Source organism: Manihot esculenta, chromosome 13 (assembly GCF_001659605.2).
Source record: "Manihot esculenta cultivar AM560-2 chromosome 13, M.esculenta_v8, whole genome shotgun sequence".
Classification (NCBI taxonomy): domain Eukaryota; kingdom Viridiplantae; phylum Streptophyta; class Magnoliopsida; order Malpighiales; family Euphorbiaceae; genus Manihot; species Manihot esculenta.
The window spans coordinates 6,528,035-6,600,123 of record NC_035173.2 but is presented as its reverse complement, the minus strand read 5'-3'; the positions used below and the strand labels follow the sequence as shown (position 1 = coordinate 6,600,123).

Here is a 72,089-nt window from a genome sequence, read left to right as displayed (position 1 = left end):
AAAAATTATATTGCAATAAAAGCAACAATAAATAATTATTTATTATAATTTCCACAAAATATTAGAATTTGTTTATTCTTTTCAAATTATGATATCACTAAATTTAAATTATTAGATGGTTTTATATTTTTATAAGTTTAAATAATAAAAGTGTACAAAGTATTATTGTATTATAAATGTTATAGAATTGAAAATTATCTTTTAATGATAAATATCTTTACCATTACAAAAATTGTAGTTTAAGTATTATTATTATTATTTAAATCTAAAATTGTTAATCACTTTAAAATTATATTTTGAAAATAACTAATTTTATCTAATAAATTACTTATAAAATATATCAAATTAATAATCATAATTTTTTTTATCAATTCTAATCCATTTTCTATAAGTATATATGATAAAATTTTAATTGAAATAATTTTTTTTACCAATGATTTATTCCAAACCGTCTCCCTACAATATGAAAATTATGGCTATTTTATAGAGTTTTATAACCCTAAACTGATTAGGAATAAATTTAGAAGGCATAATCTAAATAGGAATAATTATTTAATTGTTCTAAATCAATTAAGAAAATTAATTAAAAATACTATTTAGATGGGACTTGAAAAATGCGTTAGAGCGTATTTTTACAGAGGAATATGATATTTTTCTAATAATCTGGCGGTAAAATGGTTGTTTGTTTAATACGGGACGTTGCTAACTATTAAGTAGAAATCATGTGATCACAGCCGTAATGGAGATATGTCGAGCTGTACTTGTTAACGGTAATTTCGTACTGAGACTCGTCTTGTTAAGGAAAGGGTGAGTTTTTTGGTAATGACCCGGAGGTTAAGGTATCCAGATCTTTTCTTACTCGTGCTGGTCTACGTTTTCTACGTAATTCTTGCCACATGTCCCTACTCTGACCACTTATACCTTACTTTGGATGGATGTCATATAACATAAATAGAGAAGAAGGGTTTTTATATAATAGCGTAGCTGGCAAAATTTTGAATACGGCTCGAGAAATGATACAATCATCATTTATGGGCAGAAGTAAAACGACACAAGAAGGGAAAACCAATATAATCATGCCACATATTGCGAATCGAGAAGACAAACCATCACCTTTATAATCATGCCACAAATAGTCACCTTTAAATCTAAAAAATTGAAGATTAGCATGAACTTCCGATGTAACACAATGATCGCTCAAAATGAGTCATGAGCTATCACCATAAAATAGAGTTGCGTGACAAGATTCTGATAAGCAGATGCATGGTCCCACCCAAGAGAAAGAAAATTCTAACACTGCTACACTTGGTTCTTCATCAAGACTCGCCCTCTCCTAAAAAGGTCGAGTCTTCACATAAAATTACGCATAATCCAACAAATTTTTGTTATGTCTGTAATCACGGAGATCACCAACCAATTAAACTAGCGAGATTCTTATCAAATAGTCGGCCACATCATGCTGGATTATTAGGAATTTCTATATTTAATTATGTCATCTTACAGTATAAAATTCAATAATCACAAAAATAAAAATACACAATACTCTTACACAACTACTCTTAAATTCTACTTTCGCCAACGTCGGAGTGGCTATTGTAGGTGCCAATTATCTTATATTCTCTTTCTTACAGATTTAGTTAATCACAATAGTTAAATATGTAATTGGCAGTTTGAATATAGATAAATTTTCTTTTGTACTAATATTATGAAAGTTGTACAATAGATATATTATTCTTAATTATTTTGTATATATTATTATTTTAGATTAAATATATATATAGTATAAAATATTCATAATTATTACTATAAAATAAAATTTATCGGTGTTGAAGGTGTTAGGAATAAACAATCGGTTGGTTTGATTCAAAATAAAATTGAACCGAACTGAATAAATTAAAAATTAAAATTTTAATATTTATAAAAATCAATCCGAATTAAATTGGTCTGATTCAATTTGATTCGATTTGATTTGATCGGTTAAACTTTTTAATATATTTTTTATTTTTAACACTTTATTTTTAATATTTAAAATTTTAATTAAAATATTTAAATTTAAACTATAATCTAATTTTTTTATATTATAAAAAGTAATGTATTATTATCACTCATCAATTCAGTGTGATTTTTTTAATTTTTTTAAATTAAAATCAAATCGAATTAAAATAATTAAAATTTTTAAAATTAAAAATTAAACTAAAATAAATAAAAAATTAAAAATTAAAATTAAATCGAATTAAAATAATTGAAATTTTTAAAATTAAAAATTAAACTAAAATAAATAAAAAATTAAACTAAAAATTTAAATTAATTTGATTTGATTATTTTTTTAATTTAAACAGAATATTTCTTACTCTTAAAATTACATATTTAATAATTGAATTATTTTTTTAATTTAATTTAAAAATTAATTTAAATTATAAATAAATTGATAATAAACCTCATACTAATTTATTCAAAATTAAAATGTTGAATTAAAATATAAAATGATGCAGTAGTTGGCGTTTTTCAGTTTTGGCGGTTACTTTTTTGTGTTGATGGACCGGATTGAGGAATCTCTTCCATATGTAACTATCTTTATAATGCTTTTCGAGACATTTTGGTATGCTTGCTGACATGGTAGATGTGATGTGAGCCCGTAGAGCCCCGAACCTGATAGGTTTGGACACCTACCTAACCACACGTGCCATATACAAATTAGCCATGCCTGTTAGGTGGATGTATAAATCCAAAACAATTAATTAGCTAAAAATCTTTCAATGAGATCATAAAAGGAATCATTTCATGTTTGTTTTTTAACACAATCATTTCGTGTGAATATAATTATTAATAAATATTTAATTATTTTTCATATTCATACAAACATAAATAAATAATTATTTTTTAATTACAATCATTTTTATATGACCACAAACAAATAATTATTTAAATTAATAAATGAATTTTAATTAAATTTTGACTATAATTAATTTTACTAGTTAGTCACTTAAATTATAATTAAAGTATTAAAAATTAAAATTTTCAATTGTTATATTTTACAATTATATATATAATTAAAATTATAAACAATATGAGATTTGCTGTTAAAACATTAGTAAATTAGATAATATTTATTTATATTTTAATTATAAATTTGTATTTTTAATTATAAACTTGTATGGTTTTAATTAAAAAATATTTTGAGTAAATAATAAATATTAATTTTTTAACAAGACAAGAATAATTTTTGTGTGTATTCTCTATTAAAGTAAATAGGTTTATATATAGATTATAACTCTTAAAAAATTTTTATCAATTAATTAACCTATGATTATATAATCTTTTTTAATTTTGTATAGATAATATTTACACTATAATACTCTTTCTTAAGTTGGAATATAAATATTTATTATGTCCAACTTGTTAGAAATATATCATATTCGAGACCTATTTAAAGTTTTGATGAATAGATCACCTAGTTACTCTCTTGTTTTCATATAACCGATGGAGATTAAATTTTCTTAAATCTTCTCATGGATAAAATAACAATCAACTTCAATATACTTAGTCCGTTCATGATATACTGGATTCAAAGTAATGTGAAGAGCAACCTGATTATCACACTAAAGTTTCGTGGGTGATGCAACATTCATACCAACTTTTTTCAGCATATGATTTATCCATAAAATCTCACATGTGAATTGAGTCATGGCCCTGTATTCTAACTCGGCGCTGAATCTGCATATCACATTTTGCTTTTTACTTTTTCAAGACACTAGATTTTCTCCAACAAACACATAGTAGTATGTAGTCGACCTTCTATCACTTTTGCATCCCGCCTAACCAGTATTATAAAAACACTCAAGTACAGTATACCCATGATCACCGTAGAGTATACTGAGTCCAAAGGTCCCTTTTAGATAATATAAAATTTATTCTAAAGCGGCTCAATATTTCACCGTAGGTACAGATATGAATTGATTTACAACACTTACTACAAAAACAATATCTGGCCGAGTCATCACCATAAGGTAATTCAGCTTTCCAACCAACCTCCTGTACTTCTCTGGATGACTATAAGGGTCTTCGTCATTCTTTGTGAGACATATATTTGGTGTGCTACAGGGTTTAGCTTCTATCTTTTCAATTTCTACAAGTAAATCAAGGATATACTTCCTTTGAGACAGAAAAATTTCTTTTTTACTCCTCAAGACTTCGACTCTCAAGCAATACTTAAGCTGACCCAAGATTTTGGTATGAAAACTCGCATGCAAGTAGTTTTTAAGAGAAGAGATCCTTGCACTATCACTTTCTGTATTGACAATATCATCAACGTATACAATAAGGAGAATAATACCAGTATCTGAATTTATATAAAAGACTAAATAGTCATACTTTCTTTTTTCAATCCAAATTCTTGAACAACTTCACTGAACTTACCAAACCATACACGGGGACTCTGCTTTAAACCATACAAAAATTTCTTCAAATCGTAGACTTTCTCATACTCCCCTTGAGCAATAAACCCTAGTGGTTGCTCCATATATACCTCTTCTTAGAGGTCACCATGTACAAATGGATTCTTGATATCTAATTGGTGTAACGATCAATGCTGAGAAGCAGCTAGAGAGATGAACAAGTGAACTGAGGTCATTTTTACCATAGGAGAAAAAGTGTCAGAATAGTCAACACCATAGGTTTATGCATAACCTTTGGCAATAAGATGGGCCTTAAGTCTCGCTATGGAACCATCTGGATTGACCTTGATGGTAAAAATCCATTTATAGCCCACAGCCTTCTTGCCAAAGGCTAAATCAACTAGTTCCCAAGTATGATTCTCATCTAGAGCCTTAATCTCCTCAAACATTGCATTACGCCATCCAGAATGAGCCAAGGCCTCTTTAACTATCTTAGGCAAAGAAATATAATCTAGAGAGACAATTAAGGAGGTAGAAAAAGGAGACAGGTGATCATAAAATAAAAAGTTAGGAACATAATAATTATACTTACACCGTCATTTACCTTTACGAAGACTAATGGGAGGTCAAGGTCACTCGGTGGTCGATCCGATGGCGAAGAAGATTCTGGTGCAGGACATGTATCATCAGGTACTGGTCTCCAAGAGTAAACTTGAACAATTGACGGTTTAACAAAAGGCTAAGTAATAGGAGAAATGTTATCATCAGATTGTGTAGCAAAAGGCATATTCGAAGAGTTTCCACCATCATATATGATTCTATAGATGAGCCACTCATCATCCTCCTCTTGACCAGTAGAGTTTTGCGCAATAGGATAAAAAGGAATTTGCTCAAAAAGCCCTACATCTGTTGAGACCAAATATATGTTGAGATCTAGAGAGTAATACCGATACCCATTCTAAAGGCGAGAATATAAAAAAAAAACACTTTAAAGCTTTAGGATCAAGTTTAGTCACATGAGGTCTGACATCCCGAACATAGCAAGTGTTGCCAAAAAGTCGTGGTTTCAAAGGAAATGATAGTTTCTTAGGAAAAAGAACATTATAAGGAGTATTACCATTTAGTACTGTGAAAGACATGCGATTAATGAGGAAGCATGCAGTAGAGACAACATCAACCTAAAATTAGTTAGAAACTTGCATTTGAAACAACATAGTTCAAGCAATCTCAAGGAGATGTAGATTCTTCCTTTTGGCTACCCCATTTTGAGCGGGTGTATCAACACATGACTATTGGTAAAGAATACTATGTTCAGTAATATAAGCCTGAAATAATTCTGACATATATTTTTTAGCATTGTCGCTTCATAAAAGTTGCACAAAAACATTAAATTGAGTCTTGATTTCAGCACAAAAGGTAGAAAAATGAGAAACCACTTTCGGACGGTGCTTCATAAAATAAATTCAAGTCATTCTAGAGAAATCATATACAAAAATAATAAACTATCTGAATCTAGTTTTATATCCAACCGGACATGGATCCCAAACATCTGAATAAACTAATTCAAAAGCAAACTCAGCTCATTTATTGACTCTATGACTTAAAGAGTTTTGATAATATTTTGCAAAATGACATGACTCATATTCTAGTGAAGATACCTCATGGAATTGAGGGCATAACTTTTTCAAAACCGGTAAAAAAGGATATCCCAACCGACAATGTGCTTCGAACAAAGATACGACACTGGAGCAGGCAGCAGGCTGAGGCATCCATGCATCTAAAATATAGAGACGCCCATATATATGTCATTTACCAATAATCTGCTTTATCACAAGATCCTGAATGAAATAATAATTAGGAAAAAAAGAAACACAATAATTTAAGTCTTTGGTAAGTTTACTGTAATACCCGGCTAGAGTCCGGCATCGGATTTCCTATAGTCCGGTGGAATCTCGGATGTCGGAACCCTCTAGAAGGGTAATACATATGTTTTCGAAGGTATTTTAACATGTTTTCATGTGTTAAATTGTTAAAGGAAAAGAGTTTTTGAATGAAAAGCAATAAGGGAGAAATGCTAATGTTCGGCCGTCGAAGGTCACTTTCGGCCGCCGAACCTTGCATGGTTTCGGAGTCACGTTCGGCTGCCGAAGGTGGTCTGGCCAGCCACCTATAAAAGGGCCAAAGGTCGGTGAGAGGAGGGTATTTTCTCCTCCACTTGCAGCCAAAGGTGAGCCAAAACCTTCTCACGTTGACTTTGATGAGTTTTTAGTTTTCCTTCAAATCGTTCAAAGTTTTGAAGGGTTTTATGTTTGTTTTGAAGGTTTTAAGCAAAAGAGCAAAGTTTGGAAGTTTGGAGCTTTGGAAGCTTGGTTCTTCATAACTCCACGTTGGGCTCGTCTAATCTCTTGTTTGGAAGAGGTAAGAGAAGATCCTGACCTTCCTTTCTTGATTTTAGAAGGTTTTATGAAGTTTGTATGGGTAGTATGCATGTTTAGGTTTAGGTGAGGTTTTTGATGATCTTGGAGTTGAAGCATGTTTAAGTGTTGTGAGATGTGTTTGTTTGGGGTTTTAGGATAGTTTTAGACCCCTTTGTGCATATATATGTGTATGTGCTAGTTGGGAGTAGTTGTTATGCATGTTGTAGGTTTTTGGGCAAAGTTTGCATGAAACAGAGCAAGGTTCTGTCCCCTGGACAAAACCAGGTTCGGCCGCCGAAAGAAGGTTCGGCCGCCGAACATGCTTGGAGGCAGTTTCGGCTGCCAAAGCTTGCCCCCGAAAGCTAAGCTTTCGGTTTAGAAAGAGACTTTCGGCCGCCGAAAGTATGTGAGTTTCGTCTCTGAACGAGACCTTCGGCCACCGAAGGTGCCGCCGAACATGCATGAGTTTCGTCTCTGGAGAGGGGTTTTGGCCGTCGAACCTGCCGCCGAAAGTACTCTGTCCAGCCTTCTTTTGCATGTTTTCTGTGAATGTTCTAGGATGGTTTAGAAGGGTTTTGGGGAGTTTCTTAGAAATGGTCTTGAGTGAGTTTGGTCCCTCATGTGAGTCCACCTGTGTAGGTGCGGACCAGAGGAATCAGGGAGGTCAGCAGTGAGTCCAGTTTCAGAACCTGCAGAGTCAGTTCAGAGTCAACCCGAGGTGAGTGGAACTGAACTTCGTATTTTAATATGAGAAACGAGTATTTTATCATGCTTCATGCATCATGACTATGCTATAGGCTGAGTGCATTAGTGTACACGAATATGATGCATTGCATTTATCCTTGATTCTATGACTGTATGGACCTAGTAAGGATTCAATAGCCCTCAGAGGAAAGACCTGGAACAGCCCTACGGGGACCAGGCATAAAGACCTGGAACAGCCCTATGGGGACCAGGCACAAAGACCTGGAACAGCCCTACGGGGACCAGGCATATGGTATAGAGGGAGTGTTGATCCGTCCATGCTGAGATGTGATTACTTGTGATGTGATACATTGCATGAGAGCATGTTTTATCACCTGTTCTTTATTACTGTTCTACTCACTGGGCTATAGTAGCTCATCCCTCTCCCCTAACTCCAGTTGTGCAGGTTCAGAGGTCAGAGGGAGGTCAGCAGGGTACAGGAAGAGTACTTATTGTAATAGCTAGAGTGGACATGTAAATGTATAGAGATAGTGTATATGTACAGTGTATAGAATGGTGCTTGACTTATAAGAGTTGTAATCCCTTTGTGGAGTCACATGATCAGTTTATGTATGTTTGCTTTTATTCGTCTGATTATGAGAAAACCAGGCTTAACATTACGAGTTTTATCCGCCTAGAGCAATGAGGAGCTCTAGTAGGGATTGGTAGAGAACAAAGATAGTGCATGCACAGGTTAAGCCTTGGAATGAAGAAAAGTTTTATGTTTTTACAGAAAATGTATGATCATGTATGGGATTTCACAGGTACACAGACAGGATAGCAGGCTTACTACGGGTCCCGACGACCTTAAGTCGATCTGGATCCTAGTGCCGGTGGCAGTTCGGTTTCTGGGCTGTTACATTTACTCATAGAGATTAAATTAAAAGAAAGATTGGATAAACTTAGCACAAATGATAGGGTAATAGAAGGAATAATTTTAACAGTCCTAGAATCCTCAACATTAGAGGTTAATCCATCAGCTAGTAACAAGAGAAAGTGCTTTATGAGATTGAAAGTTGGTAAAAATATGAGGATTACCTATCATGTGATCTGTGGCACCAAAATCAATGACCCATTTATATGAAAAGAAAATATGACAAATTTTACCTGTTTTAGCCGCTACTTGATACATTGGAATAATTTTAATAATATAGGTCTTACTATCAGAAACTATTTCAACCAAAACTCTATACTCCTATAACTTCAAACGAATTAAAGAAAGACAATAGAACCTAACCCAATGAACAGTAGACTGCCACTGAAGAACACTTCCCGATCAATATTGAGTGGCTGGAGTTCCACCGAAATTGCACTAGAAATGGCCGGGTGATCGTCGGAGAAGAAATTGGAGGACAGACGGACGCCACACACACTCCCATGCACCATCGCGTGAAACTGAAGTCGAAACTTAGATCAGCATGTGAGCACCACTTGTGAAAGCTCTGGTCACTACGGCCGGAAACGATATTGCGCCTATTCCTATATTGGCGGTGAAACCAAATTGACATCCAAATTTGGTGACCTAATAACTAATTTCTCAATTCGAGAAATCCAAAGAAAATAAACACTCAAAATTAACTCAAAAACTGTGATATCATGTAACAAGATAAGGAACGATCGATAATTTGTATGTGTTTTCCACCATTATATATCAATTACAAAATCTTGTTAAGAAATTCTCTATTAATCAATTATTCTATAGTTACATAATTTTCTCACTTTATTTTAAAAAGTTTTAAAAAAAATTAATTATAAAATTGCAAGTTGGTAATTATTGAACAACCATCTACGAATACTCGTAATAATTCTCTTAGCCCGAGGAATGGATGGTTGCTCTGTCTTCTCCTTCCTCTATCTATAATACTGCCAAGCTGCGTTCTTCACACACGGCTCAATCAAGAAAACAGGCAGCTCCAGAACTCTGCAGCTCCAGCGAAAATGGTGAAGAAAGAAATGGGCTACAAAGCTCATGCGCTAATCCTTCCCTATCCTCTTCAAGGCCACATAAACCCCATGTTACAGTTCTCCAAGCGGTTGGTCGCCAAAGGAGTCAAGGCCACATTAGCTGCTACCATCTTCACCAACAAGTCCATGCATTCGGACCCTACCGGCTCTGTTGATATTGAAACAATCTCCGATGGCTTCGATGATGGTGGCTTGGCCCAGGCAGAGAGCACAGAGCTTTACTTGTCAACTTTAGAATCAGTAGGTGCACAAACGTTGGCTGATTTAATCAACAAACTTAGAGATTTGGGTCGCCCTGTAAATGTACTTATTTATGATGGGTTCTTGCCATGGGCACTTGATGTCGCCAAGCGATTTGGATTGCTTGGAGTTGTGTTCTTCACTCAGCCTTGCGCTGTCAATCACATATATTACCATGTTCAAAGAGGTCTTCTTCCGCTGCCACTAGCTGAGCCGACTGTTTCTCTTCCTGGATTGCCGCTGCTTCAAGCTTCAGAGACACCGTCGTTTGTTTCTGATTCAGGTTCATACCCTGGTTTCCACCATCTGGTGATGAATCAATTCAGAAACATTGATGAAGCTGACTGGGTACTTTATAACAACTTTTACAAACTGGAGGATCAGGTGCCATTACAACAAATTTAATTTTTTGTGACGTAATTTTAATTGGGAAAAAACGACATTCAAGATATATTTTTTTATAAACATTAAATATAAAAAATCATCACTAAAATTTTTAGGATTTACGTTTTCGAATTTTACGATTTTTATTTCCACTAAAAAGTCTAATTTATTATAATGTAATTGAAATGTCTACCGTTATATGGATTTCCTTATTGATTATCTTTTAATCCCAATGCATAATTTCGCGGGTGGTGTTTGATCAGGTGGTGGAATGGATGGCTAAGCGGTGGCGATTGAGGACGGTAGGACCAACACTTCCGTCAATGTTCCTGGATAGAAGACTTGAAGAGGATAAAGATTATGGAATCAGTCTTTTTAAGCCAGAAACTCAAATCTGCATGAAGTGGCTCCAGGATAAGCCTAAAGATTCAGTTGTGTACGTGGCTTTCGGGAGCATGGCAGAACTTGGAGCGGAACAAATGAAGGAGATTGCATGGGGATTGAAGGCAAGTAAATACTACTTCTTATGGGTTGTTAGGGAGACAGAGAAAGCAAAGCTGCCTGAAAATTTCATAGAAGAGACATCAGACAAGTCTTTGGTGATCTCATGGTGTCCACAACTGGAAGTTCTAGCTCATGAAGCAACCGGTTGCTTCATTACACATTGTGGATTCAATTCTGTGCTTGAAGCATTGAGTTTGGGTGTCCCACTAGTGGCAATGCCTCAATGGACAGACCAACCCACGAATGCTAAGTTTGTGGAGGATGTTTGGAAAATTGGAATTAGAACTTGGCGAGATGAGAAAGGAATTGTGAGGAGAGAAACTGTGGAGCTTTGTGTAAGGCAAATAATGGAAGGGCAGAAGGGAAAAGAGATAAGGGAGAAAGCAAAGAATTGGATGATTTTGGCTAAGGAGGCCATCAGTGAAGGTGGAAGTTCAGACAAGAACATTGATGAATTTGTGGCACAGTTGGGCAGCTCCTAGGTGGTTTGTCTCGTTGAATTTAATTACCCGTCCAAGTTATTAGGACATGAATAAGGAATTTGTCTTCATCATGTACGATGATAAATAAATTTCTCATTGGTTGAGTTGCGTGGTGGGAGTAGTCTCCATCCCTTCCCTTCTTTTAATTCTATTTAATAATTTCACTAACATCGTTACGAATGATTTTATATATATTTACTTTTTCTGAAAAACATATATCACACCAAACAATTAATTTTAAATTTTAAAATAAATTTAAATTTAATTTAATTTTTATGATTGATATGTAATAGAAATCTACAGTAACTTTTTAAATAAAAATTTTAAAATACATTACTTTTAAAATTATGATGATAGACTTTTAAAATATATTACTTTTAAAATTATGATGAGAGCCAAAAGTCTATCATAAAATTCGGGATAAAAATTCTACCATTTAGAGAATTAATTTTATATTTTAATTATTTTTTTAAATATTTTTATAATTTTACATATTAAATTTTTTTTATTATAAATACTTTTTTTAACTATTTAAAATTCACTTTTTAATTTTTAAAAAATTTTAATAAAATTTTTTCATTTATAATCTATCATTTTTTTATATTATCTTAAACCAAATAATATTAATTAAAATTTTTGATAAAATTTAATCAGTCGTTTATCATATATATTTATATAGTATTGAAAAATTTTTTATTTATTAAATTTTAAATTTTAAAATTTTAAAATAATAAATATAATTTCATAATTCATAATAAATAACAGACTAAATTATTATTATTAATTAACTAGTAAAATATTTTTAAAATTTTATCATATAATTTAAAATAAATATTTTGAGATTTACAGAATTCATATAAATAAAAAAGTATCATTTAATTAAGAAAATAAGTGCATAAAATAATTTTTTACAAGAAGAATAAAAAATAAAAATAAAACCGTATTTTACTTCAAAGTCGATATTTATTTCGTAAACATATATGTATTTAGATGTATTAAAAATAATAAAGAAAATAAAGAATAAATCAAATGATAAAAAAACTCAATTAAATATAGAAAAAAAAAGTTACTGATTACCGTGATAAAAATTTTTATTAGTTAATTTATTCGTTTTAAAAATAAATTAAAATATTTTTTAAAAAATTGATTTAATAAATATTTAATTATTAAATATTATAAAAAAATTTAAAATATATTTAATACAGAAAACTAATTAATAAATATTTTTATAAAATTTAAAAATCAATTAATAAATATTTTTATAATATAAAAATTAAACAGTAAAATATTTAATTATTTAAATTAATAAAATTTTTAATTAATAAATTTTTTAAAATTTTTTAAAAAAATTAAAAGATTAATTAATAAATTTATTTATTTTAATAAAAATTAAATAATTTTTTTTCTTAAATATATGCACTAAAATCTGCAATATATTGCATAATGTCCTATAAATTAAATTAAATTAAATTAAATTAAATTAAATTAAATTAATTAAATTATATTGTTTTTTCACTAGGTATTTATACGTCCAAGGCTCTAAGGTGCGGTGTGGCTTTTCGACTATTGAGTGGACACGAGGGAAAGGATAAACATTAATTATATTTTTTCTTATTTTATTTTAAGTGGACCCACTTTGTAATTATATATATATTGAAAACTTATTTTTATTTTTCTTATCAGAATATTTTAACACAATATATTTTTCTCTCACCATCGTCGGAGCTTCGGGTGTCCTGTAAATAGGTTTCTCTTGTTGTCTTCTCAGTCTGGTGGTCTGATGACTTGGCAGTGGCGGTGAACGGTTTTTGTTGAGCTCTATGGCTGATGAACAACGCCTTAAGATTTTCCGTGCTTCTCTAGGTTGGATTTGAATAATCCGATTAGTTTTAAGGTTTTCTTTCTCTTTGAATTGGTTGTTTGGTCATGGAGTTAGGCTGGATTAAGACTTCTTATTTTGAAACCTTATAATCTATGGACTTTTAGATCTTTTTAGACCTTATTTAATGATGTTTTTATTTTTAGAATATATATATATATATATATATATATTGTGGACTTTGGTCGTATTTTATTTTATTTTTGTTATTTTTAATAAAATTTTGAATACAAGTGATTTGTCTATTTGTGATTAACTGATTAATTTAATTACTAAGTTCGTGTACTCAAAGATTTTGTTTTACCTGAATTTTAAAATTTTGGAAAATATTAATTAAGAATTGAGATTAATTATTTAATTTGATGAGTAAATGAAGTCATTGAATGCGTATTAGAGATTCTCAAGACAAGATGTCTTCAGTTCAAATTGATGAGCATTATTGCAAGTGATGGAGACATGCACACACCAGGCATTGGCTAGCTTTTCATAAGGCCAAATACGTAATTTTATTTTTTTTAAATCGGATCGAGAATAAAATTTAAAATTTTTAAATTTAATCAGATCCACTCACCACCACCACCAAATTAAATTTATAATTATAAAAAATATATAATTTAGTAATTAATTTTACATTAAAAAATTTTATAAAAATAAAACTGTTTAATTTATAAATTTTATAAAATACTCCTGTAATTTCCGTTGATTTTATTTTTTTATACATATACGTATATTAAAAAAATAATTTTTATTAAAATTTTAATTATATTCATTTTAAAATATAATTATTATTTTTTTACCTATTATTAATATTTTAAAGGGTTAATATCGATAATTTATTTTATTAATTATTTTTTTACACTATAAATCTTATTTGAATACGATTAACTATAAGTCTAAACATATAAATTATTTTTTAAATATAATTTATTTTCATATAATTTAAATCTATAATCGACTGGATCTGGATATTTCTGTTTCTACACATCCAAACTATATTCTTTAATTATTATCTTCATGATCATCTTATATTCTACCTCTTACTCTTCTTTGATGACTTGTATTCTTCCTCTTCTTCTTTAATAATAATTTTAAAAACAAACTCTCCTAATTAACAATCAATTTAACCCTTTCCATCTCTATATAGATGGCTTGTATCAGTGAAACAAAAAGCACTTCCAATATCAAGAGAGAAACAATGGAGAACAGGAATCAAAAGGTCTGGTTAGCTCATGTTTTAGTTCTCCCATATCCTGCTCAAGGGCACATAAACCCAATGCTTCAATTCTGCAAACGCTTAGTGTCCAAAGGAGTCAAGGCCACGCTAGCCAACACAAGATATCTCTCCAAATCCATGACCATAGAACCAACCAGCATGATTGATTTTGAAACCATATCTGATGGCTTCGATGAAGGTGGCTATGCGCAGGCTGAAAGCCCAGAAGTTTACTACTCTACTCTCAAAGCCGTTGGTTCAGAAACCTTGGCTACTTTAATCAAGAATCTCAATGATTCTAGCCACCCTGTGAATGCTCTTGTTTACGATGGGTTCTTTCCATGGGCACTTGACGTTGCCAAGCAATTTGGGGTGCTGAGTGTTGCATTTTTCACTCAATCTTGTGCTGTCAGCAACGTGTATTACCATGTGCAGAGGGGTCTCCTTCAGGTTCCATTAACAGAGCCAGTTGTTTCACTTCCTGGATTGCCGATCCTGGAAGCTTCAGAGACGCCATCTTTTATATATAATATCAGCTTATATCCTATTGCTATTTACGATCTGTTGGTGAATCAGTTCACAAACTTTGATGAAGCAGACTGGATTCTTCATAACACTTTTGAGAAATTGGAGGAAGAGGTCTGTGCTTTTTTTTTTTTAAGATTTTATTTATATATCCAAAAAAACCTTAACATGATATACACTGTTTTAGAATTTATATTTGAGGAGCAGCACTTATAAAATTATTATTTTAATATTATTAATTCTACTATTTGGCAATAATTTAAATTATTGTAAAAAAAAAATTAATTTTTTACTCTATATCTATATAAGACAACAATTTTCGGGTGATATCTTATGTCCATCTTTGTAGCAGTGTCTATGGGTTAATCTCCACAAAATGCATAACAATTTTTTTCACCTAGTTGGTGTTTTCTGATTAACTACAGGTTTTGGATTGGATGGCTAAAAGTTGGAAAGTGAGGACGATAGGACCAACACTTCCATCCATGTACTTGGATAAAAGAATAGAAGATGATAATGACTATGGGATCAATCTCTTCAAGCCTAATTCTAGTGCTTGCACAAATTGGTTGCTTGACAAGCCCAGTGGTTCAGTGGTTTACGTGTCTTTTGGGAGCATGGCAGAACTTGGAGTTGAACAAATGGAGGAGTTAGCTTGTGGGTTGAAGGGAAGCAACCGCTATTTCTTGTGGGTTGTTAGAGAATCACAGCAATCTAAGCTGCCTGGCAACTTCATAGACGAGACATCTGAGAAGGGTTTGGTGGTTGCATGGTGCCCACAGCTGGAGGTCCTAGCCCATGAGGCGATTGGTTGCTTTCTTACCCATTGTGGGTTCAATTCTGTTCTTGAAGCTTTGAGCTTGGGAGTTCCATTAATAGCAATGCCACATTGGTCAGACCAGCCCACTAATGCTAAGTTTGTGGAGGATGTTTGGAAAATGGGAATTAGAGCTCGGCCTGATGAGAATGGTATCGTGAGAAGAGAAGTAGTGGAGCTTTGCTTAAGGGAAGTAATGGAAGGAAAGAAAGGAAATGAAATTAAGGAAAATGCAAGGAAATGGAAAAAGTTATCCAAAGCAGCCATTGATGAAGGTGGAACTTCAGACAGAAACATAGATGAATTTGTGGCGACATTAATTAAATCCTAATATTGTTTTATGTCTGAGCAATTTCAATAACTTTTCTTCAACGTACTTACCAACTCTGAATTATTAATATAAGCATATCACTCCTTTTTTAAACTTTAAGTTTAAATAACTTTTCTTAATTAAAAGTTCCCGACCATTTATTGGACAGAAAAAATCTTGTCCATCATCAATTTTAAAAACAAATGGATCCACCTTTGAAAAACTTAAATGATACTCATTCTATTGGGTTTTGGATTCATAATAGATCGAATACATATAAAAATTTCTTTATTAAGCAAATAATAGCATAAGTGATATAAACGTTATAACATCATTCCCAAATGGCTCATTTAGTTATGATGGTTATCCGTATGACTTATCCAATTATAAATGCGTCAATCATAAAACTCATTCGATTATGGATGTCAACAGTAAGACTAATTCTGTCATGGATGAGCAATTGTAAGACTCATCCTGTCATGAATGTGTCAATTGGAAGACTTGCACAGACATTAATGAGTCATTTCTAAGACTTATTCATAATAACTCATCCACTCGGTCATGGATGAGTCAACCATAAAATTTATCATTCAATTATAGACGGTTCAACAATAAGACTCATTTTATGATCAATTGTAAGATTCATCGCGTCATTGATGAGTTAATTAGAATACTAGTTTAGTCATGAATGAGTCGACCATAAGATCCATTCATAATGACTAATCCACTCGGTCATGGATGAGTCAATTGTATGACCCGTCTAGTCATGAATGAAATAACCATAAGACTCATCCATGATAACTCATCACTTAGCATGACTCATCCAGTCATGGATGAGCAATTGAAACACTCATCCAAACAATAGAAACTCTTCTTCCAGGTCAATTCCACAAATTGTTCTCCCTAATATTCTAAATTCAAAATACTTTTTACTGATTTGAATTTCAAAATTATTATTTATAAATATTAACCACTTTATTTTTTTTTATTGTATTACATATTTAATATTTAGTTAACCATCTACAGATAATATCAATAAGCATGAGATTATTAGCAAGATTAAGCTTATTAATTATGTACATTAACAAATGTAAATCAAACAATAACATTTACCATGCCATATGGAAGATTATGTACTATGTAAAATTTAAAAAAAAATAAGGATTATATACATTTTCCTCATTCTTTTTCCCTTTCAAGGCTATAAAGAAAAATTGAATTTGTGGGTTCATCATATTACAGCTTGTGAAAAGCTTATAAATCCTTGAGAATTTTCTTTGTTATTCATTGGTTTCAACTCAATTTTGAATTTAAAATATCATAATTTTAAAAATAATTTTCACACAACTAAATTAAAAATTTTTAGGCTCAGTTTATTTTACAAAAAATATTTTTTAAAAAATATTTTTTTATATTTTTTAACATTTGAAACGTTTGAGAAATTTAATCAATAAAAAATATTTTTTTATTAAAAAAAATATTTTTTTTTTAAAAAAACTGTCTTATCTATAATGAATGCTTACATTTGAGTGATTATCATAAAGACTAACAGCCCAATCAGATAAATACTTGAGAACAAACATCAACCCATGTATTTTTGCTAATATTTATCTATTAAACCTAAACTATAATTTAATATCTAATGAACAGATAGATCTATAAAATTTATAATAATTAAATATAACTTTATTATGTTATTGAAAGTTTATTCAAAAAATAAAAATAACAAGTTTCTCTTATCAGTAATAAATTAAAATATAATCAACAGTAAAGTAAACCATTCTTAATTTTCTTAACAATATATCAACAAATTTATATTATATTACTGTAATTTTTATAAATCAAATTTTTAATAAATTATAATTTTAATTTAAATATTGAGAGTTAAATCCCAAATAATACCGACATCTAGATACGAAGACGATGTCATTGTTGTTTTTTTTTTTTTTTATCATTATTTCGTGTTTCTAGAGATAATAACAACAATAAACACAAAGAAATACTGCCAAAACGACATGACAAAATACTTTTATTTAGCAAAAGCAAATCCTTTTTATTTCTTTTTGTTTTTTTTCACTGAAAGAGACAATCCCGCTTACAAACATAAGCCATCAATAAGTACACCGAGACATGCCTTTGAATTCATAAAAATTAATTTTGGATGGTTTATTATTTAATTTTTGAATATTATTATTATTATTATTAATAAATTAATTTTTATATTTTTAAAAATTTATTAAAATATTTTTATTTTATTTTATATTTTTATTAATAAAATAGCCATTCAATTTTATTTTTTATTAAAATTAAATAAGAAATAAAAAATTTTAAATTTTAATTTTATCTTCAATAATTTATTTTTTTTTCTTTTAATAACTCAATTTTTAAATTTTTTTACTTTTTCCTTTTTTCTCCACAATAATTCAATTTTTAAAATACAATTTTTTTTCTTTTTTGTCAATAATCTAATTTTTAAAATTTAAATTTTTTATGAAAAAAATTAAAGAAAAAAGAGAATAATATGGTCTTTTGTTTATTTTTAATGGTAAAATTATATGAAAAAACTATTTTATTAATAGAAAAAAAATAAATATATTTTAATAAATTTTTAAAATAGTAGAGACTGATTTATTAATAATAGTAATATCTAAAAATTAAATAGTAAAACTTTGAATAAATTATTATAGTTGGCAAGGGTGAACAACCAAAGGAATAAGCTAAAATTGAAATTTAATATTTATAGAATTGATTTTGAATAAAAATTAAATTAAATTACATCGATATGATTCGATTGGATTTGATCGGTTAGATTTTTTAATAGATTTTTTATTTTTCATACTTTATTTTTAATATTTTAAAAATTTAATAGAAATATTATAATTTTATAAAAATTTAATTTAATTTAATTTTTTTATTATTTTTATTGTTCAAAATGAAAAAATTTAATTTTTTTACTAGTACTATTTTTATTAAAAAATAAAATCATATATAAATTTACATATATTCGTAATTAATGCCAACCACGGTTATTCCTTTGTTTAATTACTATACATATATTCAAATAAAACTCAGCATAACAAAATCCAATAATAACTATATAATGTTTAAAAAATACAAAAATAATTATTACATTATAAAATTAAAATCAATAACAGCAACGGTCATATGAAAGATTAAATTTGAAAAATCATAAGAAAGAACAGGCCAATCTCTCGGTGACCAATGATGTTATAATTAATTAGGCCGATTTGTTGATACCTTACGTAGAAGTTGAAAGGGTTTTTGAAGATGCATTTGTCATAGCTTATATGTCCATTAGCTCTTGTAATGGCCTCTCAAATCATTAAAAAATGTCAAATTTTATATTTTTAATTTAAATTTATTTTTAAATTATTATTAAAATATTAAATAAAATAAAATAAGTAGTCCGTAGTTCATACTCTTGAATCATGACAAGTAATAATTATTTCAAAACTATACAATTAATATTTTTATATTTTAAAAAAATCAAATGCTTTAACTTTTATGTTAAAAAAATTATACTAAATAATATAAATAATAAATAATATGTATTGATGATCTGAGATTCAGAAAATAGAGTTTTACAATGGGTTCTGTAAAATTAGAAAAAACCCTCTCTTTATAGGAGAGTATTTCTCTTTTTATATGTTTTTTTTTGTCTGCTAGTGACGTGTTAACAGAACGTATATAATTGGACCACATGTCCCTGTTACGTTGATACGGATGTACGAGGAAATCAGATCTCTGTCCCATGCGTAACGGCTCCTGATTCTCCCCGGACGCGCATGCGTATGGATCCTGATTCCAGACTGAACCGGAAGATAAGTCACGGGCCGAGTCCAAGAAGGATCTATTCATCGGGTCTAAGAGGTTAAGCTGGCCTGATTGAGGAAATTAGTTGGAGTCCGATCTGGAGGGGAACGGGCTGGACCAGTCTCACGGGGAAGGCCTTAGACCTCCTCAAATGATGGGCTCACGATATGAGCCTAGTCCAGTCCGAGGTGGAGAAATCCAGCGGTGATTATATATAATTAAAATTATTGAGAGTAAATAATATAAATATTTAAAGTAATTAATAGTTTTTCTAATAAAAGAACTAAATAATTAAATTTAATAAATATAAGGATATTTTAATTGAATGATTTTAAAATAAGAATGAATTAATAATTTTTTAAAAAATTTTGAGATTTTATAATAATTTATCAAAATAAAAAAAATTGGAGTTGTGAGAGATTTTACATGGGGTGAAAAGGTCAAAGAAATGGAAGCAACTTGCACAAAGTTTGAATAGGGGCGGCTAAAGGGACTTAATTATAATTAATAATGTTTGAAACTTGTACATATAGGTTTAACCAATTCAAAGTATGCAATTTTTTTTTTAAAAAAAAAAGAAATACATACTATACCACAATCATAAAATAAATAAATAAATAAATGTTGAATGCATCCACCCAAATCCAATTTGAGATGCAATGGAAAAGCACCCACCATTACATTTGTTTCATCACAATGACATTTGTCAACAACAAAGTGGGTACGAGGATAAATTATACTTTAATATTTAATTATTAATATATCCATACATTTATTTTTAAAATTAAATATTTAAATTTCTATATATATAATTTATTTAAATTCAAAATTATTTTATCTATAATTTCGATAATTAATTAATCAGAAAATAAATATTTCTATATTTCACTTAAATTCTTTTCTATATGTATAAAAAATTTTATATTGTTTAAATTATATTTTCCATCACGAATTTAGTATAATTAACAGATTAATTTTTATATTTTTAAAATTAAATTCTTAAATTTCGCTCTATTTAATCCATTTAAAATTATTATTTTTCTATTTATTATAGGTATTAGTTCAAAATTAGTGTATAGTTAAATTTCTTTTAAAAGTATAATTTTTTTTTTATAATATTTTTTATAAAAATTTATAATCTAGTTAAAGATTATTTAGTACCACTTAAAAATAACTGAAATTATAAATATTTTCTGAAAATTTTAAAATTATATTTTAATGAATAAAAATCGAAAAATAAAGAGTATTGAAAATTAGTTAAATGAGATATTACAGACAAAAATTAAATGTTTTTTTAAATAAAAAATAAGAATTAAAATATTTAAATTATAATAGATGAGAACGATGGATTTAAGTGTAAAATTTTAAAAATATAAAGATTGATCTATTAATTATATTAAAACTCAAAAACTCAAGGGTACTTTGTTCATTTAAAAATAATAAAAAAATAAAAATTTTTAATTTGAACGAACTAATTATAAAAAAATTTAAGTGTTTAATTTTAAAAATATAAGAATCGATCCATTAATTATAGTAAAATTTATAAACTAAAATATAATTTAGTCAAATACGAATTGAGTGATGTTGAAATTATGTTTAATATTAAAATATTTTGAATTTAAACAGCGATAGAAACCAATTGTATAAAAATAATAAAAAGAATTATTAGCAATAAAAGACTACAACTATAAATTTAATTATAATTATAGTAAAAAATTTTAATTTTTAATAATAAAATTCTAATTTTTGAATTCATTATAATTATATTCAATATCTTTGATAATTCATCAAACTGATTAAAAAATTTTAAAAATTTAGATTTAATTATAGTTATTGTCAAAACCTTTAATATCATATCTGAAATTTTTATTTTTGTTTTTTTAAATTATAATTAACTCTTAAAATAATTATTTGAATGAATTTTAAATTAATACAAGTATTATACTATGTATTATTTATTAATTTTTGGTCAAAACTACGATGGAAGAGCACTAATAAAATCACCTATAATATGTTTAACAAATATTTGCTAATTAGTATAATTTAAAAGGTTAATTAATTATAGTCCAAATTATTATTAAAGATTAACAATTTTAATCTATTTAAAATATATATGTAAAGTCTATAAACTATTTTAAAATGAATAAATATAATTTACAATATCTATTAATCATCATTATTATTTTTGTATTACATAAAATAGTTTATATAATATTTATATACACTTATATTCCTTTTAAACTGAAAATTGAAAATCGAAAGAATAGAATTTGAGATTTCTCGAATTTACTCAAATATTTAAATGCTCTTACCACCAGACTAAATGTACTTATTATCAAATTAAATCTGTGAGTGATATATTTTTCGTCATTGAATAAATTAGAATTGTTATTGATATTAAATGTAAAATTTAAATATTTTTATTCTAATTATTTGAATTATTTTTTACAAAATGAATAAAAAGTAAATGAATCTTTGCAAACAAGGTAATGATGAAGGAAACTGGGATTTATGCACCGCAACTGATGCCTACGAAGAATCATGGAAATTGAGGTCAAGGAGAGGTGACGGTAAGACACGAGTCACACAGCTTGATGATGCCGGGATTTTGACAGACCGACGAGACAGGCTTCTAACACTCGGGTTGAGATACATAAATTTTAATATAATTTCCACACTGCCAGCAACCAACTTAAACGAGCTTAATAATTAAAACAAAAGTAATAAACCTCTTGCAGGTACTGATTTTTCATAAGATTCCAAATGAAATCGCCAGGTAGCTTTTGCGAATAGCTGAAAGTTTAACACTCCCAAAGCACAAGTCTACTGCTAACACCCTTGTTGTCATCCATGCTGTGTTCTGTATTTGGTGGTTGCCCAACAGTAAAAGGTTGTAGTAGTTGGTGAAACAAGCAAAAACAATTTTTGTAGTTTTCAGTCAACTTGTTTTTCTATTAAGACATTAAGTAGCAAAAAAACAAGCATGATTTCGCAAAGCAACTTCTTTAAACTATTGGACAACAAACAAAAACAACATGGACATCAAAACCAAACAGACCCTAAGATTCAAAAGCTCCCACTGTTAGTAATGGAGGTCTTCCACATCCAGAGTGCTGTCTGACAGAATCCACACAAATATTACATCACCCATAACTGGCCAATATATACAAAAAAAGAAAGAAATTTGAAAACATATATATTGAAATGTTGAGGAATTTTAATTATACAAGATGCTAACAACAGAGCCAAGATTAATGCTACTGTAAAGTGATATCATTAAGGCAACTTCTCAATAAGGCATGAACTATAAGAGTATGCGTAAATTTTAACATTTATTTCAACAAGGCACAACAGCTAATTACATAAAATTATGGAAAAATACTTCCCCTACCTCACACTTTTAATTCCCCCCTCTTACTTCTTGAGCAACAATAAGTTCCTCTATGTAATCAGCATCACCATTGTCTGAAGGCATAGTAATCCCATCCTCAGTAGTAAAATGGTAATTCTCCCCAATAGCCCTTAGAAGCTGGTATACTTCAAACATAGTTGGCCTCTCCTTGGGATTTGCTGATACACAAGTACATGCAACTTTAAGAAACTGGAAAATCTCATTATCAACACCCTTCCCAACCAACGATTTGTCTATGGCATCTTGAAGTTCAGAGTTGCCAGACAGCTGCATAATCCATTCAACCAAACTGCCCTTAAAACTTTCAGAAGCTTTAGCCACGTGTGTAGGTCTCTCACCAGTCACTAGCTCCAGAAGCACAGTTCCAAAGCTGTAAACATCCCCCTTTGTAGTGGCCACCAGAGTTTTTGTATACTCTGGAGCAACATAACCCAAATCGCCAAATTCTCCATTCACAAAGGTACTCAAATGGGTATCAACTGGATTCATTAGCCTGGCAAGACCAAAATCAGATATTTTAGGCTCTAAATCTGCATCCAACAAGATGCATTTAGAACTTATATTTCGGTGGAGAATACGGGGATTACAGTTATGATGGAGCCATGCAAATCCCCGAGCTGCCCTTGTAGCAATTTTGAGCCTTATAGGCCATTCCATTGGTTTCTTACCATCATCTGTGGTATGCAGATTATCATGCAGGGTACCATTTGGCATATACTTGTAAACCAAAAGCCTTTCCTTATTAGCCATGCAGAAACCTAAAAGGGGAACCAAGTTAGGATGTTTCACACTCCCCAGAGTAGACATTTCTGATACAAATTCGTTTTCAGAGTGCTTTGAATCCTGCAATCTCTTAACCATTAGAAAAGTGCCATCCTCAAGCACTGCTTTATATATAGTCCCTGTTCTTCCCGATCCAATAATATTATCTTTGTTGAAGCTGTTAGTAGCCTTCATAAGGTCACCCAATTTCATTTTAGAAACGGATTTCTCAAACATAGAAACCTGGAAACACAAAAATCTTCACAATTAATCCTATGAGAATAAATAATTTAACAAAAAGCAAACTGTTTAAACTTTCAAGTGAAACTAACAAGAATTTTTGCTTAATTTTAAAGCAGATGCATTAATGTAACTTGCCTTAGTGCCCTTTATTCCTTTTAAACTCTTTGCCCATTTATTTCCTTCAGGGTCATCATCCTTCTTCTTTTTCATCTTAGACACCTTTCGGTAGTAGAAAAGCATAGCAATACCCACAGCTATTGCAGCAACGGTAGACCCACCAATTGCAGCCCCAGCAATAACCCCAGGAGAAGGGCCCTTTGAAGTTCCAGGGCAGTTGTCCAAAGGCTTCCCGCACAGTCCTACATTATTTGCATAATCATCTGCTGTCACAGTGGCATTTAGGAATGTTGGAACAGGTCCAGTGAGAAGATTATTGGCTACACTAAATGTTTTAAGCCGACCTAACAAGCCAAGTTGTGGAGGAATTTGACCTGTCAACCGGTTGTGATCGAGTTTAAGAATATTCAAAAAGCTACAATTTGCAAGGTTTTCTGGAATGCTTCCAGAGAAATTGTTGGATGAGAGTTGAAGAGATGTCACAAACCCAATGATTTTAGAGATATTATCTGGAATGGGTCCAAAAAGGTTGTTGTTTGAAAGATCAACACCAGTTATGCTCGTGCAATTCTGAAGTCCAGTAGGGAATCGACCCCTGAGCCCCATATCCGAAAGACGGAGATTTAAGACCCTGCTCTCATCCGGGTGCCAACATTCAACACCCGTAAATCCACAAATGTATCCTTCGGTATTGTTGTTAAAGTCCCATGAAGACTTCAAGTACTTAAAAGGGTCTTCAAGTGAGTCTTTTATACTCTTCAGGCAAGCAATATCTGTCTCAGTACCATAGCTCAAAGTACAGCTAAGCAACAACCAGAGACAAATGCTAACTAAAATCTCAAGAACAGGTCTGCCCAGCATCATGTTTACGCAGAAAGCCGTATAATTTTGCTAAAAAAAACCTAAAATTGCTATCTTTTGCACACTGGAGCTTGAAAATAACAGAATTTACGACGGCCCAACTTCATAACAACAAAACCTGAAGAAACAAAAAGAAAATTAGCATCATAACCGAGATTTAGCATACCCGCATGGGTACTTCTATTCATATATAACCAAATAGAATCACAGATACCCAAAAGAGAATAAAAGCAGCAACAGCAGCAATAATTCAAGCAATATAGCTAAAATTGACCTAGTGCAGAGCGACCCAGTTGACTAAAGTCGAAAATTGATCAAAATCAAGAACTGAGAAATTGGAAGATCAACAAAACCCACCTGATATTTGAAGAACCGAAACTGAAGAGATCGAAAAAAGCGTGAAATGAGTGAATATCCACAGAGAAAGAAGCCCTTAAATTTCAAAGAAAGTGATATTGTTTGAACATTCAATTGAAGAGAGAAGAAATCAAGCAAAAGAAAGAAGAAACAAGGAAATGGTAATTGAAAAAGCAAGGATGGGTGTGAAAATGAGAAGCAGAAAGCAGAAAAGAGAAGGGTTTTCAATTCGTCGGGTCAAACAAGGAATGCCAGTTTTTCCAATGTTCAGCGACGACCACACTGCTGGAGGGAGCGCAATGACATTACAGTGCGTTTACTTGACTTTATCTTTTACTGGTCGACTCATATAGAGGGAAACCTACCGTTTCATGTTTCATCTCTGTGAAAACTCATTAGTAAATTTTTTTAAAAATATATTATAAAAAATTTTAAAATTTTTTTATCAGTCCTCATATTACCGGAAAACGTTAGAAAACGTGATTAATTATAATTTAGTCCTTTAAATATTTTAACTAGTATTTTTTTCAAAAAAAAAAAACTTAAAAAGAGTTTTTTTTTATGAAATAAAGTGACTATTTTAATTAAAAAATGTAAAATACTTTAAACACTATTATCTTTTTTTAATATTCATTAAAATTTAGTAATTAATTAAATTATTTTTCATTACTTTCTAATCAATATATTTAAAAAGTAAATTTTTTTATGTTAACTGCTTCAACAATAATATCAAATGAACTTCTTCCTTATTAATAAGAAATTTATAAAAATTAAATTTAAAAAAAATTACTTCTATGTTATTAAAATATATCAAAATTAATAAATATGTCTTTCTATTTGAAATACTTTAACATTATAATCCATTTAATTTAAATTCGTCAAACTGAAAGCCCCTTTATGAAAATAATATACTTTTATAGTTTAATAAAATTAAAATACTAAACTATTTGCTTTTTAGAGATTGTTAAGTTATCCGGTTATGTTATTCAAATGACCTGTCCGATTTATGTTGGGTATGGTTTTGGGCCTTGGCCCTTTCTTATCTAGGTTGGATTTGCTCTTATATAAATTATTATAATAAGCCAATCCAACTTGTATTTTCAAGCCTTTTGAGGTTTTAATGAATATTATTATGTCTAACAAAAAAAATTCCATAAGGAATCAGTCAGCTCACCTCAACCAATAAGTAATAAATTTCGGATATCCATATAATCAACCTCATTGTTTTTTGTATTATTGATTATGCATGTGTTCTCGTTAAGAAACCATGATGCTTTTAGCTGTGAGAGAATATCAATTGTTTTGACCAGAAAATGCTAACTTAAGACAAGTTTACTACTCTCGACATTTTCTTTTTTTGAATGTAACTTGATGTAGTTTAATAATTAAATATAGATCACTTATCGGATAAATCTAGATTCATGTTCTATAATATTCAATTACCTGCTTGAGTGAAAAAGAATTTCACATCGATAAAATAAATCTAAAAGTTATTTAGTTTAGATCGACCTATTCACGTTCTCATAATTTAAAGTTTTTACATGGTACGATTTATAACTTGCGTCTATTCCTGGACCTTACTTTATAGTAAATTTAGAAGTAATTTAATAGCAATAAATCTAAATATGCCTCCTCAATTATGTATCACGGGTCAAAATAATCCATTTTAAGATTTTTAGCTAATTAATTTAAAAGTTTGTATAATGGACCAAATAAATCCAAGCATGTGAATTGCACCAAAACTGAAAAAAAGTAAAAATATTATATTTAAAATAAAATATAAGAGTGGTGAGAGAAGACATTACTTTTTATAAAATTGGACCATGTTGATGCCATCTATCAACCGTTGGTTTATTTGAATTTGATTGTGGAGATTTGATTCCCTTTCTCTAGTGTCTAGTCTTCCGCAGCTACTCTCAAAACTGACATGCTTGTTCTTTTTGGGGAAGAGCGGCTCCTCTATGGCATTTGGAAAGATGGATCTTCCTTCTTTTTACTGTTGACTTCACCATTTTTTTCGTGTGCTTTCTATGACTTTAGCGACTGTGTAGGAGTTTCTATTCCATTTTTTTTGTTGGCAATGGTGGTTATATTTTCTTCCGACGGCTGAATAGCGACTATTCTTTAGTTTGGTCAGATTTATTATCGGATTACATATGGGTGAGCCTTTAGGATTTTATTTTTAGTTGGCTTTTTTCTCCTAAAAATCTTAGTTAGTTTGTAGTTTAGGCCATTGTCTTTTTTAAATGATATTCTCTATATCTTTGAGAGAAAAAAAAGTTTGCATTGTAATACCCGGCTAGACTCCGGTATCGGAATTCCTACCGTCCGGTGGAATTTCGGATGTCGGGAACTTCTAGAAGGGTAAAGACATGTTTTATAAAATGTTTTCATGAATTTTAATGTTTTAAAGTATGAAACTAAATGAGTTTTTGCATGAAAATAGCATTGGAGGAAAACCCAGGTTCGGCCGCCGAAAGTCAAGTTCGGCCGCCGAACATGCATGCGTTTTGGAGGCACGTTAGGCCCCCGAAAGCATGAGTTAGGGAAGTTCAGGTTCGGCCGCCGAAAGTCAAGTTCGGCCGCCGAACATTTGCATGGATGCGGAGGCACATTCGGCCCCCGAACGTGGCCTGGCCAGCCACTATATAAGGGGCACTTAGCCGAAATGGGCGAGCTTTCTCCCATTTTCGGCCACAGCAAGCTTCCGACTTTCACTTTGCAAACCTAGTGTTCTTCCTCCAAATCCCCACCATTTTTCTTGAGTTTTAAGCTTGCATTGAAGGTTTTGAACTTTTGAAACAAGTTTTGGAGCTTTGGGAACTCAGGAGCTCATCTTCTTGGATCTCCAAGTTTAGGTCGTCTCCCTCTCGATCTTCAAGAGGTAAGAGCCGATCTTAAGCTCCTTATGTGTTTTCAATAAGTTTTATGCTAGATCGATGGGTAGAAATGCATGTTAGGTTATATGTGGAGTTATGGGTTAACCTTGATGTCTTGGACAATGTATGTTGTTTTTGTGTGTTTGAAGTGTTGTAGTTGGGGTATTTGATGTTTTGAGGCCCCTAGGAACTTGTATGCATGTTTTAACTGAGGTATATGCATGATTGGCGAGTTTGGAGGCGAAAATGCATTTGGGAGCCAAGTTTCTGCCCTTCGGCAGAAACCAGGTTCGGCAGCCGAAGGCACTTTCGGCCGCCGAACATGGCTGGTGAGGCAGGCCTTTCGGCTGCCGAAGTTGCCCCCGAAGGGAGACTTTCGTCTCTGTCTGGGACTTTCGGCCGCCGAAGGTGCCGCCGAACATGCATGAGTTTCGTCTCTGTCTGGGAGTTTCGGCCGCCGAAGGTGCCGCCGAACCTGCCTGACTTTCGGCTCTAGAGGGACTTTCGGCCGCCGAACCTGCCGCCGAAAGTGCCCTGTCCAGCCATTTCTTGCATGTTGTTATGTGATTGTTTCATGATGTTTTAGGGGGTTTTTGGGGAGTATATTAGAGTTATGTTTATGTATGTTTGGTCCCTCATTGGAGTCCACCTGTGTAGGTTCGGACCCGAGGAACCGAGGACCCCAGCAGTGAGCCAGCTGCTACAGAGTTTGTTAGAGCTAGCCAGAGGTGAGTGGAATAAACCTTAAGTTTTAAAATAAATGAATATGAATTTTGAGCATGACCCATGCATCATGAATGCCATGAGATATAATAGGTTGTGTGCATTAGTATTCACGAATATGTTGCATTGCATTTATGATGTTGATGTTGATGTGGACTGGTTATTGGATGATCCTTTAGTCCTCATATGATATGATTGATGTTATGGCATGATATGGTATGGAAGTCCAGGTTGTACCCATTCTACGTCCCTGGCACGATGTAAGAGAAAGTCCAGGTTGTACCCATTCTACGTCCCTGGCACAGTTGGTCCATATGATATGTTATGATAAGGGAAAGACCGGTTGACCCATTCTACGTCCCGGCACAGTTGGACCTATGTAGAGGACTATAGGTGACAATACCATCCGAGATGTGATTTGTTGTGATGTGTTGCATTCCATGAAAGCATGAAATTTTAATATATTGTTTTATACTATTCTGCTCACTGGGCTTTGTAGCTCACCCCTCTCCCCTAACCCCAGATGTGCAGGTACAGGGTAGATCAGAAGGTTAGCCAGAGTTTTGAAGCATGTCTTATGTTGTAATAGTTAGATTGTGGACATGACGATTGTACTATGATGTAATGTAAAAATATTCAGAATGTTATGTAATGAAGTTATTGAGGATAGAGTTGTGCTTGACCATAATGTATTGTTAATCCCTTTTGTCTATACATGATCTTATGTTATGATGTTTATGTAAACTAACTCAACACAGGCTGTTTTGTCTTTAAGGCTTGATGAGATCCCACAGAGGGACTATGTCATGTATATGATCAGAGTATGTATAGGTTGAGTTAGTTGATGACAGTATGTATGAAGAAAAGTTTTAATTTTGATGCATGTTGTTGATCATGTACGGGATTATACAGGTTTACAGGTTATATGTCAGGCTTGCTACGGGTCCCGGCGGCCTTAAGTCGACCCGGATCCTAGCGCCGGTGGCGGTCCGATTTTCGGGGCGTTACAGAATGGTATCAGAGCCCTAGGTTCATATGGTCGGACCTAGAGTGTCGGGCTCATAGATATTATAGAAGGTCAAGCACAATAGGAAAGGTCATGTCCACTAGGATAGGATGTGGAGTCCTGTCTTGTATGATGATGTGAAATGCCATGACTTTATGCATGTGCATTAATGATATGATATACTATGTGATGTATGTGATGAGGGTTCATGTGTGCTCACATGAACCATATGATGCTAATGTTTGTATGTTGTGTACTGTTTTCAGAAAACAGGATGAGAGGAACTCGTCGATCTGCACGGTTGACTGGAGTGCCACCTGAGGATGAGGGCATGAGCGCCCGTCCTCCTACATTGCCTAGGGTAATGTCTTGTAGAGCCAACAGAGAAAGAGTGTCAAGGGACCCTAGAAGGTCTTTTGATGCTAGCAGAAGGGGGACAGATAGAGGAGGAAGTTCTTCAGATGTGAGGGAGGTTATGGAAGAGGATCAGAGGAGGGATGGGAACCTGGATGTGAGCATGCAGGAAGAAGGGACAGGGGAGTCACAGGGAGGCGTTCAGGCCTCGGGGTATGGTTTTCCACCCCATTATCCACCCTTCCCACAGGGTTCAGGGTATCCGATGGGAGGTACATCGGATTACTCCAGCTTTCACCCCTACCCTACCTACATGCCTTATCCGCCTTTCTATCCACCCTACACACAGTACCCAGCTTATCCACCCTCACCCTTCTATCCAAACCCGGCAAACCCCACCTCGGGGAATGCCGCACCTCCACCTCCACCACCTACAGAACCAGCAGCCCCAGTTACTCAACCTCCTAGACCTAGCTCAGTTGATGGGAGCAAGGTAAAGATGACAGACTACCTCAAGTTAGATGCTCCCAAATATAAGTCAGGGGATGACCCCTTTGAGTATCTGAGAGTGGTGAAGACGATAACTGATGAGCTAGGGGAAAGTGACAGCAGGGCCATTCAGATGGCAGGGTTCACTTTAAAGTGCAAGAAGGCACGGGAATGGTTCAAGTGTTATGTGGACCCGAGACTAGACGGTATGACATGGGAGGAATTTGCGAATGAGTTCGCTGGATGGGCTTTTCCAGACAGTTCTAGAGAACTGAAAATGAATGAGTTTGAGCAACTGAGGCAGTCAGAGCATATGAGTGTAGAGGAGTTCACGGATAAATTCTTGGAGCTATTGCCTTTTTCAGGGCAAGCTCTAGATTCAGATACGAAGAAAGCCAAGAAATATGTTATGAAGCTGCATTCCAGGTACTCCTCGTTGGTTCAGTCAGCTGAGAGAGAAAGTTTCCACACTGTGGTGGATATGGCTCGAAGAATGGAGGCAAGTGCTATAGTTGAGGGGTCAGTGAAGCAGTCAGTGACCCAGTCTTCAGGGGTTAAGACCCCAGGCAGAGGAGGACCAGGGTTCTCTTCTCAGAGTTCAGGCAAGAAGAGGTGGGATAACACCACCAGGAAGTCGAAGAAGAATAAGTTTTGGAACAAGTTGAAATCCGGTTTGGGATTCGGCGGTGGCTCGAGCTCAGGCTCAGATGGTACAGAATGTCAGAGATGTGGAAGACCGCACAGGGGAGTGTGTCGAGCTGGGACTAACACATGTTTCAGATGTGGACAGGAGGGACACATGGCTCGGGATTGTCCTAGAGCACCTTTTATGGGCCAGCCCCAGCAGACAGCTTCTGGTAGTGTGGCACAGCCAGCAGTTCCAGCCACAACTCAGGGCAGTGGCAGAGGTAGAGGGAGAGGGGCAGCCTCTTCTTCTGGTTCCCGAGGTGAAGGTCCATCAGCTCCAGCCAGGATTTTCACCATGACACAGCAGGAGGCTAACACATCCAACACCGTGGTGTCAGGTAATCTCGTCATTGGGTGTTCTGATGTGTATGCATTAATGGACCCGGGTGCATCTCATTCATTTATTGCTCCGAGAGCCGTTGAGAGGTTGGGTCTGATAGTCTCTGGGTTAGAGTGTCCCCTATGGGTCAGTGGACCCAAGTGTGACCCGTCAGTGGCAGTGTCAGTCTGCCAGTACAGTCCAGTTTTTGTTGAGGGAAGATGCCTCTCCGCCGACCTTGTGGTTCTAGATTTGACAGACTTTGACGTCATTCTAGGGATGGATTGGCTATCTACCCATGGTGCTACCTTGGACTGCAGGGACAAGGTAGTCAGGTTCAGAGATCAGGACGGGTCAGAGGTCGTCTTCAGAGGAGACAAGAGGGGCACACCTAGAGGTCTGATATCAGCTCTTCAGGCTCGTAGGTTACTTAGGAAGGGATGTCAAGGGTACTTAGCTCATGTGAGAGAGCTAGACAGTCAGGTCAGGGAGCCGGCCTCGGTGCCAGTTGTCAGAGAGTTTCAGGATGTTTTTCCTGATGAGCTTCCAGGTTTACCACCTGCTAGGGAGATAGAATTCGAGATAGAGTTGGTGCCTGGGACTAGACCGATCTCTATCCCTCCCTACAGGATGGCCCCAGCCGAGTTGAAAGAATTGAAGGAGCAATTGCAAGAGCTGGTAGAAAAGGGTTTCATCCGACAGAGTACCTCACCTTGGGGTGCTCCAGTTTTGTTTGTGAGAAAGAAGGATGGATCCCTTAGACTTTGTATCGACTACAGGCAGTTGAACAAAGTCACTACCAAGAACAAGTACCCATTACCAAGGATCGACGATCTATTCGACCAGCTAGCCGGAGCGGGTTGTTTCTCCAAAATAGATCTAAGATCGGGGTACCATCAGCTAAGGATAAGGGATGAGGATGTGCCAAAGACGGCTTTCAGGACCAGATATGGGCATTTTGAGTTCCTTGTGATGCCGTTCGGGTTAACTAACGCCCCTGCAGCATTCATGGATCTCATGAACAGAATATTTAGTCAATACCTGGATCACTTTGTTATTGTCTTCATAGATGATATCTTAGTGTATTCTAGGAATGCAGAGGAGCATGCCCATCATCTGCGGTTGGTCTTGCAGACTTTGAGGGAACATGGCCTGTATGCCAAGTTCTTTAAATGTGAGTTCTGGCTGAGGAGCATTTCGTTCTTGGGGCATGTAGTGTCAGAGAATGGGATTGAGGTGGACCCCAAGAAGACAGAAACTGTGGCTAACTGGCCTAGACCCACATCAGTGACAGAGATTAGAAGTTTCTTGGGTTTAGCAGGTTACTACAGGAGGTTCATTCAGGACTTCTCTAAGATAGCAGCTCCTCTGACCAGGTTAACTAGGAAGAATCAGAGGTTTGTGTGGACCGACCAGTGCGAAGAGAGTTTTGAAGAGCTTAAGAAGAGGTTGACTTCAGCACCAGTTTTAGCTCTGCCATCTAGTGGAGAGGACTTTACAGTCTTTTGTGACGCGTCCCGTGTGGGACTGGGTTGTGTACTGATGCAGAATGAGAAGGTGATTGCTTATGCTTCTAGGCAGTTGAAGAAGCATGAGTTGAATTACCCCACACACGACCTTGAGATGGCAGCAGTAATCTTTGCACTCAAGATGTGGAGGCATTACCTCTATGGGGTGAAATGTGAGATCTTTACAGATCATAAGAGCCTGCAGTACATCTTGAGTCAGAGGGATTTGAATTTGAGACAGAGGAGATGGGTGGAGCTGCTGAGTGACTATGACTGCAAGATTCAGTACCATCTGGGTAAGGCGAATGTTGTGGCAGACGCCTTAAGCCGGAAATCACTCGGTAGTTTATCCCACATATCGGCAGAGAGGAGGCCAGTGGTGAAGGAGTTCTATAAGCTTATTGAGGAAGGTCTACAGATGGAGTTATCTGGTACAGGTGCCTTGGTGGCCCAGATGAGAGTGGCACCCGTGTTTCTAGAGCAGGTGGCTCAGAAACAGCATGAGGACCCGGAGTTAGTGAAGATTGCCAGGACTGTTCAGTCAGGCAATGATAGTGAGTTCAGATTCGACAGCAAGGGGATCCTCCGCTATGGGAGCAGACTATGTGTACCAGATGACATTGGGCTAAAAGGAGACATTATGAGAGAAGCTCATAATGCGAGATACAGCATTCACCCCGGAGCCACCAAGATGTATCAAGATTTGAAGAAAGTTTATTGGTGGCCAGCGATGAAGAAAGAAGTGGCACAGTTTGTGTCCGCCTGCGAAGTGTGTCAGAGGGTGAAGCTGGAACATCAGAAGCCGGCTGGAATGCTTAACCCGCTACCTATTCCAGAGTGGAAATGGGAGAATATAGCTATGGACTTCGTAGTGGGGTTACCGGCGACGTCCAACAGATTGGACTCCATATGGGTGATTGTGGACAGACTCACCAAATCTGCTCACTTCATCCCTGTCAGGAGTGGCTACTCTGTGGACAAGTTGGCGCAGGTATATGTGGATGAGATCGTCAGGTTGCATGGGGTTCCTGTTTCGATAGTGTCGGATAGAGGGCCCCAGTTCACCTCCAGGTTTTGGCGGAGTCTACAGAATGCCATGGGTACTAGGTTGGATTTCAGTACTGCCTTCCACCCCCAGACTGATGGACAGTCAGAAAGGACCATCCAGACTATCGAGGATATGCTCAGAATGTGTGTGCTGGACTTTGGCGGTTCTTGGAGGCAGCATCTACCTTTGGTGGAGTTTGCCTACAATAACAGCCATCATGCTAGCATCGGGATGGCTCCATATGAAGCTTTGTACGGAAGGAAGTGCAGATCACCTGTTTGCTGGGAGGAAGTTGGAGAAAAGGCCTTGGCAGGGCCTGAGTTAGTAGAGATTACCAGCAGGGTGGTACCCATAATCAGAGAAAGAATCAAGACTGCTGCCAGCAGACAGAAAAGCTATGCAGACGTCCGCAGAAGACAGTTAGAGTTTCAGGAGGGGGATCTGGTATTGCTCAAGGTGTCCCCAATGAAGGGAGTGGTTCGCTTCGGGAAGAAAGGTAAACTAGCCCCACGATACATCAGACCCTTTGAAATCTTGCAAAAGATTGGGAATGTGTCGTACAAGCTGGATTTACCTGCTTCAATGGCGAGAATCCATCCGGTTTTCCATGTTTCAATGTTGAGGAAGTTTGTGTCAGATCCGAGCAAGGTTCTTAGTGAGCCTGATGTGGAGGTCCAAGAGGATCTCACCTATGTTGAACAGCCAGTGCGGATCATAGACACCCAGATTAGAAAGCTAAGAAACAAGGAAATCCCGATGGTGAAAGTCCTGTGGAACCACCACAATTTGGAGGAATGCACTTGGGAGACACGGGAGTCCATGCTCCAGCAATACCCTCATCTCTTTTAAGGTTAGATCCCTATGTGTTTATGTGCTTATATATGTTGTGTTGTTTGCTATGCATGTGCTAGTTGAGGAACATTCGGGGACGAATGTTCTTAAGGGGGGGAGAATGTAATACCCGGCTAGACTCCGGTATCGGAATTCCTACCGTCCGGTGGAATTTCGGATGTCGGGAACTTCTAGAAGGGTAAAGACATGTTTTATAAAATGTTTTCATGAATTTTAATGTTTTAAAGTATGAAACTAAATGAGTTTTTGCATGAAAATAGCATTGGAGGAAAACCCAGGTTCGGCCGCCGAAAGTCAAGTTCGGCCGCCGAAAGTCAAGTTCGGCCGCCGAACATGCATGAGTTTCGTCTCTGTCTGGGAGTTTCGGCCGCCGAAGGTGCCGCCGAACCTGCCTGACTTTCGGCTCTGGAGGGACTTTCGGCCGCCGAACCTGCCGCCGAAAGTGCCCTGTCCAGCCATTTCTTGCATGTTGTTATGTGATTATTTCATGATATTTTAGGGGGTTTTTGGGGAGTATATTAGAGTTATGTTTATGTATGTTTGGTCCCTCATTGGAGTCCACCTGTGTAGGTTAGGACCCGAGGAACCGAGGACCCCAGCAGTGAGCCAGCTGCTACAGAGTTTGTCAGAGCTAGCCAGAGGTGAGTGGAATAAACCTTAAGTTTTAAAATAAATGAATATGAATTTTGAGCATGACCCATGCATCATGAATGCCATGAGATATAATAGGTTGTGTGCATTAGTATTCACGAATATGTTGCATTGCATTTATGATGTTGATGTTGATGTGGACTGGTTATTGGATGATCCTTTAGTCCTCATATGATATGATTGATGTTATGGCATGATATGGTATGGAAGTCCAGGTTGTACCCATTCTACGTCCCTGGCACGATGTAAGAGAAAGTCCAGGTTGTACCCATTCTACGTCCCTGGCACAGTTGGTCCATATGATATGTTATGATAAGGGAAAGACCGGTTGACCCATTCTACGTCCCGGCACAGTTGGACCTATGTAGAGGACTATAGGTGACAATACCATCCGAGATGTGATTTGTTGTGATGTGTTGCATTCCATGAAAGCATGAAATTTTAATATATTGTTTTATACTATTCTGCTCACTGGGCTTTGTAGCTCACCCCTCTCCCCTAACCCCAGATGTGCAGGTACAGGGTAGATCAGAAGGTTAGCCAGAGTTTTGAAGCATGTCTTATGTTGTAATAGTTAGATTGTGGACATGACGATTGTACTATGATGTAATGTAAAAATATTCAGAATGTTATGTAATGAAGTTATTGAGGATAGAGTTGTGCTTGACCATAATGTATTGTTAATCCCTTTTGTCTATACATGATCTTATGTTATGATGTTTATGTAAACTAACTCAACACAGGCTGTTTTGTCTTTAAGGCTTGATGAGATCCCACAGAGGGACTATGTCATGTATATGATCAGAGTATGTATAGGTTGAGTTAGTTGATGACAGTATGAAGAAAAGTTTTAATTTTGATGCATGTTGTTGATCATGTACGGGATTATACAGGTTTACAGGTTATATGTCAGGCTTGCTACGGGTCCCGGCGGCCTTAAGTCGACCCGGATCCTAGCGCCGGTGGCGGTCCGATTTTCGGGGCGTTACATGCATAGACTAAAAATCGAATATAAAGAAATTTGCAAACTTTTATATACATCTAGAGATAGGCCATTGTCCCGGTGCATCTTATTTTCTCTGACAAATATAAAAAATTTTAGTGTGTTGAATAATCTTTTGAGATTGACCACAAACCTCTTATTTCAAGCGCCAATTACTTCCTAATGCTCCTATTAGCTCAATAGAATTGAAGGAGATAGTTATATTGAGCAAATCTAGCTTTTCCTTATGTTATAAAAATAGCTTAATAGCTTGTTTAAATAAGTTTGATAATATAAAGTAAAGAATTCCAAATAGAAAAATTATAAGATTTTTGATCAAGCATAATTTAGCCACATTTTTATCATAATTATTATTGCTTATTTACACATTTTTTAGTTTAATTTATGGTTTTTATCTTGTTTTTACAGAAAAGGAAAAAATTGGAAAATGGGAGAAAAAGTGCAGAAAAATTACAAAAGGATGATTTGCCCAGTGATTTGCCCAAGATCACCAGAAAATCTGCTCCAATCACTGCCCAGATCAAGTTAAAGCAGAAACCTGGAGGCAACAGACAGCAGTGATTTGCCCAGCGATTTGCCCAAGAAACTCGAAGATCACTGGCCAAATCACTCGCAGAAGACAGAGAGAACTGACTGGCAGAAACGTGATCAGGTCTGTGATTTGCCCAATCACTTGAAGAAACTGGTCAAATCACCGGGCAAATCACTTTGACAGCAGAAAATACAGCAGAGCGGGAAATTGTTCAGGAAACCGAATTTCAAGTTTTCAGAAGTCCAAATCCAACTCAATCACTACCAAAACAAATCCAAGAGCCACGAAAGAGTTTCTCACCTAAGGAATTCCAGTTGCAATTAAATTCAACATTAAAAGAGGAATCACAAGCCAAATTAAAAAGGGATTTCAAAACCCTAGAAGGATGGAACTCTTCAGCTATAAAAAGGGCAGCCTCCAAACCAGCAAAGGCATCCTCTGATCAGCAACTCAACTCGCCAGAAACTCTCCAGCATCTTCCTTTTTCTTTTCTTTTCATCTTTTTGTGTATTTAGTCCACCATGAGTGGCTAAACTCCTTCTTTTCTAGTTGAAGTTGGTGAATTTCAGATTTTGTGATGAATTGGGAGATTTAAATCTCCATTATTAAACTTCTATTTATTTTTAATATTTATGCAATTTGAGCTTTCCATAAATATTACTTTGCTTTTAGAATCAATAAGGGCCCATTGCTTTTAAATTGCTTAAGTAATATTGTTTGAATGATTTAGGTCCGTAATTGCTTAGGTTGTTCAAATACACATTTAATCAAATTGCATAATCTAAACTTGACCACGCGGTTGGCAAGGATAGAATTGGGTTTCTCTAAGTCTTAATGCAGTCAACAGTTGTTCGATGCTACAATGCCCCAAGGACGTTCCTTGGCAACTTGTTGATTAGTGTTTGATTAGCGAACGTTTCCTAATCAAACTAGAACTAAGGAGGAATTTGGATTGTGAGAAGCGTCTTCCACATCCAAAACTAATTTATTGAGATAAATAGGAGTATTAAAGAATCAATGATCAATTCTAAACAATCTGAAATAAGATCCATACTTCAACTAGAAGCTTTTCTCTTATTGATTTACTCATCTTTAAATTATTGCTTTCTTTTGTTATTTAGTGTTAATCCATCAACTCAAAACCCCACTCTTTTAATTATTTGTTATTTACTTATCTTGGTTATTATTAGGAAGATCTTTAGTGTCAATTCTCTGTGGTTCGACCCTATTGCCACTATCTACAAGTTTATTGTTGATTGTTTAATAGGTTTATTTTTTACGGCTTCGACAACCGCCTATCAAAAATTGGCGCCGTTGCCGGGGAATTGATTTAAACTAACGTATTTTCCCTTTATGACCAGGTCTGGCCGTAAAGACACTCTTCTTTACGACCCGGAGATTGAAAAGACTGCCAAGAGCTTAAGGAAGCAAGCAAATTTGAGGAACCAAGCCTCAAGACCATCTTCATCAACAACTCCACCTCACAGACCACCTACTGCCCCTGCTGAAGAAATTTCTGCACCAGCAGAAACTTCCACCACCGCACCTGCTACAGCAGAATTTTTACCAGAAACTGAATTTCTGGTCATGGCAGAAAATCCAGCAATGGCAGCACCACCTGCTGCACATGTAGAAGCTGAAATTCAAGCAAGAAACGTGCCCATCCAAACACCTCAGCCACGGGAAAGAACTCTCGGAGAGTTGGCTGAACCAGCAGGAGATCAAGCACCCTTATGCATTGAATATCCCCTATTGACAGCACCATTCGAGCTAAGGACAGGTCTGATTCATCTCCTTCCTAAATTCAGAGGCCTAGAAAATGAAGATCCTCACAAGCATTTGAAGGCATTCCACGTTGTGTGCTCAACTATGAGACCTCAAGGCATTCCAGAAGATGATATCAAGCTTAGAGCCTTCCCTTTTTCCCTTGAAGACTATGCCAAAGAATGGCTATTCTACTTGGCACCCGGATCCATCACATCATGGGCTGATATGGTAAGAGCATTCTTGAGAAAATTCTTTCCAACCTCAAAAGCCATAGGCATCCGTCGAGAGATAAGTGGCATAAGGCAAAAGCACTCTGAAGGCTTGTATGAGTATTGGGAGAGGTTCAAAAAGTTGTGCACAAGTTGCCCTCGGCATGATATTTCTGACCAATCTCTCATCGAGTACTTCTATGGAGGTTTGCTACCCTCGGAGAGAAAATTTATTGACGCAGCCTGTGGAGGAACAATTGAAAAAAAATCACCTCGAGAGATGAGGGACTTGATTTCCTCCATGGCTGCAGCTTCTCAACAATTTGGAGACCAAGAGCTGCCAACAAGGAATGTGAATGAGGTGAGTAATTCCATTTTATCGTCCCAACTTTCTGAACTCACCAATGCTGTCCGTAGCCTTGTTGTGAGTCAAACCCAACAAGTCCAGCAGATTCAGCAGCCCAAGACATGTGGAATATGTGCCAACAACCACCCAACTGATCTATGTCCTTCCCTTCAAGAGGAGGACCAGCAAGTCAATGCGGTTGGAGGCTTTAATGGGCAAAGAAGGTATGATCCCTATGCAAATACTTATAATCCAGGTTGGAGGGACCATCCAAATTTCAGTTATGCAAGGGGACAGCAATATCCAAGCCACCAGCAAAGAAACCAAGCTCAAGCTGCACCTCAGAATTCTAATGCATCTCTTGAAGAGATTGTGAAAAATTTGGCAAATACTGTGCAGAATCTTGAGAAACAAATGGGGCAAATGGCTTCATCCTTGAACAAAATTGAATCACAAGGAAAGCTACCTTCCCAAACTGAGGTAAATCCAAGACAATATGTTAGTGCCATCACATTGAGGAGTGGAAAGGAGTTGCAAGACAATAGGGTTGAAAAATTGCAAAAACAGACCAGGGAAGAAATTCTGCCAGAAAGTGATCAGGGCAGTGATTTGCCCAATTCTGACCCGATCGCTGGGCAAACTAAGCTGTCCAGCAGTGATCTGCCCAAATCAACAGACCAGGCAGAATCCAGCCAAAGGCAGAAACAGCAACCTATGGAGAAATTCAAGGTACTTCCTCCCTTCCCAAAGAGATTTGCAAGGTCCCAAAAGGAGAAAGAGGAAAAAGAGATATTGGAGACACTTCGCAAGGTAGAAATCAACATACCTCTACTTGATGCTATCAAACAAATACCAAGGTATGCTAAATTTCTCAAAGAGCTATGCACCAATAGGAGGAAACTTGCTGAACATAAAAAGGTAAGTGTGGGGGAGTGTGTCTCAGCTGTCATTCAAAGGAAACTTCCCACCAAATGCAAGGATAGAGGAATGTTTGCCATTTCATGCAAGATAGGCAATGTGGGGATAAAGAAAGCCATGTGTGACCTTGGAGCTTCAATTAATGTTATGCCCCTTTCTATTTTTAACTTGTTAAATGCAGGTACACTCAAGGGCACCAACATTGTGATCCAATTGGCTGACCGATCCATTGTCTACCCCAAGGGAGTGCTTGAAGATGTGTTGGTGCAAGTGGACCAACTAGTCTTCCTAGCTGATTTTTATGTGATTGACATGGAGGAGGACAAGGGTAACATCACCTCTGATATCTTACTTGGGAGACCATTCTTGAGCACAGCAAGAACAAAAATTGATGTGCATGATGGCACATTGACCATGGAGTTTGAAGGGGAAATTATAAAATTTAATGTTTATGATGCCATGAAATTCCCCAATGATGTTTCTCCTGTTTATGGCCTTGATATAATTGATGATTTAAGTCAAGAAATTTTTTATTTTGATCAAGAAAACTTACTCTATGAAGGTCTTTGCAGGAGAGAAGAAGTGGACAGCAACATCACTGAAACAAAGAAAACAGCAGACTGCTGTAACTTGCTGGAAGTGAGTGATTTGCCCAGAATACCAGAAAATTTGCTCAAATCACAGCTCAAATCAGACAGTAAGCAGACAAAAAACCAGCAGACAGAGAATGCACCAGATCTGAAACCCTTGCCTAGCCACCTCAAATATGCCTACTTGGGAGCTGGAAATACACTTCCAGTAATTATTTCCAACCAGCTCAGCCAAGAAGAAGAGGAAAAGCTCCTTGATGTGTTGAGGAAGCACAAGAAAGCAATTGGGTGGACCTTGGAGGACATAAAAGGCACCTCAAGACCATTCGGTGGAGGCTCAAGATAGGATGCAGCACATGGAAAGCATGTTACAGCTGCTGGTTCACCATTTTCTGCCCCAGCACCGTGACAGATAGCTATTTGCCCAGTGATTTGCCCAGTACTTGCCCAAGTCACTGGTCAAATCACCCCCAGGCCAGGAAATATCTTTCCCTTTTCTCCTTCATTTTTCTATATTTTTATTCACACATTGAGGACAATATGTGGGATAGGTGTGGGGGTACTAGAGAGTCTTTATTCACTGATCACACCATCTTTCCATTTTTTTGATTTCTTTTTGTTTCTTTTTGCATTATTTTTACCCCTTATTGCACACACCAAATTTTTTTTTCTCTTTCTTCACACTTTTTGCACACACACACAGAATTTTGTAGCTAATTGCTCTACTCAACATAGATAACAAGGTTGAAAGAGTACCCTTATCTCATGACCCCATTGATTTGCCACCCCTTTAAGCCTAAATTGAATCATTCACAGTATGTTACCTTCACTTAGGGAGTTTTTCTCTTGAATTGAATCCTTAAATGTGCTAAGGTCAAGGGAAATAAAAATACAAATACATGCAAACACAAAGCTAGTGTAACTCCCTATGAGCTGATTTGCCCAAATTATCATGAAAAACCAGCACAAAGCACAAATCACAAACTTGTTCCAATGGTCTAAGACTATGAACTGAGCCTAATAGCCACTTGGAGAAGTAACTGACTGAGTAACCGGGGGTGTATCACCCATGTACACAATCGCGTAAAAAGATCAGTAACTTTTTCAAGCAAATAAGTTTCGATGGTCTAGACTATGAACAGAGCTAGTAGCCACTTGAACAAGTGACTAACTGAGTAACCGGGGGTGTATCACCCATGTGCACAATCGCGTAAAAAGGTTAGTGACTTTTTCAGGCAAGGATAAGAATAAGTGCTGCTGAAAATAAAAACAAAAAGAAATAGAGAAGAAAAGGGGCAAGTCACTCCTAGGGGTTGCATTAAAACTAGCATAAAGGAATAAGCATGATTGAGCCAAAAACCTTTCTCTTGACCATGGTAGGTGAAAGGAAACAAGGAAAGGAGAGGATGACCTTAGAGCATGTACTCTATACTGTGATAATTCAGATTAGGAGTCTAGGGGGGGCTGATTAAGTGGTACTTAGGCTCTAAAGAAAAAGGGGGCTTGATTGGCTAAGTTATTTGTTGCTTGAGGACAAGCAAAAAGCTAGGTGTGGGGGTATTTGATCAAGCATAATTTAGCCACATTTTTATCATAATTATTATTGCTTATTTACACATTTTTTAGTTTAATTTATGGTTTTTATCTTGTTTTTACAGAAAAGGAAAAAATTGGAAAATGGGAGAAAAAGTGCAGAAAAATTACAAAAGGATGATTTGCCCAGTGATTTGCCCAAGATCACCAGAAAATCTGCTCCAATCACTGCCCAGATCAAGTTAAAGCAGAAACCCGGAGGCAACAGACAGCAGTGATTTGCCCAGCGATTTGCCCAAGAAACTCGAAGATCACTGGCCAAATCACTCGCAGAAGACAGAGAGAACTGACTGGCAGAAACGTGATCAGGTCTGTGATTTGCCCAATCACCGGGCAAATCACTTTGACAGCAGAAAATACAGCAGAGCGGGAAATTGTTCAGGAAACCGAATTTCAAGTTTTCAGAAGTCCAAATCCAACTCAATCACTACCAAAACAAATCCAAGAGCCACGAAAGAGTTTCTCACCTAAGGAATTCCAGTTGCAATTAAATTCAACATTAAAAGAGGAATCACAAGCCAAATTAAAAAGGGATTTCAAAACCCTAGAAGGATGGAACTCTTCAGCTATAAAAAGGGCAGCCTCCAAACCAGCAAAGGCATCCTCTGATCAGCAACTCAACTCGCCAGAAACTCTCCAGCATCTTCCTTTTTCTTTTCTTTTCATCTTTTTGTGTATTTAGTCCACCATGAGTGGCTAAACTCCTTCTTTTCTAGTTGAAGTTGGTGAATTTCAGATTTTGTGATGAATTGGGAGATTTAAATCTCCATTATTAAACTTCTATTTATTTTTAATATTTATGCAATTTGAGCTTTCCATAAATATTACTTTGCTTTTAGAATCAATAAGGGCCCATTGCTTTTAAATTGCTTAAGTAATATTGTTTGAATGATTTAGGTCCGTAATTGCTTAGGTTGTTCAAATACACATTTAATCAAATTGCATAATCTAAACTTGACCACGCGGTTGGCAAGGATAGAATTGGGTTTCTCTAAGTCTTAATGCAGTCAACAGTTGTTCGATGCTACAATGCCCCAAGGACGTTCCTTGGCAACTTGTTGATTAGTGTTTGATTAGCGAACGTTTCCTAATCAAACTAGAACTAAGGAGGAATTTGGATTGTGAGAAGCGTCTTCCACATCCAAAACTAATTTATTGAGATAAATAGGAGTATTAAAGAATCAATGATCAATTCTAAACAATCTGAAATAAGATCCATACTTCAACTAGAAGCTTTTCTCTTATTGATTTACTCATCTTTAAATTATTGCTTTCTTTTGTTATTTAGTGTTAATCCATCAACTCAAAACCCCCCTCTTTTAATTATTTGTTATTTACTTATCTTGGTTATTATTAGGAAGATCTTTAGTGTCAATTCCCTGTGGTTCGACCCTATTGCCACTATCTACAAGTTTATTGTTGATTGTTTAATAGGTTTATTTTTGACGGCTTCGACAACCGCCTATCAATTTTTCAAGTGTTTATATTGTGAAAAACTTTAATTTAAACATAAAGTGTTTTGGAGGAATATTTTGGAGAGAATCTAAAATTGATATATTATATTATAAATCAAAGAGTTGGTATGTGGCACGTGGTTAATTGATACAGAAATTATACTTCGACAAATACTGTTTTTTATCCAAACATGTCTGTGTCTATTTGAAAAGGTGTCTCCAACAGACATATATGTGCAGATACAAATAGTTACTCCAAACTCTATATATTTTTTCATATTTTTCCTTAAATTTCAATTTGAATTTTTTCTGGAAAATCACAAGATTACTATCTGTGATTTTCTTAGATTTATTATATCCTGAATGAGTACTACCACAATAAGAAGCATAGTGGGGCAATTAACTCCTGACAAAAAGTATTGTTATTGCTTTCCACTATCAAGTTATTAATTGTCAATCCGCGAGTTTCAATCCTTCATGAATAGCTTAGAGCTCAATTTTGAGGACAATAGTTATTATGTGAGTGAAAATTCAAGTAACTAATCCCCTTTATCATTCCGCAAAAGGTCTCTTCCAAATGCCAAGTGACTTTGTTGCTATTTGCCTAAGTAGACTAAAGTTGATCGAATTCTTCCTCGCAGGTTGAGCCATTTGAAGCTTTTATTATGATATGCATGCATGTGTATTACTGTAAACAAATGAAAGAAACCTGTGTAACCAACCTAACCACTCTTTGAAATTCATGAGATTTGGTTAAATGTATATAAGTTTATGTTTTTTTTAATGCTTGTGTTATATATTTTCTTTTGAAAGTTATGCATTTAAGATGTCATTTGAGTTAATTTATTGGACTTATATCATTTACAAAAAAAAAAATGTAAATTTAAAATTTGAAAATGAAAAGGAGTAAATCTTATTTTCAATTAATTAATATTTATATTTATAGAGTAATTAAAGGGAATGGAGTGGTGGAGAAAGAAAGCAACACAATAATGTAAAACAATGAAGGGAAGGAATGGTGTGCTGCAGACTTTTTTTTTTTTTTTGGAATGCTTCCCTCTCACCATCAAGTAAAATTTGATTTTAACTCTTGTGTTAACATTCACTCTTGGAACACTTTTGAGTGAACAACTGAAATCTTTCGCCTTGTGCTATATAAGGTGCACTATAGCATGGATGCCCTTCAAAAGTTTCCGAATCCCACAAGCTCCAACATGCAACACCGAAAATCCCAGCTGAAACAAGGCAAAAAAACATCTGCCTTTGGGTGAACTCTTTGTGGGAAATAGGGATGGAAGAAAAAATAGGGAAATTTTTGCAACAAAGAAAAATTATCACTCAAATACAAATACTCACCACACTCACTACTACCCACTTCTACTCCACTCTTAATTTTTCTTCCTCGCTTTGAGACTTGCTTTGCTCCAAACACCTGATGCTCTCAACTGATACATGAAGCTCTCCCTGCATGCCTGTTATAGGATGTTGCAAAGCAAGTGGACATCATTAGGCCATTTAATGAGGTTTATGTGAGCTTCATTCAAATGCTGCTTGTATTTGCAATTTTTTTTAATAATGATTACATTTTATGTATTTGAATCCTAAATAATTAATATAAATTATTTAGTAATTTTTAAGTTAGAATTTATATATTACCAACTTAATTGGTAATTTACCGATGTGAAAATCTTTACCATATTAAGCTGTTGAATATTACACGTATCCACAACCTATAAATCAACCTTTATATACATCTCAACTTTTATATACATCTATCTCTAGATGTATATAAAAGTTGATTTTTAGGTTATGGATTCGTGCAATGTCCAGTAGCTTGATGTAGAAAAATTCACACGTCAATAAATTATCAATTAAGTTGATAATATAAATCATAGTTTAGAAATTATTAAATAACTCAGATTAACTATTTTAGGTCAAGTAAAAAATTGGTCCAGAAATCATTTGACTCAGTTTGGGCCAAACTGTTATATATGGCCACTTAAAGCCATCGTTAGGCCATTTAATGAGGTTTATGTAAGTTTTATTCAAATGCTGCCTCCATTCGGTGCATTTGTAATTTTTTTTTTTATGATTATTAACATGTGAACTTGATAAAATTTAGTGATGATTTCAACACTCTTTGAGTAAAATGGTAAAGTTGCTAAAACTATTTTGGAGGAGCTCAAAAAGGTAATGGAAGAGTGCACAATGTAGAATGAAAGAAAAAAGTGGGAAAGACGAGCAGCAAATACTGAATTTTTATAGCTATTGTGTTGCTTAAAATTCTCCCTTACTTCTAAAGAGAGAATCTTTCTACTCGCTGTTCTTCCTTTTTTTTTCCGCGGCATTGTCCGCTTCCTTCTATCATCGATGAATGGTCATTCTCTGCCCCTCTGGATGGGGGACGACTGTTTCCTCCCCTCACACAATTATGGATTTAGTCTCTACCTCATTTGGCGGGTTGTGGATAAATAAATATTTCCTTTGTTTTGTCTTAGATCGTTACTCACAGTAGGACCTTCTCTTAGATCTAGGTTTCTTTGGTGTTGTATCTTTAATTTTTATTGAGTTGGTGTCCTACTCTAGTTTTCAGGGACTTTCCATCGTCCATTACGGTGTTTCAGGTTATCGGTTATTTTTCTTACTACGATGAAATTTTTTTATTTTTATAGTCCTTAGTAATCCAGAGTCATATAGCCATCCTTCTTATCGACGGACTCTTAAGGACCATGATGTTAAGGGCTATGCTTGAGGGCTCTATTGTAGCGCAATAATGTTTTGCTAGAGATGCCTTGCTTCGAGGGCTTGTGATAAGCGGTTGTCGAAGCCGTCAAAAATAAACCTATTATCAACCAACAAAATAATTTACAGATAGTGGCAATAGGGTCGAATCCACAGGGAATTGATACTTACTTATTTTCCTAGTCAAGACCAAGTAAAGAAACAAACAATAAAAGTAAAATGGGGGTTTTGAGGTTTGATAAACTAAACTAATATTGAAAGCAATAGAGAAAAGCAAATAATTAAAGTAGAGAAATTCAATAATGAGAAAGGCCTAGTTGAAGAGTTGGATCCACTTTAGTTGTTGGGATTGATCATTGAAACTTATATTCTCTTATTTAACTCAATAAATTAGTTATGGAGGTGGAAGACGCTTCTCACCAACCAAATCCCTCCTTAAGCATAGATTATTTAGGGAACGTCCTCTAATTAATCACTAATTAACAAGTTGCCAAGGAACGTCCTTGGGCCTTTGGCATCTAACAACTGTTAATTGCATTAAGAAAAAGAGAGACCTAATTCTAGCTACCCAAACGTATGGTGATATTGCTAGATTATGCAATTTCCTAGGTTTTTACACCAAGGGTTACTTGTGTTTGAATAATTCAAGCAATTACGGACTTCAAACTATCCAAACTAACAAAGAATTACTTTGAAATCAAGAATCAAGTGGCCAATTTGATCAAAACAACAAAGCAACAATAAATTAAGCACAAAATTGCATAAATACTAATTAATAAAAGAATAACATGAAGGTTCAGATCTCCCAATCCATAAACAACCAAAGTTTCACCTTATTCTTCAACTAGAAAAAGGGTTTCAGCCACTTATGGCTGAAACTAACATAAAAGAAAAGAAAGAGAGCAAAAAGAAGGAGAAAAAGGGCCAATTGGCCTGCTGGTGTGGTGCGGCTGCTGGTGCAGCTTCTGCCGAGGATGTATGATGATCCAAAGATAATTGATCTGCTGGTTTACATGCCCTTTTATAGCTGGAGAGGCTGCCCTAGGGTTTCCTTGTTGAGTTGGGACTCCTTTTCCCAATTGGAGTTGAATTCTTGGAAGGTAATTGTATTTTGATGAGATTTGGCTTCCTAAATATGTGGGATTGAGTGCTGAGGTGTCTTTAGGGTTTGCTGAGCTGTCCACACGTGTTTGGGAGGGAAAAACCTTCTTGGACATTTGAATTTTGCTTTTCCCGCAATTTACTGTCTGCTGGTTGCTAGTGTTGTTTGCCCAGGTTGTGTGGGCAAACAGACTGGGCAAACAGTCTGTCATCTGTGCTGTCTGCGTCCCTGGTCCTTGTTTGCCCAGGTTGTGCGGGCAAACAGACTGGGCAAACAGTCTGTCTTGCCTACTGTCTGTGCATTGTTTCTGCCTTGCTTCACTGTTTGCCCAGTTTGTTTGGGCAAACAGCCTGGTCAGTCAGCTAACACTTTTCCTCTTCATTTCAGCTTCGCTTCAGTTTGGGCAAACAAGTTGGGCAAACCATGCTTGTGCAGTTTTGCTTTCTTTTGGGCAGATTTAAGACTATTTTTTGCCAAATTACCATTTTACTCCATTTTCTGCAAAATAAGGTTAAAACCACAAAATTAGGTAGAAAATGTGTAAATTAACATAAATATCAGTATGGAAAATGGGTCTAAATTTGGCTCTATCAAATACCCCCACACCTAACCCTTTGTTTGTCCTCAAGCAAACAGACCTAGTCAAACAAGCTTTCTTTACTACTTGATCCTTATTACCACTTTAACTCTTGCTCTAGACCCCTACTTTGAAGCATTGCAGTGAAGAGTGTATGCACCAAGGTTACTTTCCTCTTTTCCTTGTCTCTTTTTACCTACCATAGTTAGGATTTATTTTCCTCAAGAGAGACCTTGCATGCACATTTTTGTTAAGACTTTTTCTAGCTTTCAGAGTGACTTGCCCTTACCTTGAAGTACTTTTTTCAGGTTTTATTTTTCTCTCTCTTTTTTTTTTAGCAGCACTTATTCTTATCCTTGCCTGAAAAAGTCACTAACCTTTTTACGCGATTGTGTACATGGGTGATACACCCCCGGTTACTTAGTTAGTCACTTATTCAAGTGGCTACTAGCTCTGTTCATAGTCTAGACCATCGAAACTTATTTTTGCTTGAAAAAGTCACTAACCTTTTTACGCGATTGTGTACATGGGTGATACACCCCCGATTACTCAGTTAGTCACTTGTTCAGGTGGCTTTTGGGCTCAGTTCATAGTCTAGACCATCGGAACAGTTTTATGATTTGTGCTTTTGAGGTCTTTGCCTTTTGCTGAATTTTCTTTCTCTCAATGATTTGGGCAAATCAACACCAATTGCTAAAACAAGTCATGTTAAGTTCATTCACACAACTTTTAATTCATTCTCTTCAATTGAGGGTCATCAATATATTTTTCACCATGGCAGGCTTAAAGATTCAATTCAAAAGGAAATTCCCAAAAATGAATACAACTCACTACAAGTGATTCAACTTAGGTTTAAAGAGTTATCACATCAATGGGGTCATGGAAAGTAAGCTCATTCACCATAGCCTATGTGTTTGAGTAAAGCATGTCAAAACAGAAAAAAGAAAAGACTGTGACTATGTGAAGGTGTGTGTGTGTGAATTGAAAGCAAAAAATGAAAAAAAAATTCACCTAATGTGTGCTAACTAAAATTAAAGCATAAAAGAAATAAAAAAGAATGCATGAAGCATCAAAATTCAGAGATATGCACCCCCACACCTAACTCATGCATTGTCCTCAATGTATAAAAAAATTAAAGTTCAAGTGAAAAACTGATACTTTCCTGGTGTGGTTATTTGCCCAGTTCTGTTTGGGCAAACAGCTAGATGCGTCAGGTATTTCTGTGTGCAGGTGGCAGGATGTGCTGCACCAGCAACTCCAGCATGCTTTCTATGTGTGTCAGCCTAGCCTCAATTCTGTCCAAGCGATCTGCTTCTGCTTGCTGAGTTGCTGGAGGTTGCTGTGCTGGTGATGGAGCCTGCTGTGTGTTTGCTTGCTGTGCTGGTGGAGGGTTTGCTGGCTGGTAAGCGCGTTGGGCTGCCTCCCTTGTGTTGGGCTGTCGCCCAAATACTTTGTCATGCCGTGGGACGGCAGGGCCTGCAGGTGAAATATAGAAAATGCTACCCATTTTGTGCAACAACCCCATGTCATCCAGTGCTCGTAAATCAAGGGGGGTTGGTTCACAAGTGGGTGTCATGTCAGTATGCTCAGGCTGAAGTACCTGTAGATTGACAGCTAGCAAGGTGGTTATGTGACCAAGAACAAGTGAACGGTGGTGTGCTAATGTGTTGGATATCTGGTTGGCTAACCAGAATCGCAGATTCAGCTTGCGCTGGTGCACCATGCTCCAAAGTATGAACAATTCAGCTCTGGGGAGGATGCTGGAGGCATCTTTCCTCCCAGCCAAGGTGTAGGCCAGAAATTTGTGGAGGTATTTTAAGCATGGGTTGCTTAAATACACATCCTTAGATTTGGAAAAATAGGCTTTTGGGGGATTGGGGCATAGCTCTAGATAAGCGGCATTAGCATCAAAACCGTCAAGGGGGTCACAGGCTGAATCAAGATATGCAAAACCAAGGGCAGTGTTAAATTCATTCATAGACATTCGGAAGCATTGTCCAAGCAATCTAAAGGAGATTATATCATGTGTGTCTAGTGATTGCATGGCAAGTTTATCAAAGAAGAATGTGCAGTAAAACTCTTGTGTTAATTCAAAAAAAACAGGCATTCTCAGATTAAAGAAACAGGACCAGCCTATGTTATTTATAAGCTCTGAGATTTCTGCTTGAATCCCAGAACCTCTAGAGTGTCAGTGTGGATGAACTTACCTGCGTTGATGGGCAGATGGGCTATGGATGCAAACCTGGACTGTTCTGAGCGCTTGTGGAAGGTCAGTGCCAGCGCTGCGTGGGTTTGGCTGGTATGGGGAGACAGGCACTCGGGTTGGGCAGTCTGATGGGCCTCTGGAATCGAGTGCTGAGTGGGTTCTACTGCATCGACTCCCATTGTTTCCGGTGGTTGTTCTCGTTCGACCGTGGCTGCGTCATTAGGTATCAAGTATCGTGCCGTCCTCCTCTGGCGGTGTTGGTATGCTCTAAGGGAAACAGGGGTTGAGTCGTTTTCAACGGTAGAGCTGTCAACTACGGACAGTGGGTTGATAGGCTCCTCGTTGCTGCTGCCAGCGTCCCTGGTCGGCCGGGGAAGTCCTAGCCGGCGCCACTGCGCTGGTCCGGAGGTGGCGACCATTTTTGTTCTTGTTATGGCGTCTGGTTTTCCTGATGGGAGATGAAGAGCAGAGAGCATTTCTGAGGAGGGGAAGAGTTATGCGAGGGAAAATAAAAGAAATGAAAATTGAGTTTTTTAAATGATAGTGATACTGCCCCGTTTTGTGACTTGGAAGATGTCTGCCTCGGGTGTTTGCCCAAACTGTGTGGGCAAACAGGCTAGTCGAACAGGTAGCTGGCGGTGTGGGCAGACAGTATGCCAACTTTTTCTGAGTCATCTCTGTTGTTTGCCCAGCTTGCGTGGGCAAATAGATTGGCCATCTAGCTTTTATCTGCAAAACAACTAAAATCTAAAAGTGGGTTAACTCCTCTGGTTCCTGCATCTCTGGTTGTTTGCCCATGCTGTTTGGGCAAACAGTGACATATCTCTGTTTTTTTTTTAAGCACAAAATTAATTATCAAGCTAGCTGAGAGGTGAACAAATGTTCGTCTGGAAAATCTTCCTTGATTGGTCATGTCTCTGCTGGGTTGCCTCCCAGTAGCGCCTTAGTTTAAAGTCGTAGGCTAGACTTTCTTGACTTGATCAAGACTCAAGTAATTGGGGAAGGGAAAAGGATTCCAACTGCATTAAGTAAAAAGTGTAGCGCGCCTTTTGATTTGGTCACAACCCATCCTATTTCTTTCACGTACTCATAAAGTAACATGATTAGCTTCTCCTCTTTCAGATGAGGTGTGACTCTAGCCCTTATATTTGCATTTTTGAGATGATTGGACAACACTTCGAACTCCAATTCATATTTCTCCATATGTGGCCGCAATTTGAATTCGGGCAAAACAAATTCAACCTTATCTTGCTGTTTGGGCAAACAACAATATGCTTGTACAATCTGCATAGCTTGTTTGGGCAAACAAGGGTCTGCCTTCTCTTGCTGTTTGGGCAAACAACAATCTTCCTCATGGTCCTTTGCTGGCTGCTTGAGTGAACAGCATTTTGTCAAGGTTACTTGCCCGACTGATCTGGGCAAACTGTTTCCAGCTTGCTGAAGTGGTTTGGAGAGGCTGCAATATTTTTGTGCTTGGTGCTGGACCTGTTCGGGCAAACAAGATTCTACCTTGACTTGCTGTTTGGGCAAACAGCAATCTGCTTTGACTTGCTGTTCGGGCAAACAAGCTTCTACCTTCTTTTCCTCTGCTGGTTTTTCGGGTGAACAATGTTCTGCCTTTGTTGTTTGCCCAACTGATATGGGCAAACTGAGTTCTTCTTGCTGGAGTGATTTGGGCAGTCTGCCATTAGTCTCATCTGGTTGCTGAACCTGTTTGGGCAAACAGGGGCTTGCCTGTTCTGCCTTTGCTGGCTGTTTGGGCAGACAGCAGTCTGCCTGTTCTGCCTTCTGTTTGCTTGTTTGCCCAGGCTGTTTGGGCAAACAGCAATCTGTCCTCTGCATGCAGCAGTCCATTGCTGTCCGTTTCAGCTCTACTTGGCTTCTTGCATCTTCTTGGTTGTCCTCCCTACAAAAATCATCGGTTAGCATATCATTTTGATTTATATCAAAAATTTCTTGGCTCAAATAATCAATGATGTCTAAACTATCAACAGGTTTTGATTCAGTTGGGGCACTTTCAGAAGTTGTTGGTTCAGCAAGTGCAACCACTTCTGGTTCAGTTGTGTTAATTGCTGAGGTTGCTGGTGTTTGGACAGCAACAAGGGATGCAATGGTGGCAGATTCAGCACTTGCTGATTTTTGGACAGCAGGTTCAGCAATTGCTGGTGTAATTGTGGAAGTTTCAGCAGGTGGACAGTAGTTGCTGTCTCTATCTTCAACAGCTTGGTCAGCAACAAAGTCTAAATTTTTTACAGCAGGTGCTGCAATATTCTCAGCAGTAGCAGTATGTATTGCTATTTCTTGGATGGCAGGAGCTTCAACAAGTATTGTTTGCGGCTGGTTCAACAATTTTGCAGCTAGATTCAGCAGGTATAGCAGCAAGCACTGCAGTGTTTTGTGCATCAAATAAAGTAGCAGATGAAGCAAATTCAGCAGCTGGTTCAGTTTCAAGAGCAGTGGTGATTTGTGCAGCAGATTCAGTTTCTATTTCTTGGGAACTTTCATCATTGTCCCATACATCTTGAAGATCTTCCTTTCTTCTTAATATGTGCGCGTTCATTGAGTTGACCGCTTGATCCACTTGCTGTTGGAGAATTTGTCCAGAAATTTCCAATTTCCTCACCATCTCTTCAAGTTCCATATTGGAGCTTTGAGGTGCTGCTTGGGCTTGATAGTTTTGGTAGTAGTCAGCCCTTGCATAGCCATAATTCAAATGGTCCCATGGATTGTAGGTATCAAGGTAGGGATCATGTCTTGGCTAGCTATTGAATCCTCCAAAGGCATGTACTTGCTGGTAATCCTCATAAAGTATAGGACATTGATCAGTTGGGTGTCCTACGTATGCGCAAATCCCACATGGCCGAGACTGCTGAAGTTGTTGAGCTTGACCTATGACATAACTTCTCACAACAGAGGTTAGTTCAGAAAGTCGAGCAGTGAGAATAGATGTACTTACCTCATCCATGAATCAGTTTCTTGAGTCCAGATCTAATCATGAAAGAAAAACAAATAAGTTAAATCAATTCCCCAGCAACAGCGCCAATTTTTGATAAGCGGTTGTCGAAGCCGTAAAAAATAAACCTATTATCAACCAACAAAATAATTTGTAGATAGTGGCAATAGGGTCGAATCCACAGGAAATTGATACTTACTTATTTTCCTAGTCAAGACCAAGTAAAGAAACAAACAATAAAAGTAAAATGGGGGTTTTGAGGTTTGATAAACTAGGGGTGAGCAGTATTCGGTTCAAACCGAAAAAACCGACCGAACCGAACCGATTTGAAAATTTGGTTCGGTTTTTTATATATTTCGGTTCGGTTCGGTTTTTAATTTTAGAAATTTTGGTTATTTCGGTTCGGTTCGGTTTTGATAAAAAAAAACCGAAAAAACCGAACCGAACCGATTAGTGATAATAATATGTTTTTTTAATAATATAGAGAAATTAAATCATATTAAGATTAAAAAATTTTAATTAAATTTTAAAATACTAAAAATAAAGTGTAAAAAATAAAAAAATTATTAAAAATCGAAACCGAACAAACCGAACCGAATCGAACCGAATCAGACCGATTCGGTTCGATTTGGTTTCTGACCAAAATCGGTTCGGTTCGGTTTTCATAAACACTAAAATTTCGGTTTTTGGTTTATTCGGTTCGGTTCGGTTGTGAACCGAACCGACCGAATGCTCACCCCTATGATAAACTAAACTAATATTGAAAGCAATAGAGAAAAGCAAATAATTAAAGTAAAGAAATTCAATAATGAGAAAGGCCTAGTTGAAGAGTTGGATCCACTTTATTTGTTGGGATTGATCATTGAAACTTATATTCTCTTATTTAAATCAATAAATTAGTTATGGAGGTGGAAGACGCTTCTCACCAACCATATCCCTCCTTAAGCATAGATTATTTAGGGAACGTCCTCTAATTAATCACTAATTAACAAGTTGCCAAGGAACGTCCTTGGGCCTTTGGCATCTAACAACTGTTAATTGCATTAAGAAAAAGAGAGACATAATTCTAGCTACCCAAATGTATGGTGATATTGCTAGATTATGCAATTTCCTAGGTTTTTACACTAAGGGTTACTTGTGTTTGAATAATTCAAGCAATTACGGACTTCAAACTATCCAAACTAACAAAGAATTACTTTGCAATCAAGAATCAAGTGGCCAATTTGATCAAAACAACAAAGCAACAATAAATTAAGCACAAAATTGCATAAATACTGATTAATAAAAGAATAACATGAAGGTTCAGATCTCCCAATCCATAAACAACCAAAGTTTCACCTTATTCTTCAACTAGAAAAAGGGTTTCAGCCACTCATGGCTGAAACTAACATAAAAGAAAAGAAAGAGAGCAAAAAGAAGGAGAAAAAGGGCCAATTGGCCTGCTGGTGTGGTGCGGCTGCTGGTGCAGCTTCTACCGAGGATGTATGATGATCCAAAGATAATTGATCTGCTGGTTTGCATGCCCTTTTATAGCTGGAGAGGCTGCCCTAGGGTTTCCTTGTTGAGTTGGGACTCCTTTTCCCAATTGGAGTTGAATTCTTGGAAGGTAATTTTATTTTGATGAGATTTGCCTTCCTAAATATGTGAGATTGAGTGCTGAGGTGTCTTTAGGGTTTGCTGAGCTGTCCACACGTGTTTGGGAGGGAAAAACCTTCTTGGACATTTGAATTTTGCTTTTCCCGCAATTTATTGTCTGCTGTTGCTGGTGTTGTTTGCCCAGGTTGCGTGGGCAAACAGACTGGGCAAACAGTCTGTCATTTGTGCTGTCTGCGTCCCTGGTCCTTGTTTGCCCAGGTTGTGCGGGCAAACAGACTGGGCAAACAGTCTGTCTTGCCTACTGTCTGTGCATCGTTTCTGCCTTGCTTGACTGTTTGCCCAGTTTATTTGGGCAAACAGCCTGGTCAATCAGCTAACACTTTTCCTCTTCATTTCAGCTTCGCTTCAGTTTGGGCAAACCATGCTTGTGCAGTTTTGCTCTCTTTTGGGCAGATTTAAGACCATTTTTTGCCAAATTACCATTTTACTCCATTTTCTGCAAAATAAGGTTAAAACCACAAAATTAGGTAGAAAATGTATAAATTAACATAAATATCAATATGGAAAATGGGTCTAAATTTGGTTCTATCAGCTTGGCTCATTGTAGATTTAATAGCAATGGAGAGATCTCTTGCAAGCAGCCACTTTCATTATTCTTCAGTATGCCTAAGTCCAAATTTTGGCATAGTGGAGTGATGTGGTTTTCTTCTTAAGCTTTGGTGACATATCCTAGTCAATTCATAGCTTCCTTTTCTTAGCTCAAGAGTGAGTTTCTGCAGAATCAAGTTCTGGTGACGATTCAATGTTCTCTCCGGTGAACGTGTGCTGACTACTACTTATGGGCGGTTATATGAATTTTGGGCTTTTTTTGTGTACCTAATTTATGCCGATTTTTAAATTCAATTTAAGTTGTATTGGGTTTTTAAGTTCTTGAATGAAATTTTATCTTTAAATAAATAAATATTATTTAAAATATTAATTAATAATTATTTACTATTTTTTTTAGAGACAGTGAATTCTAACAAATGTAGGGATTGACCGTTTTTTAAACTTGTCAAAAATTTTAAAACGAGTTTATTTGACTTTTGAGATATAGTTGAGAGTTAAATTTGAAATTATTGCTATAATTTAATTTGATCAGAAAAATTAAATTATTTTCTATAGGATAAAGAAAGTAATAATTTTAATTTTCAAGAAATAAAAAAGACCGACTAAACAAATAAAAAAAATTTATTTAAACTTAGTTTACATGATTCAAAATACACAAATATAAATTTCTTCATGAAAAAATAAATGCACTTTTATATATTTTGGGTTATGATAAACCATATTCATCTCAAAATTTACCAACAAATAAAAACTTAAATTCTTTAATTAAATTAACACAGCCAATCAAGTGGGTCGTACATTTTAGTTCTTGATCATGCGTTGTCTTTCCCTCCAAGACCCATAACATTCATACACTCGCCCCTTCAAATTCAAAAGTCTCCCTCCTCCCTCGGCGATAATTTGAAGTTCCAGGGCAGTTGTCCAAAGGCTTCCCGCACAGTCCTACATTATTTGCATAATCATCTGCTGTCACATTGGCATTTAGGAAAGTTGGAACAGGTCCAGTGAGAAGATTATTGGCTACACTAAATGTTTTAAGCCGACCTAACAAGCCAAGTTGTGGAGGAATTTGACCTGTCAACCGGTTGTGATCGAGTTTAAGAATATTCAAATAGCTACAATTTGCAAGGTTTTCTGGAATGCTTCCAGAGAAATTGTTGGATGAGAGTTGAAGAGATGTCACAAACCCAATGATTTTAGAGATATTATCTGGAATGGGTCCAAAAAGGTTGTTGTTTGAAAGATCAACACCAGTTATGCTCGTGCAATTCTGAAGTCCAGTAGGGAATCGACCCTTGAGCCCCATATCCGAAAGACGGAGATTTAAGACCCTGCTCTCATCAGGGTGCCAACATTCAACACCCGTAAATCCACAAATGTATCCTTCGGTATTGTTGTTAAAGTCCCATGAAGACTTCAAGTACTTAAAAGGGTCTTCAAGTGAGTCTTTTATACTCTTCAGGCAAGCAATATCTGTCTCAGTACCATAGCTCAAAGTACAGCTAAGCAACAACCAGAGACAAATGCTAACTAAAATCTCAAGAACAGGTCTACCCAGCATCATGTTTACGCAGAAAGCCGTATAATTTTCCTAAAAAAAACCTAAAATTGCTATTTTTTGCACACTGGAGCTTGAAAATAACAGAATTTACGACGGCCCAACTTCATAACAACAAAACCTGAAGAAACAAAAAGAAAATTAGCATCATAACCGAGATTTAGCATACCCGCATGGGTACTTCTATTCATATATAACCAAATAGAATCACAGATACCCAAAAGAGAATAAAAGCAGCAACAGCAGCAATAATTCAAGCAATATAGCTAAAATTGACCTAGTACAGAGCGACCCAGTTGACTAAAGTCGAAAATTGATCAAAATCAAGAACTGAGAAATTGGAAGATCAACAAAACCCACCTGATATTTGAAGAACCGAAACTGAAGAGATCGAAAAAAGCGTGAAATGAGTGAATATCCACAGAGAAAGAAGCCCTTCAATTTCAAAGAAAGTGATATTGTTTGAACATTCAATTGAAGAGAGAAGAAATCAAGCAAAAGAAAGAAGAAACAAGGAAATGGTAATTGAAAAAGCAAGGATGGGTGTGAAAATGAGAAGCAGAAAGCAGAAAAGAGAAGGGTTTTCAATTCGTCGGGTCAAACAAGGAATGCCAGTTTTTCCAATGTTGAGCGACGACCACACTGCTGGAGGGAGCGCAATGACATTACAGCGCGTTTACTTGACTTTTTCTTTTACTGGTCGACTCATATAGAGGGAAACCTACCGTTTCATGTTTCATCCCTGTGAAAACTCATTAGTAAATTTTTTAAAAAAATATATTATAAAAAATTTTAAAAAATTATTAATCAGTCCTCATATTACCGGAAAACGTTAGAAAACGTGATTAATTAAACGTGATTAATTATAATTTAGTCCTTTAAATATTTTAACGTGATTAATTAAACGTGATTAATTATAATCAGTCCTCATATTACCGGAAAACGTTAGAAAACTTAAAAAGAGTTTTTTTTTTTATGAAATAAAGTGACTATTTTAATTAAAAAATGTAAAATACTTTAAACACTATTATTTTTTATAATATTCATTAAAAATTCAGTAATTAATTAAATTATTGTTCATTACTTTCTAATCAATATATTTAAAAAGTAATTTTTTTATGTTAACTGCTTCAACAATAATATCAAATGAACTTCTTCCTTATTAATAAGAAATTTATAAAAATTAAATTTAAAAAAAATTACTTCTATGTTATTAAAATATATCAAAATTAATAAATATGTCTTTCTATTTGAAATACTTAACATTATAATCCATTTAATTTAAATTCGTCAAACTGAAAGCCCCTTTATGAAAATAATATACTTTTATAGTTTAATAAAATTAAAATACTAAACTATTTGCTTTTTAGAGATCGTTAAGTTATCCGGTTATGTTATTCAAATGACCTGTCCGATTTATGTTGGGTATGGTTTTGGGCCTTGGCCCTTTCTTATCTAGATTGGATTTGCTCTTAGATAAATTATTATAATAAGCCAATCCAACTTGTATTTTCAAGCCTTTTGAGGTTTTAATGAATATTATTATGTCTAACAAAAAGAATTCCATAAGGAATCAGTCAGCTCACCTCAACCAATAAGTAATAAATTTCGGATATCCATATATCAATCTCATTATTTTTTGTATTATTGATTATGCATGTGTCCTCATTAAGAAACCATGATGCTTTTAGCTGTGAGAGAATATCAATTGTTTTGACCAGAAAATGCTAACTTAAGACAAGTTTACTACTCTCGACATTTTCTTTTTTTGAATGTAACTTGATATAGTTTAATAATTAAACATAGATCACTTATCGGATAAATCTAGATTCATGTTATATAATATTCAATTACTTGCTTGAGTGAAAAAGGATTTCACATCGGCAAAATAAATCTAAAAGTTATTTGGTTTGGACTGGCTTATTTCATGTTCTCATAATTCAAGGTTCTTACCTGGTACGATTTATAACTTGCGTCTATTCCTAGACCTTGCTTTATAGTAAATTTAGAAGTAATTTAATGGCAATAAGTCTAAATATGCCTTCTCTATCACAGGTCAAAATAATTCATTTTAAGATTTTTAGCTAATTAATCTAAAAGTTTGTATAAAGGACTAAATAAATCCAATGATACACAGCGTATGAAGTGCACCAAAATTGAAAAAAAGTAAAAATTATTATATTTAGAATAAAATATAAGAGTGGTGAGAGAAGACATTACTTTTTATAAAATTGGACCATGTTGATACCATCTATCAACCGTTGGTTTATTTGAATTCAATTGTGGAGATTTGATTCATTTTCTCTAGTGTCTAGTCTTCCGCAGCTACTCTTAAAACTGACATGCTTGTTCTTTTTAGGGAAGAGTGGCTCCTCTTTGACATTTGGAAATATGGATCTTCCTTCTTTTTACTGCTAACGACTTCACCATTTTTTAGTGTGCTTTCTATGACTTTAGCTACTGTGTAGGAGTTTTTATTCGATTTTTTTTGTTTGCAATGGTGGTTATATTTTCTTCCGACGGCTGAATAGCGACATATTCTTTAGTTTGGTCAGATTTATTATCGGATTACATATGGGTGAGTCTCCATGATTTTATTTTTAGTTGGTTTTTTTTCCTAAAAATCTTAGTTTGTAGTTTAGGCCATTGTCTTTTTTAAATGATATTCTCTATATCTTTGAGAAAAAAAAAAGTTTGCATAGACAAAAAATCGAATATAAAGAAATTTGCAAACTTTTATATATATCTAGAGATATGTCATTATCTCGGTGCATCTTATTTTCTCTGACAAATATAAAAAATTTTAGGGTGTTGAATGATCTTTTGAGATTGACCGCAAACCTCTTATTTCAAGCGCCGATTACTTCTTGATGCTCCTATTAGCTCAATAGAATTGAAGGAAATGTTATATTGAGCAAATCTAGCTTTTCCTTATGTTATAAAAATAGCTTAATAGCTTGTTTAAATAAGTTTGAGAATAGAAAGTAAAGAATTCCAAATAGAAAAATTATAAGATTTTTCAAGTGTTTATATCGTGGAAAACTTTAATTTAAACATAAAGTATTTTGGAGGAACATTTTGGAGGGAATCTAAAATTGATATATTATATTATAAATCAAAGACTTGGCATGTGGTACGTAAATTATGATTTGACAAATACTGTTTTTTATCCAAACATGTCTGTGTCTATTTGAAAAGGTGTCTCCAACAGACATATATGTACAGATACAAACAGTTACTTTAAACTCTATATATTTTTTCATATTTTTCCTTAAATTTCAATTTAAATTTTTCTAGAAAATCACAAGATTACTATCTGTGATTTTCTTAGATTTATTATATCTTGAAGTACTGCCACAATAAGAAGTATAGTGGGGCAATTAACTCCTGACAAAAAGTATTGTTATTGCTTTCCACTATCAAGTTATTAATTGTCAATCCGCGAGTTTCAATCCTTCATGAATAGCTTAGAGCTCAATTTTGAGGACAATAGTTATTATGTGAGTGAAAATTCAAGTAACTAATCCCCTTTATCATTCCGCAAAAGGTCTCTTCCAAATGCCAAGTGACTTTGTTGCTATTTGCCTAAGTAGACTAAAGTTGACCGAATTCTTCCTCGCAGGTTGAGCCATTTGAAGCTTTTATTATGATATGCATGCATGTGTATTACTGTAAACAAATGAAAGAAACCTGTGTAACCAACCTAACCACTCTTTGAAATTCATGAGATTTGGTTAAATGTATATAAGTTTATGTTTTTTTAAGGTTTGTGTTATATATTTTCTTTTGAAAGTTATGCATTTAAGATGTCATTTGAGTGGGGGAAGTCAAAAGGTCTCCTCGGTGAGGAGTTAGGGTTTGTCTCCTCAGTGAGGAGTTTGTTGATTTTTGATTCTCTTCTCTTTCTCTTCATCACCGTTTTAGCCTTTTTCTCTTTCGTTCTTTCTACTTCGATATTATGGAAGGGGAGGTCATGGAGGATCGAGATGCTTTATCAGTAGAGATGGCTGGTTTATCGGTGGACAGCGGTGGTTAGATAGGTCTTGAATATCAACAAGAGGAGTTGGGGGCAGGAGACAATCTTGAGCTATGTTTGGTGGGCAGATTTCTTTCGGAGAGGATTATCAACTATAATGCTATGTCTTTTTCATTAGCCGAGCTGTGGCAACCTCGTGAAGGGATGACTGTTAGGGAGTTGGGTGGTGGTCTTTATGTGTTTCAATTTTTTCATGAGGTAGATATTCACCGTGCCCTAGAAATGTGCCCTTGCACCTTTGATAATCAGATTCTGATTATAGAACGTATGTCAGGTTTTTCTACTCCTGCAGAGGTCCCTCTTAATCACATCTATATTTGGCTCAAAATCTTTGATTTACAGACTGGGTTTCATTCTGAAAGGGTAGCTAAAGATATTGGCAATCAGGTCGGTCAGTTTATTGCTTCAGATGAGCGCAATTTTACTGGGGAGTTTGACTCATTTGTTCGAATCCGTGTTAGATTGGATGTTCGGAAACCGCTGATGCAAGGCATCAACTTGAGAAGAATAGGTGCAGGTTGGTTTTGGGCGAGGTTTGAATATGAACGTTTGCCCACGTTCTGCTTGATCTGTGGTATCCTTGGCCACACAAATAGATTCTGCCCTCAACTGATTCATTATCCTATAGGACAGGCCCCTCGCAACTATTCTCTGGACATCCGTGCTAAACCTCGCAGAGGGGGAATGGTGAACAAGAGCTCACGGTGGCTCCGTACGCCGGGGAGGTCTTTCCGATCAGAAGGTAGTAGTGGTTCAGCTATGGAAACTGATCAAGATTATGCCGCTTATCACGGGCCTAATTTAAATTCAAATTCTGAAAAAGATAAGGGAGTGGTTACTGGAGCTGCTTTAGCTAAGTCTCCTATTTTGTCTCAACATGCTGTTAATTCCCATGTACACCCAGCCATGCAATCTCCTACTGGGCTTACTATTGTGGACCTGAAGCGGCATCGTATGGAGGAGGCATTAAATGAGGAGAGGGCCCAAGATGGTGGTACCAATGCAGGACCTGATTCTACACTTTCAAGGGCTGCACCAAAAAATATGTTATCGGCGGGTTCTGGGGACCAGGCCTGTCAAGAGAAATGAGTTGCCTTAGCTGGAACTGTCGTGGGCTTGGCAACCCACGGGCAGTTAGTTTCCTAAAAGAAATTGTTAGGGAAAAGAGGCCAAGTTTTATTTTTTTAATTGAAACTCTTTGTTATCGTAATAGGATTGAAGAAATAAAAAATTTATTGGGTTATGATGATTTTGTTTCTGTGGACTGTGTGGGGCATAGTGGTGGTCTGGCTTTACTTTGGCGTGCTATTGACTCTGTGCATGTTCTATTTCAATCGGCTAGATGTATTGATGTGGAGGTTGACTTAGATTCGGTGGGTAGTTGGCGACTAACTGGCTTTTATGGACATCCTAATCGTAATCATCATCAGGAGTCTTGGGCTTTACTACAGAATTTAGCAACTATGAGCACACGTCCCTGGGTCTGTATGGGGGACTTCAATGACATTCTAGCTAATCATGAGAAGAAAGGAGGCAGACGGCAACCAAATGCATTGATTCAGGGGTTTCGCAATGCTGTAATGGCAGCGGGACTCTGTGATTTTCCCATGAGCGGATATAAATTTACTTGGGAAACTGGTAGGGGCTCAGATCGGTGGGTTGAAGAAAAATTAGATAGAGTTCTTACCTCTCCATCATTTAATTCTTTGTTTTCCCATGCTAGAGCGGCTTCGTTGGAAGCTTCTTCATCTGATCATCTTCCAATACTGTTGGAGATACGTCTCTTTATTCCGACCCAGTTGGCCAGGAGATTTAAATTTGAGAACAGTTGGAGAAGAGAGCCGCAGTGCCGTGAGTTGATCTCCAATGTTTGGAATTCGAGTGCCTCTGTGGATGTGTTTAATAAATTACTTCGGTGTGGAGAATTGTTGTATAGATGGGGGCTGGACATTCGAAATCTACATAAGCAGGAGTTGGTACAGTGTAAGTTAGATATGCAGCACTTGCGGGGTTCTCGTTCGTTGGCTGATGTTCGCAAGTTTGAGGAGGCTAAGAAGAGATACCATGACTTGTTGAGGGATAAAGAAATACAATGGAAGCAACGTGCCAAAGTCTTTTGGTTGAAAGAAGGAGATTCTAACACTAGATTCTTTCATGCAATGGCTACAAACAGAAAAAAGAAGAATCTGATTCATCGGCTCCAAGACAGCAATGGGGTTTGGTGTGAGAGGGGGCCAGCTCTCGACACTCTTATTGTTGATTATTTTCAGGATATCTTCCAGGCAAATTCGGGTGATACTCAGCCTATTATTGATCATATCCCTCACTGTATTACTACTGAGGAAGATAATGCTTTTCTTCTTGCTCCTTATTCACCTGAGGAAGCCCGTGCAGCAGTGTTTAGCATGCAGGCGGACAAGGCACCTGGTCTCGATGGGTTCAACCCAGGTTTTTTTCAATATCACTGGGATATTATTGGGTCTGATGTTTCATCTACTTGTATTTCAATGTTGGCTGTCGGTACATTCCCGGTAGAGTTAAATGAAACAGCATTAGTTTTGATTCCAAAGAAGACAATTCCTAGGACGATGGGGGATTTGCGGCCAATAGCTTTGTGTAATGTCTTTTATAAAATAATGTCCAAGATGGTTGCAAATCGACTTAAAAGGCTACTGCCTCGGATTATTTCTCCATCACAGTCGGCATTTGTTGCCGGGAGAAGCATCCATGATAATACTATAATTGCCTTCGAGCTTATGCATTTTTTCAAAGGCAAGCGCTATGGTCGTGAGAGTTATGGTGCCTTAAAGATGGACATTAGCAAGGCATATGATCGTATGGAGTGGAATTATGTTTCGGATGTCTTGGATAAAATGGGTTTCTCAACACAGTGGACGAGTGTGATCATGCACTGTATTACTTCAGTCAGCTATCATATTGTTCATGATGGGAAGGAATTGGGTCCAATTATGCCTACACGAGGATTGCGGCAAGGAGATTCCTTGTCCCCATATATATTTATCTTGTGTACTGAGGGACTTTCACAGCTTATATCGCACAAGGTGGCTAGTTCGGCTTTACATGGTTGTCGGGTGGCTAGGAGATGCCCTGAGATAACTCATCTCTTCTTTGCCGATGATAGCTTGATTTTCTTCCATAGCACTGCTGCTGAAGCTCAGGTTGTGAAGGAGGTGGTTTCTACTTATGCACAGGCATCTGGGCAGCTGATAAATTTCACTAAATCTGCCATATGCTTCTCTAAGAACACGAGACAGAATGATCGGGCTGGTGTGTGCTCTGTGTTAGGCGTGGAAGAGCATTCAAGTTTGGGCAAATATTTGGGTCTTCCATCAGTGGTGGGCATAAACAAAAGGGAAATATTTGGTTTTTTAAAGGACAAGGTGTGGCAGAAACTTAACTCCTGGAAACGTCGTTGCTTGTCCCGTGCAGGTAAAGAAATCTTACTAAGAACAGTGCTCCAAGCACTTCCTAATTATGTGATGAGCATGTTCCTAATCCCTAAGACTCTTTGTCACGACCTCCAACAGATGATGAATATGTTTTGGTGGGGTAAAGGCATTAACCATGAAAGGGGAATCCATTGGATGAGTTGGGATAGGATGAGTCAACCAAAATTTGTTGGAGGGTTGGGCTTCAAGAAGTTAAGGGAGTTCAACTTGGCTATGGTTGGAAAGCAAGCTTGGAATATTGTGACTAATCCTTCTTCTTTGGTGGCAAGGTTAATTAAAGCTCGTTATTTTCCTGATGCTAATTTTATCACGGCTCGTCTGGGGTCCAATCCGAGCTATTTTTGGCGAAGCATTTGGGAAGCACAATCTGTTATTAAGGCCGGTATGTGTTGGAAAGTTGGAAATGGACAGCAAATTCGAGTCTGGGAAGATCCTTGGATCCCAAATTTGCCTTCCTCCTGGGTGCAAACATCGCAGCCTGTTAACTCACAGGTAAACTTTGTTCATGATTTAATGATTAATGGTTTTTGGAATTTGCCATTGTTACGTTCAATTTTTAGTATGGAAGAGCAGCAGGCCATACTGTCTATTCCCCTCCCTCGATTTGCTGCTAGTGACAGATTGATCTGGAAGTTGGAGCCAAAGGGTCAATATTCAGTTAAATCAGTTTATAAATTCCTAACTAATATTGGGGATGGAGTTGTGGGAGGTTATATTAGTGCGATGTGGCGGAAATTATGGAACGTCAGGGCTCCTCCTAAGTGTCGCGACTTAGTGTGGAGGGCAGCCAATAATGCCATACCAGTTTTGCAGCTGCTTCAACAGCGACATGTTCCTGTGCATAATTCATGTCCTTTATGTAATTCTGTTAGTGAATCTGTGCTCCATGTGCTGGTTACATGCCCTTTTGCCAAGAGGGTATGGCTTGCGTCTTCGATTGGATGGCTTTTTCCTCAGTCGGCGTCATTTTTGGCATGGTTGTGCTCAGTTTTGCAGCTGGTGAGAAAGGAAGACCAAGCTATGGTGGTAATGATCTGCTGGGCTCTTTGGCAGGCACGGAATGATGTGGTCTGGTCTTCGAAGTGGTCGAGCCCTGCTGCTGTGGTGTATCGGGCTAGGACAATCCTCTACGATTGGTGTAATGCGCGACACGTTGATGACAGTTCTTCTGATGCTGTGCCAGCTCCTCCACCGTTACATTTCTGGGTTCCACCGCTTCAAGGATTCTTGAAAGCTAATGTAGATGCAGCAGTCTTCCCTGATGGCTTCATTGGAGTTGGTGGAGTGCTTCGCTCATATGATGGCTCTTTTGTTGGCGCTTGTCAACATAGACTCCTTGGTTACTTCTCTCCTAAAACAGCTGAGCTAATTGCCATTAGAGAAGTTCTGAGTTGGATTAAGAGGCTGGGTTATGATCAGATAGTGTTGGAATCAGATGCTCTTACGGTAGTGAAGGCTTTGCTTTCTTCTTCAACTTCTGATTTTTCTAGTTTTGGGTCCCTTGTTGATGATTGTAAATCTCTAATAGCAGAGATGAATTCAGTATCTGTGAGTTTTGTTCCTCGATCTGCCAATAGGGTGGCACATCTTATAGCTAGAGCTGCCTCTACTATTTCAGACAGGATGGAGTGGCTGAGCACCCCTCCACAATTGATTGTTCATGCTTTGATGTTGGACTTCCAAATTTGAATGCAATTATATTTTTAGTTCAAAAAAAAAAAAAAGATGTCATTTGAGTTAATTTATTGGACTTATATCATTTACAAAAAAAAATGTAAATTTAAAATTTGAAAATGAAAAGGAGTAAATCTTATTTTCAATTAATTAATATTTATATTTATAGAGTAATTAAAGGGAATGGAGTGGTGGAGAAAGAAAGCAACACAATAATGTAAAACAATGAAGGGAAGGAATGGTGTGCTGCATACTTTTTTTTTTTTTGGAATGCTTCCCTCTCTCCATCAAGTAAAATTTGATTTTAACTCTTGTGTTAACATTCACTCTTGGAACACTTTTGAGTGAACAACTGAAATCTTTCGCCTTGTGCTATATAAGGTGCACTATAGCATTGATGCCCTTCAAAAGTTTACGAATCTCACAAGCTCCAACATGCAACACCGAAAATCCCAGCTGAAACAAGGCAAAAAAACATCTGCTTTGGGTGAACTCTTTGTGGGAAATAGGGATGGAAGAAAAAATAGGGAAATTTTTGCAACAAAGAAAAATTATCACTCAAATACAAATACTCACCACACCCACTTCTACTCCACTCTTAATTTTTCTTCCTCGCTTTGAGACTTGCTTTGCTCCAAACAGCTGATGCTCTCAACTGATACATGAAGCTCTCCCCTGCATGCCTGTTATAGGATGTTGCAAAGCAAGTGGACATCATTAGGCCATTTAATGAGGTTTATGTAAGCTTCATTCAAATGCTGCTTGTATTTGCAATTTTTTTTAATAATGATTACATTTTATGTATTTGAATCCCAAATAATTAATATAAATTATTTAGTAATTTTTAAATTAGAATTTATATATTACCAACTTAATTGGTAATTTACCGATGTGAAAATCTTTACCATATTAAGCTGTTGAACATTACACGAATCCACAACCTATAAATCAACCTTTATATACATCTCAACTTTTATATACATCTATCTCTAGATGTATATAAAAGTTGATTTTTAGGTTATGGATTCGTGCAATGTCCAGTAGCTTGATGTGGAAAAATTCACACGTCAATAAATTATCAATTAAGTTGATAATATATAAATCATAGTTTAGAAATTATTAAATAACTCGGATTAACTATTTTAGGTCACATAAAAAATTGGTCCAAAAATCATTTGACTCAGTTTGGGCCAAGCTGTTACATATGGCTACTTAAAGCCATCGTTAGGCCATTTAATGAGGTTTATGTAAGTTTTATTCAAATGCTACCTCCATTCGGTGCATTTGTAATTTTTTTTTTTTATGATTATTAACATGTGAACTTGATAAAATATAGTGATGATTTCAACACTCTTTGAGTAAAATGGTAAAGTTGCTAAAACTATTTTGGAGGAGCTCAAAAAGGTAACGGAAGAGTGCACAATGTAGAATGAAAGAAAAAAGTGGGAAAGAGGAGCAGCAAATACTGAATTTTTATAGCTATTGTATTGCTTAAAATTCTCCCTTACTTCTAAAGAGAGAATCTTTCTACTCGCTATTCTTCCTTTTTTTTTTCCGCGGCATTGTCCGCTTCCTTCTATCATCCCCTCTAGATGGGGGACGACTGTTTCCTCCCCTCTCACAATTATGGATTTAGTCTCTACCTCATTTGGCGGGTTGTGGATAAATAAATATTTCTTTTGTTTTGTCTTAGATCGTTACTCACACTAGGACCTTCTCTTAGATTTAGGTTTTTTTGGTGTTGTATCTTTAATTTTTATTGAGTTGGTGTCCTACTCTGGTTTTCAGGACTTTCCATCGTCCATTACGGTGTTTTAGGTTATCGGTTATCTTTCTTACTACGATGAAATTTTTTTATTTTTATAGTCCTTAGTAATCCAGAGTCGTATAGCCATCCTTCTAATCGATGGACTCTTAAGGACCATGATGTTAAGGGCTATGCTTGAGGGCTCTATTGTAGCGCAATAATGTTTTGCTAGAGATGCCTTTGCTTCGAGGGCTTGGCTCATTGTAGATTTAATAGCAATGGAGAGATCTCTTGCAAGCAGCCACTTTCATTATTCTTCAGTATGCCTAAGTCCAAATTTTGGCATAGTGGAGTGATGTGGTTTTCTTCTTAAGCTTTGGTGTCATATTCTAGTCAATTCATAGCTTCCTTTTCTTAGCTCAAGAGTGAGTTTCTGCAAAATCAAGTTCCGGTGACGATTCAATGTTCTCTCCGGTGGACGTGTGCTGACTCCTACTTATGGGCGGTTATATGAGTTTTGGACTTTTTTTGTGTACCTAATTTATGCCGATTTTTAAATTCAATTTAAATTGTATCAGATTTTTAAGTTCTTGAATGAAATTTTATCTTTAAATAAATAAATATTATTTAAAATATTAATTAATAATTATTTACTATTTTTTTTAGAGACAGTGAATTCTAACAAATGTAGGGATTGACCGTTTTTTAAACTTGTCAAAAATTTTAAAACGAGTTTATTTGACTTTTGAGATATAGTTGAGAGTTAAATTTGAAATTATTGCTATAATTTAATTTGATCAGAAAAATTAAATTATTTTCTATAGGATAAAGAAAGTAATAATTTTAATTTTCAAGAAATAAAAAAGACCGACTAAACAAATAAAAAAAATTTATTTAAACTTAGTTTACATGATTCAAAATACACAAATATAAATTTCTTCATGAAAAAATAAATGCACTTTTATATATTTTGGGTTATGATAAACCATATTCATCTCAAAATTTACCAACAAATAAAAACTTAAATTCTTTAATTAAATTAACACAGCCAATCAAGTGGGTCGTACATTTTAGTTCTTGATCATGCGTTGTCTTTCCCTCCAAGACCCATAACATTCATACACTCGCCCCTTCAAATTCAAAAGTCTCCCTCCTCCCTCGGCGATAATTTGAAGTTCCAGGGCAGTTGTCCAAAGGCTTCCCGCACAGTCCTACATTATTTGCATAATCATCTGCTGTCACATTGGCATTTAGGAAAGTTGGAACAGGTCCAGTGAGAAGATTATTGGCTACACTAAATGTTTTAAGCCGACCTAACAAGCCAAGTTGTGGAGGAATTTGACCTGTCAACCGGTTGTGATCGAGTTTAAGAATATTCAAATAGCTACAATTTGCAAGGTTTTCTGGAATGCTTCCAGAGAAATTGTTGGATGAGAGTTGAAGAGATGTCACAAACCCAATGATTTTAGAGATATTATCTGGAATGGGTCCAAAAAGGTTGTTGTTTGAAAGATCAACACCAGTTATGCTCGTGCAATTCTGAAGTCCAGTAGGGAATCGACCCTTGAGCCCCATATCCGAAAGACGGAGATTTAAGACCCTGCTCTCATCAGGGTGCCAACATTCAACACCCGTAAATCCACAAATGTATCCTTCGGTATTGTTGTTAAAGTCCCATGAAGACTTCAAGTACTTAAAAGGGTCTTCAAGTGAGTCTTTTATACTCTTCAGGCAAGCAATATCTGTCTCAGTACCATAGCTCAAAGTACAGCTAAGCAACAACCAGAGACAAATGCTAACTAAAATCTCAAGAACAGGTCTACCCAGCATCATGTTTACGCAGAAAGCCGTATAATTTTCCTAAAAAAAACCTAAAATTGCTATTTTTTGCACACTGGAGCTTGAAAATAACAGAATTTACGACGGCCCAACTTCATAACAACAAAACCTGAAGAAACAAAAAGAAAATTAGCATCATAACCGAGATTTAGCATACCCGCATGGGTACTTCTATTCATATATAACCAAATAGAATCACAGATACCCAAAAGAGAATAAAAGCAGCAACAGCAGCAATAATTCAAGCAATATAGCTAAAATTGACCTAGTACAGAGCGACCCAGTTGACTAAAGTCGAAAATTGATCAAAATCAAGAACTGAGAAATTGGAAGATCAACAAAACCCACCTGATATTTGAAGAACCGAAACTGAAGAGATCGAAAAAAGCGTGAAATGAGTGAATATCCACAGAGAAAGAAGCCCTTCAATTTCAAAGAAAGTGATATTGTTTGAACATTCAATTGAAGAGAGAAGAAATCAAGCAAAAGAAAGAAGAAACAAGGAAATGGTAATTGAAAAAGCAAGGATGGGTGTGAAAATGAGAAGCAGAAAGCAGAAAAGAGAAGGGTTTTCAATTCGTCGGGTCAAACAAGGAATGCCAGTTTTTCCAATGTTCAGCGACGACCACACTGCTGGAGGGAGCGCAATGACATTACAGCGCGTTTACTTGACTTTTTCTTTTACTGGTCGACTCATATAGAGGGAATCCTACCGTTTCATGTTTCATGCCTGTGAAAACTAGGGGTGTAATCGAGCCGAGCCGAGCCGAACTTTGTAAAACTCAAACTCGTTTATTAAAAAAGTTTGAAAGTTCAAGTTCGAACTCGAGTTCGACTCGAGTTCTAATATTTGATTTGAGCTCGGCTCGAGAATTAAATATTATAATCAAGCTCGATTCGAGCTCGACTCGTGAAAGGCTCGTTCGATTTAATAACGAGCCTAATTCGAGTTCGAACTCGAAAAACTCGATTAAGAAGCTCGTTAATAAAAGTCGAGTTCGAACTCGGAAAGCTCGATTAAGAAACTCGTTAAAAAAGCTCGAGACCGAGCTCAAAATTAAAAAGTTTGGTTTGAGTTCAAGTTCAGGCTCGAACTCGAATCAATAATTACACTTTAATCAGTTTTTAATCATTATTAATTTAAATAATATAAAAAAAGAGAGTGTACATAAAAAAATTACGTAACGCAATTTATAACTAAAATAACACAAATAAATATAAATTCAACAACATAATAAAATTAGATTATACACAAAGTTTAATATCAAACGAATAAAGTTGATTCCAACTTCCAACAGTTGAAACAAGCTAATATAATTTAATTATCTTCATAATCATCTTCATGCTTGTTCAATTAGTTAACTTGAATTTCAACTTCAACATCCATATAACCTTAATTAATTATTATTAATATACTTTGATAATTATTATCATCTTTTATATTGTATGCTTAATTATATACAAAAATTTTTTTATCATTATACTTTAATTTTAAAATATATATAATTTTTACAACTCAATTTATCATGTATTTATCATGTAGTACTATAATTTTAAAGAATACTTATTATAATAATTAATATTAATTATTT

At 35.8% G+C, this 72,089-nt stretch overlaps 5 protein-coding genes across 5 annotated transcripts; 2 read left to right on the top strand and 3 right to left on the bottom strand.

The window, feature by feature from the left end:
- The first annotated feature begins 9,342 nt into the window (after positions 1–9,342).
- LOC110629618 (UDP-glycosyltransferase 74G1) lies at positions 9,343–11,234 on the top strand. Its single transcript, XM_021776673.2, has 2 exons — positions 9,343–10,144; positions 10,408–11,234. Exons 1-2 carry the CDS (start codon positions 9,494–9,496, stop codon positions 11,128–11,130), a joined length of 1,374 nt encoding a protein of 457 aa, XP_021632365.1. The 5' UTR covers positions 9,343–9,493; the 3' UTR covers positions 11,131–11,234.
- Positions 11,235–14,061: 2,827 nt separating this feature from the next.
- LOC110629670 (UDP-glycosyltransferase 74G1) lies at positions 14,062–15,987 on the top strand. Its single transcript, XM_021776755.2, has 2 exons — positions 14,062–14,861; positions 15,173–15,987. The coding sequence occupies exons 1-2, from the start codon at positions 14,154–14,156 to the stop codon at positions 15,893–15,895; spliced, it is 1,431 nt and encodes a 476-aa protein (XP_021632447.1). The 5' UTR covers positions 14,062–14,153; the 3' UTR covers positions 15,896–15,987.
- A 6,884-nt stretch (positions 15,988–22,871) lies between these two features.
- Positions 22,872–25,790, bottom strand: LOC110629955 (probably inactive leucine-rich repeat receptor-like protein kinase At5g48380). Its single transcript, XM_043949888.1, has 3 exons — positions 25,461–25,790; positions 24,261–25,221; positions 22,872–24,125 (listed from the first exon to the last, which is right to left on the bottom strand). The coding sequence occupies exons 2-3, from the start codon at positions 25,104–25,106 to the stop codon at positions 23,109–23,111; spliced, it is 1,863 nt and encodes a 620-aa protein (XP_043805823.1). The 5' UTR covers positions 25,107–25,221; positions 25,461–25,790; the 3' UTR covers positions 22,872–23,108.
- Positions 25,791–56,776: 30,986 nt separating this feature from the next.
- LOC122721465 (probably inactive leucine-rich repeat receptor-like protein kinase At5g48380) lies at positions 56,777–58,410 on the bottom strand. The gene is made up of 2 exons (XM_043949288.1): positions 58,092–58,410; positions 56,777–57,852 (listed from the first exon to the last, which is right to left on the bottom strand). The coding sequence occupies exon 2, from the start codon at positions 57,735–57,737 to the stop codon at positions 57,021–57,023; it is 717 nt and encodes a 238-aa protein (XP_043805223.1). The 5' UTR covers positions 57,738–57,852; positions 58,092–58,410; the 3' UTR covers positions 56,777–57,020.
- Positions 58,411–69,530: 11,120 nt separating this feature from the next.
- Positions 69,531–71,152, bottom strand: LOC122721464 (probably inactive leucine-rich repeat receptor-like protein kinase At5g48380). The gene is made up of 2 exons (XM_043949275.1): positions 70,846–71,152; positions 69,531–70,606 (listed from the first exon to the last, which is right to left on the bottom strand). Exon 2 carries the CDS (start codon positions 70,489–70,491, stop codon positions 69,775–69,777), a length of 717 nt encoding a protein of 238 aa, XP_043805210.1. The 5' UTR covers positions 70,492–70,606; positions 70,846–71,152; the 3' UTR covers positions 69,531–69,774.
- Between the last annotated feature and the right edge of the window lie 937 nt (positions 71,153–72,089).

Bases quoted from the DNA above. Each gene is read 5' to 3' on its own strand.
- LOC110629955 (XM_043949888.1), bottom strand. From the start codon at position 25,106: ATGATGCTGGGCAGACCTGTTCTTGAGATTTTAGTTAGCATTTGTCTC. The intron at 24,126-24,260 runs GCAAGTTACATT...TTGTGTTTCCAG, and splicing joins AAGGAATAAAGGGCACTAAG to GTTTCTATGTTTGAGAAATC.
- LOC122721464 (XM_043949275.1), bottom strand. From the start codon at position 70,491: ATGATGCTGGGTAGACCTGTTCTTGAGATTTTAGTTAGCATTTGTCTC.
- LOC110629618 (XM_021776673.2), top strand. From the start codon at position 9,494: ATGGTGAAGAAAGAAATGGGCTACAAAGCTCATGCGCTAATCCTTCCC. The intron at 10,145-10,407 runs GTGCCATTACAA...GTGTTTGATCAG, and splicing joins TTTACAAACTGGAGGATCAG to GTGGTGGAATGGATGGCTAA.
- LOC122721465 (XM_043949288.1), bottom strand. From the start codon at position 57,737: ATGATGCTGGGTAGACCTGTTCTTGAGATTTTAGTTAGCATTTGTCTC.
- LOC110629670 (XM_021776755.2), top strand. From the start codon at position 14,154: ATGGCTTGTATCAGTGAAACAAAAAGCACTTCCAATATCAAGAGAGAA. The intron at 14,862-15,172 runs GTCTGTGCTTTT...GATTAACTACAG, and splicing joins TTGAGAAATTGGAGGAAGAG to GTTTTGGATTGGATGGCTAA.